Source organism: Nuphar pumila, chromosome 17, assembly GCF_984573655.1.
Source record: "Nuphar pumila chromosome 17, dmNupPumi1.hap1.1, whole genome shotgun sequence".
In the NCBI taxonomy this organism is placed as follows: Eukaryota; Viridiplantae; Streptophyta; class Magnoliopsida; order Nymphaeales; family Nymphaeaceae; genus Nuphar; species Nuphar pumila.
This window is the reverse complement of record NC_143265.1, coordinates 71,726,513-71,798,601: the sequence shown is the minus strand read 5'-3', so window position 1 is coordinate 71,798,601 and position 72,089 is coordinate 71,726,513. Positions and strand designations below refer to the sequence as shown.

The following is a 72,089-nucleotide window of genomic DNA, read 5'->3' as shown; positions in this document are numbered from 1 at the left end:
TGGCACCATGTTGTACCTTTAACTAAGATTAATGTTTAGCATATATGCTTGCTTCGCCGCTCATACTTTGCATGAGAAAGAAAAACTGTTGCTTTACGTGCTTTTTGCCATTCAAATTGCTTGCTACCTACTCAAGGCAGGAGGGACCCCGTGGGCCTACCTTTATCTTCACTTTCTTTTTTGATAAATGCCTTTATCTTCATTTTTAATATGTAGTCTCAATGTGGTTCTTCTTTAATTTATCTCGGGAGACCATCAGATGCTAAGAATGAAGGTTAAGAAGTTAATCAGTGGCCAGAGAAAGTATTTTAAAATGTTGAAAGAAAAAAAACTTTCATGGCAACTGCACAAGATGATAGGGATGGACTAAAAAGCTTACACCAATACAATTTTGTTATGGAAACTAAAGAAATGTATCAGATTGCATACATCCGTTTGTATATGCATATTGGATGTATTACTCTTGTATTTGCATATTAACACAATTTCATAGCATGATTTTGATATTGGGCGATAATATATGGAAAGAAATCACACTGTAATATAACGGCTTCTGCATGCTCCACAAATAAAAAAAAATGCACCATCATCCTTTTAAATACCAAGCAATACAAAGTCTTCTGCACCCTTTTCTTTGCAAAATAAAGAAGAAGAAAATTTCAGGCTCACCATAGATATGCAAGGCATCAATGTGGCCGAGTTTATGAACACATGAAATGCCCTGCAGGCATGATTTTGTGTTGTGAATTAAACTTGCCTAAGCTATGATACAGCTACCACTTTTAGTGGGAATTATGCATTACGCATCCATTTCTTATTCTATCAAAGTAGCCTATTCGTCATTTGTGTGGTATTGCAATCATCCTTTTCGGATCAAACTCTTTTTGATGACGAGGAACCCTCGTCGAGAACAGTCAGCATCTAGTCAAAGGACCTGTCCCTCTACAAGGCAAACCCTGGGTGGTGATAACAGTCGGCATCTAGTCAGCATGCATGATAACAGTAAGCCCCCAATCAGCTTGGTGAGTCAGCATTTGAGTGAACTCCAGCCTGGTAATAGAGGATCAAGATGAGATAAGAAGGAAACTATATTTTCTAAGCAAAAGAAGATCCAACTAAGGCACCCGATCATCCTCCTACAATCATGGCTATCAAAGCCATTGGAAAAATCATGTAGCAATCCTCTTGGCGCCATTTTGCATGGCCTCTTCATGTATTTGTTTTTTGCCTGCAATTTTGAATAACAAGAGTGTATTGAGAGGTGTTGAGCCGTGGATGTAGGTTCCTGAGAATCAAACCATGAACAACGGTGTCTTATTTATGGTTTTGTGTTTCTTTCTTACACTCGTGTCTTGATTCCTTAATTTTTTAAAACAAGAAGGGTTTTCAGGAGAAAAATTTTAGTAAAGGGATCCAAATTTGAGTTATGGGGTCTGTTCTGCAAAGTTGTGCGCTTTTCTTCTTCTTCTGTTGAGCAGGGATCAACTGCACCAGGAGCTCAAAATCTTCATTTGTGGGTCTTTAGCTTGCGAGTGTACATACCTCATATGAAGAATCTAAACAAAAGCGAGTTTGGTAGCCTGAGCCACCAAAACTTGAAAAAAAAAAAGTAGAAACAAACACAATATGCAAAGATTGGAATATTCTAAACTTATATGAATGAAATAACTAAACAAAGTGAACGATAAAAATACATTGAATCATACATCGGGCTTAGGTAACCCTTTCTATGTTGTTGATAAGCATGGGGAACACAAAACACGGACAACACTTCAGGTAGGTGCGGGCTCCAAAAGAGTGGTGACATAAGGAATTTGGGTCCTAGGCTAGGTGGGCTAGGTCTAGTTGTGCTAGGATTTTGGCAGAGTAAAGGTGTAGCTAGGACTTGAACTCCAGGTTTTCAGATGTTGGATTAGGGAGGGTGGTCACCTATTTATAGTTTTTCTGGGAATTTTTGAATTTGTCAGAAGTTATCTTGGAAGGCTCTTGTTGGTTGGCTTTTCTGGTGGCTCAGCATGATTGGTCTGAGCAACTCAAGGGGTGAGTTTAGTCAGGTGGCATAGGACCTGAGAATATTCCTATCTCAGTTTGGAAAGGGGGTGTAGAGATTAGGATACAGACGGTTTCTCCAACTGACATGTGTCTTGGGATTGGCAGCAAATGTTGACGACAACCGTTAAGTGTCGTTAACAAAAGCTGAGGACAATTAATGTGGATGGCAAGATATTGGCGATAAATTGCATGTCATCAAGAAAATCTTGACGACAAACACGAAAAGAGTTTATAGCCAACGATGTCTGAAAAATGTTAACATTGCATGTGTCTGTAACTTTTGATTCAACTGTCAGATCGACTCAATTTTTGGCTTGTTGGAAAGCTAACACATTCTATTTTGATTATCTTTTTGGTTAAAATCCATAAAAAGTTGTTTTGAATACCCAAATATAGGATTGAAATTAATAGCATGAATTTCTTAATACATAAAATGGCTCAGTCCAAAATGGGGTGTCTACAAATGACCTTTTTTGTTGTCAAGTGTGCAAAGCTTGATCGATAAGAAAGAGGTAGACACACTAATTTTGTAAAAAAGCAAAAGATTGGCTATGACAAAGTAATTTTTTTTGAAGTATTTGTATAAAACAAAGACATAGATGACTACCGATGCAAGTGGTAGCTAAAGGCATGTACATATCTCAACTTGAGGGTCTCTCTATGGTACTTGCCTATATAGGCAGAGAGGTCAATCTTGTCAAACGAGGTTGGACCAAAGACTAAGATAGTACCTTGTTTCACATGCAGGATTTTCCTTAAACTCGGTATCTGTGAGGGGGGAGTCTTTACTGAGTGAGATCAGACAAAAGACTAAACAAGTGTCTTGTCACTTGAAATCGCACAGAAGATGACTGGTATGCATGTAAATATAAATACTTCTTTTGAAAAGACAAAGATAGCGATAAGTTTGTTGGAGCAAAAGCATCGAAAAGAGACATTTTGAAAATGTGCTCGATTCAAAGGTGTGCCTTGGAGAAAATAACGGTTTACGCACTCATCAAATGGGCTTTGGATTGCTCCATCAATTTGTAGGTTTGCCTATAAACCTAATATCCATATCTATAAGATGATTCTAAGATAGGGACTAGGTAGGTTTTTCTAAAGGTTAACTAGGTCCCTATAACAAAACATGTTAGAAAATACAAAATGCACTATTTGGGATGCATGAAATGTATGGAATGCATGAAATGTATGGAATGCATGAAATGTATGGCATAAAATGCATGATATGAACTATATAAGATGCATGAAATGCATGACATGAACTGTATAAAATGCATGAAATATATGAAATGAATTGTATAGAATGCATAAAATGCATGACTATATAAAATGCCTGAAATGCATGAAATATATGAAATGAACTGTATAGAATACGTGAAATGACTATTGAAGATTATCCTTTTGGGAGGAAGAAGTCATCTCAAAAAGTCAATTGTTGATGACACATCATGTGTCATTAAAGATTTGTTGATGATAATCCATGTGTCGTCAGTAAAATTGCATTCATGATTGACAACAAATCCATGTGTTGTCAGAAAAACTTCTTTTTTTGTTGATGACAAATCCATGTGTTGTCAAAAAGACTACTTTTATTATTGACGACACATCACCATTCCTTCTTTTTCAGTTGATGAAATATCATCACCCTTGCTTTTTTAGTTGATGATAAACATCCCATAGTTGTCGACACATCTATTACTGCTAACAACAATTAATGTGTCATTAGCATTTTTTAGTGACCTTTTAAGGTTGAGGGCCCTGGTATCTTCAGACCATCACAAAGTCTTGTTTTGCTCTAATTTTCTTCTATTTATGTATATTGTTCTCCTCTAGCCATGGTAAAGATTGAGAAAGACAATGCCTTTCCACGCTTTGACATCCTGGGGTTGGTGCACAAGTATCATCGGATTGAAAAGGGTGATCTAGTGAGACATGTTCTCTCTCCTTTTGCTTGTTCTTTTTCACCCCTTTCTGCTTCTAATCTTTCTTTCTTTTTCAAGGTAGAACAAGAAGACCATTGTGCCTTTTGAACCTCATCCCGATTGGTTTATCCTATGGCTTACCAACTTCAAAGCTTACCATGAAGACTACTTGGCCGAGTATCATCTTTTCTAGGCCGCCTGTCTGTGTGACTTCGCACTCAGTGGTTGGTTCATCACTACTCTTGCGGAGCAATATCCTCATACTAACACTTTTTGGCTTTCAATGAGAGAAATGACAATAACTTTGGATGAATGCATTGAGATCCTGGGGCTTCTATCTCCTCCAAAGAATGTGTCCATTGAAAATTAATTCTTAACCACAAACCTTGAGATGAAAGGATGGCCCTATGAAATCTGATCGGTGGGTCATAATGGTTGAGGATGACTCACCATGTGGTTCCTTGCTTGGTCCTTAGGGATTTATGGGAGTCCTATCGCAGTGTAACAAGTAGCTATAACTTGTTTGAGCAGTCCTTGATGCATTTGAGATGCAGTTTTACTCTTTGATTGGTAGATTTTGTCATTCTGGGTGAGACCCATAAGCTGATGGATCTCTGTCATATCCACCTTCTGAAGCATTGGTTCCACCATGGAAAACACTTTTCCTTGGGTATGTCGGCTTTGGCTTGTCTTTACCAGGGTTTAAGCCCTTTTGCTCATCATTGAGATAGATGCTTCTTGAGGAGCAAGGTTTTGCTTCAGATTTGGTTCTATGAGCATGTTCCTAATCTTTGACTGCCTCAAGTCTTTTCCATGGTGCATCTACAATATAGGTACAGTGGTTGCCCGAAGGGCTCAAAAATGTTGTTCTCTGAAGACTTGTCGAATGTTGTTGGAGAATTTGAAAGATGGTCCAATCACTTGGGATATCATGCATGTTAAAACTTACAAAAAACCCAAGTTTAAGAAACCATATCCTCGAAGGGTACTCTGGTTGGATGGAACCTTTTACAAGGTCCCATATCATTTGGATAGATGCTTTTGTCAGTTTTCGCAGATCCAAGAGACCATGAACAATAAGGTTGCTGAGGACAAAATGTGGGAGATCGACATTGACTATGTTGAGTGGAATACCTGTCGGTGTTCTCTTCTTGGGACAATACTTATCCCTTTTTGGGGTCCAGACATCACTTCAAATTAATATAATTGGTGGGAGAATGTCCACCCATTTTTTTTATTTTCCTTACTCCCCTAGAAAAGCCCTTCAATTGGTTCCCATTGATACATGAGCAATTTTTCTATTTTTGAATGAATAAATATTTTTTTTTATGAACGAATGCATTTTTTTGGTCTTTTCTAAGAAATTTATGAATGAATGAGTGCAAAGATCAAGAAAATGCATGCAAATATATGAAGACTCATCTTATAGAGACCTCAAAGAAGGTTCAAAGATCACAAAAGCAATAAATTGCTGACAACAAATGAAGAATTGCAAACGATCATTCTTCAAGTGTTGATGACAAACTATTTGTCATTAGCATACCAGAGAAGGAACCAGGTTAACAGTCCTGAAACCTATGACAATTGATGCAGCGGGCTAACGACACTCTAAAAAACTTGACCACACTTGAGCCAACTCGAATTGTCATCATTTTTCTGCAATTTTTCAAAATTTCTAAAACTTTTCCAAGTTTTTTGAGAGATTTGGGTGAGAAATAGAATCCTCAAGCAGATGAACATCTAATTCGATGGTGCAATTGGCTCATCGATCAAAAATCGCTTGGAAGTGAGGTAAGCATTTAAAAAAAAATCCTCTTTTCTTCAAAACTTGATTTTCATATTTTAAACACAAAAATGATCAATAAAATCAGTCAAGAAGGTTTTAAAACAAAAAATGATCTCACAGGGACCACTTTCCTGGTGTGAAATGACCAAAAATTATGAAAATCAAAGGGTAACCCTTTGGTTCCCCAAAAAACACCCCAAATCAATTTTGAAAAAAATCAATGCTAAAATTTGGTTTTTAGAGCTCAAATCAATCGATAAATGATTTATGAATGATTTGGGCATATTTTAAAACCTGAAACATGAAGTTTAATAGAAAAAAATTGGCAAATAAATGGGTTGAACTATCACCGAAAAACCTTTGCCATTAACATCACTCGGTCATTGGAGTTGAGTTTTCTAATGATAGTTCAAGGAAAGCTGACAATAATTCAAAGGGACCGTAATACCGTTGACCCTTAAGGCAGTTTCCTGACTAATGGGTGATGACATTTACGTGCATTGTCAACAATTTTGCTAATAACACATTGATTGTCGTTAGCATTTTACTAACGATAAACACTTTTGTCTTTAGAAGGAACCCAAATTCGGCCAGAGATACTTACCAGGGCCACTCCTTTATCATGTAGAGATGATTCAAGGATCTGCAAGCCATGATCCTCGCTGGTTCAGCCTATGAGGCATTTGTGTATGTAATACTTGTGAAATTTTAATATTTATTAAATAAATAAAGATGAACTTTATCTCTCAATTATGGGATAAATTTTTATTTGAATTTTCAAGTTTAATTAGGATTTAAATGTGCATTGGAAGTGGGAATTAAAATCTAAAAATGATCTTGATTTAAAAGTGGATTTTTAGATGAGTTTGAATTTTAAGTTAATTTTGGACTTCAATTTGAATTTGAATCCCAATTGAATTTGAATGTGAATTATACACAAATTTGAATTTGGAATTTGATTGAATTTAGATTTTATTAAACATGAATTTGAATTTCATTTAAAATATAATTAGGATTTGATTAAACATGAATTTGGAATTTGAATTTAGTTTGGATTTAATTTAATGTGAATTTGGATTTGGATTTAATTAAAACAAAAATTCAAATTTGGATTTAATTTGATATGAATATGGATTTGACAATTGTATTTGGATTTGAAATGAATTCAGAAGTAATGTGGATTTGGATTTAAAATATGGATTTAATTGGATTTGAGATTTATTATAAGAAATTTATTGAAATTGAATTAGTTAATTAAGCTAATTAAGTAGGAAGAAATCCCAAGAGGGTGGGACGTCCCCGCCTCCCCATGTGGCTCCCTCATAATTGGCTAGAAATTTTCTACCTTCTAAGTTTCTAAACAACCTTGGAAACTACCTTGAAGTAAAAGTCAAATATGATTACAAAACTTTTTAATGCAAGAGGCAATCTAATTAATTAGGAGTCCTATTTTTTTTTAGTAAGGTGGAATTCTATGGTGGGATGCCCCCTAAGTGGGCACACTTACATGAAGGGGAGTCCATATGGAATATACTCCACATATACCCAAATGACCCATGGTGGTGGGACGTCCCCACCTACTTTAGTTAAATGAAGGAATAAAGAAAAAATAATAATATATATAATAATAGGATATATTTTAGAATCCAATTGGGATGTAAATTCTAATTAGCTTGAACTTTCCAGCAATGAAGTAAGAGAGGGCTTACCTAATGGATTTGAGAAACCCATTGAGCCTATAAAAAGGACCACATTCACGCCCCCTTCTCTCTCTCTCTCTCTCTCTCTCTCTCTCTCTCTCTCTCTCTCTCTCTCTCTTCTTCCCCCATCTCAGGTCTGGACTAGGGTTGGAGGTGCTCATATAGGTGGTGCACACTTCGAAATAAGGTTTTCAATAAGGAGGGAAGGCTCTTCATAGTAACGTATTTTTGTTTTGATGTTTAGTTTTGTTTTTTTTGCTTTTCGAGGTAGTTATACTTTGTCTGGCTTGTGTACATAGTATTAAGTTGCATGTGCACATTGTGGATGGTCCATATATGCTCAGAAATATATTTATAAGAGCCAAACATATTTGTGGGGTTGATATCATAGGGTTCTTAGAGGAATAAATCTTAAAAAAAGATTTTGAGAAAAAATAATTTTTGAAGAGATTTATCTCTTTTTTTTAATCGATTTTGAGATGGATATTCAATGCTTATGGATGCATGCGTGATCTATATTTTTATATCAGATTCATGATTATATGGTGGTAAATGTCTATTCCAACCTCTAACACATGCTTTGGTAAAAACCGATTTTTGGATTCTTAAATGCTTGCTTTTAAAAAAATTGTTTTCTTTTAAGATTCTTGATTTTTTAGTATGAATCATGTGTTTATCACTGTTATGATATTGTTCTATAAAATACCAACATGCTTAGAGGTTATGTGTATGTTTATGATGAATCAAAAAATTATTTAATGCATGTATTAGTGACTACTTTTTTAATAAGCCTACATATGGTGTAATTTTATGTTAGTTTTCATACATGTGCATATTGGATAAAATTCTAATGGTAGATAAAATTCTAAAGGTTGCTACATTTATGGACTGGTATCATGTTGTGATTGGACATTTTGAAATACTATAATTAGTTTTTGACAAAAGTAATTTTGGGAAAACCTCATAATTCATGATTATTGTTTGTGAAAATCATGTTTGATGTTTTCATATAATTGGTGACTAGTTTATTTGATTATGATCAACATGTATGATGTTAGAACCATGTTTAATTTGGTAGTTGTGATATACACTTGATAGATAAGCAAAAGAAAAATAAAACCCTAAATAAAAAAAATTATTTTCAATTTTAGGGTATATTTTGGAAAATTGATTTTTTTATGGGTTAGTGTTATTATGTTAGGTGTGAAGGTTTATGGATAATCTGATCGAGATTAAACTCATGTTTAATATGATATTGGTAAACATAGCTGAATTAAATATGCATAAATAAGTTCATATATGCTAAAACTGATTAGGGTTTGTGAGAGCCTTTTTCATGAAAAATGATTTACATGAATTTATTTATGTTTAAGTCAAATTAATTTTTTATTAGCTTGCGTTAATTTATGTTTATAAGATGTTTTATAATATATGTGCATGACTGATATGACATCTAAAATTAAATCTCAATTGGTGCAACACGAATTTGGTGTTTTAAAGCCTTATTTTGAAAAAATGGCTTATCTGTGATTCGAGATTGATTTTATAAATTAAATTAATTTATGAACAACATGAATTGATTTTTGTTTCATGTTTAATCTCATATTAAATGTGTATGAATGACTGAATATCTAAAAAATATTTATGAAAATTTGTTTTTGGCTTATGAAGGTGTTATTTTAAAAAATCAGGTTTTGCTAGCCAAATATGAGTAAATTTGAGTGTTACAATGACATTATGATTTGAATTTATTTTTAAACAACATGTTAGACACCCTTAGAAGTGAGTTTAATAGTGAATTTGAGTTGTTCGTAAATCTAGAGTTAGATGGATGCATTACTAAGTTTGCTTGTGAATCCTTGCAAAGCTATGTGCAGTTTCGGGGAAACTTTATCTTGAACGACCCAAAAGAATTGATTGTTTCTCTCAAATTATAAATCCTAAAAATATGATATTTTGGAAAGTAATTTCAAACCTATGGAAGTGTCTACAGAGAAATTTTTGGATCTAAAATCGATTGCATTGTTTCATGTCTACCTTATCATTAACATGCGAATTTAAAAAAAAATAGGTTTTTCAAAGAAATCGATTTTGGTGAATATGCATGTGATTATGATTATATTTGCATGCATGCTTATCATGATTAAATGTTCAGCATGTGTATATGATATACTACATATGTCATGATGTATAGCATGTTTATGATGTATATATGATTCTATGACATGCAGTATGTGTGTATAAGATGCATACGGGGTTATGAATGCACATAGTGATGTGTTATGTAGCATGTGTTGGGTTATGAATGCCATAATATAATTGTGTTATATTGCTTGCATTTCAATGCCATTACAATATATCATGTATATGTTTGTGTATTAAACTATAAAAACCATATGTGTACATGTTTGCTTATATTTGCATGTTGAGCTGAGGTTCCAAATGAGAATGGGGACATACTTGATGTAATAGGATATCCTTGTGAAATAACCATATTGACCTATGACCTAATCAAGATAAATCTAATTCAAGATTTTGGGTATACCTCACAAGGGTATGGTGTACCAGAAGTCTCAGGTCTACTTTGGAGAGGGTAGGTGGTACAAAATCTCTGTATCATTGAATTATTAAAAATACTTCAAGTGACAATAGTTCGGTTGGTCCCTAGGTCCTTGGAGTTAGGGGTACGAACAACCAATATTTATCCTATGTGATATGTGTAGTCCTTATATAAAAGTTTAGGATCGATCATGTTTGGTTTGTGCTACTAGGGTTGTTTCTCTTAATTGTGGACCACTCCTAGTGGGCTGTACTCAGTTAAACACTCAGAAAAAATTAAAAATGCATAGCATGATAAACATCTGAGTGGTCTCATATGTTTCGTGAGATAAGATAAACAATTAGTTGAGTAGATATACTTTATGTATTTGCAAATGCATTTATATCATGGTTGTGTTAAAAGCATGCATATGATATTGTTAATGTTTAAATTAATGATGTGTTCTGATAAAGTGTTACTTGAATTTAACTATTATGATTAACATGATTTTATTCTAAATTAATGTTGATTATATGCATACTTAGTATTGTGTACGCATGCTTTGATAATGTTTTACCTAATGAGACTTGATGAAGTATGACCCCTATATTTTTAAACAAATATAGGTAATGAATGAACAAGTTAGAGCAGATACAAGATGTTATGAGGGTGCCAAGTAAACCAATCATTTGGATCTAGTGGACTTTTTTTATCATTTAAAATATTAAAACTATGTGCATGAACTTTTTAATTATGTAGCTAAAATTCAATTTTATTTATAGATATCTAGTGATGTGTTTAAATCCCTGTAACCCGCCCAAAGTTGTTAACCAAAAAAAAAAAGAAGATGTTTTCGTTGTTTGATAAAGAGTTCTTTTATGTTACATATTTAATTTAGTTTGCCTTGAAGGTTTCATGTAGGATCTAGTACCAAGACACTCTCATGCTTGCGCTCAAGCATGCCATTTATTACTTGGTATGGTTAGAACGTGGCCATTGGTAAAGTCATTATATAATTATATATTAGAACCAAAACAATTTAAAAAAAGTTATATTTTTTGGGTTGAAATTTTAGGGCGTTACAATCTTGGTATCAGAGTTGGGATAAAACTTTTGGTTAATGGTTCATCCAGCAACCGAACATTGTTTGATTTTGATGTTTGTATGAAAATATTTTTTGAGAAGTTGTATACAAATTGAGAACTTAGGAAAAAATTTATTTTGAAGTGATAATACTGATCTTTAAAATTAAATTACTTGATCAAAGTGCACAGTAAAAATGTGATGAATTATATTTTGGTAGTTCTTCGGTTTGATGATTTGGTATAATTGAATTTTGATAATGACATTCTTTTAACAAGTAGAGTGTAATACATGTTAGTTTTTGACATTTATTAAATAAATAAAGATGAACTTTTATGTCTCAAATATGGGTCAATTTTTTATTTGAATTTTTAGGTTTAATTAGGATTTAAATATGCATTGGAAGTGGGAATTTAAAGTTGAAAATGAATCATGATTTAACATGGATTTTCATATGAGTTTGAATTTCAAGTTAATTTTGGACTTCAGTTTGAATTTGAATCCTAGTTGAATTTGAATGTGAATTATAAGAACATTTGAATTTGACATTTCATCAAATTTAGACTTTATTAAACATGAATTTGAATTTCATTTGAAATATAATTAGGATTTGATTCAACGTGAATTTGGAATTTGAATTTAGTTTGGATTTGGATTTGATTAAAACAAGAATTCAATTTGGATTTAATCTAATGTGAATCTGGTTTTGGATTTAATTAAAATAAGAATTCAAATTTGAATTTAATTTGATATGAATATGGAATTGACAATTGAATTTGGATCTGAAATGGATTTAGAAGTAATGTGAAATTGGATTTAAAATGTGGACTTAATTAGATCTAGATTGGATTTGAGATTTAAAATAATAGATTAATTAAAATTAAATTAGTTAAAAGATAATTAAGTAGGAAGGAATCCCAAGAGGGTGGGACGTCCCCCCCCCCTTTTCGCATGTAGGCCCCTCCTAAATAGCTGAAAATTTCCTACCTTTTATGTTTCTAAACATCCTAAGAAACTACCTTGAAGTAAAAGCCAAATATGGTTACAAAGCTTCCTAATGCAAGAGGTAATTTAATTAAGTAGGAGTTTTGGTTTTCTTTTTTAGTAAGGTTGAACTCTATGGTGGGATGCTGCCTAGGTGGGCCCACCTACATGGAGAGGAGTCTATATGGAATGGACTCTACATATACCCAAATGACCCAAGTTGGTGGGACATCACCACCTACCTTAATTAAATGAAGGAATAAAGAAAAATAATAATAAAATATATAATAATATGATATATTTTAGAATTCAATAGGGCGGAAAATCTCATTTAGCTTGAACTTTCTAACACAATTAAGATGTCCATCAAGGAGTAAAAAGAATTTACGGCAAAAAAAGAAAATCAAGGTTGTCACTAAATGTAGATGAAATTGAGACATGGTAGTGGCCATGTGTGACATAGATTTGTGTCCTTGAAGTGTCAAGGCATATATAAAGTTTGTGTCAGTATTCTATAGTGTTGAGATGGGGTAGATGCGTTGTATTCATAAAGTGTTGCTTCGAGCAATAAGTATCAAGGCATATATGGTGTTTGTGTTAGTATTTTGTAGTGCTTCGAGCAAATGAGAAAATGGATTAGGGCAATGCAATATTTGAGTAGTCTATCTTGTACATTACATTTACAATGTATTTTTTTTTTAAAACCTATCACGAGCTTAATTACCCCTTCTTGAGAATTGGTTGGATTTACTGAATAATTTGTTTTGCTACTGTTCTATGGCACTATGAGGAAGATTGTCATCATAAGTAAATCCTTGAGCTAACTTGCTTTACCAATAATACTTTCTACCCTTGCTGGATGTTTCAGGTTTGGCTGGCTTCTGATGAGCATTAAATATGTGTAAATTAACTTTATCGTGGGGTAGACATATAGTCTTTGTAGCGATTATTGTGGAGCCAAATGATGGCAATATAGGCATTAAGTTCTACTTCACCTATATAAATGTCTTACCCTTTGAGATTTGTATCATGTATCCATCTACTTATTGTGTATGATTAATAGGTTAAACCTACTTTTGATGTCTTGAGAGAACTAATTGTTGCAAGTTAGTGTGATCTTGTGAAATCCAACTTATATATTAAGTTGATAATATTTTGCCTTGACATTTAACTTGAGAAGTATGCTAATTGTTGAATGGGAGCCTTCAATGCTTGAAAGCATGAATATGTTATGATTTGTTTTTGCATCATTATCCAACATGGATCTACATGTGTGAGACATCATAGTCAAAATGAAAAAAATAATTTCTCAATTGTAATTGGTTTGATTTGTTGTTGGATTGTTAAATGAGATTTGTCACATGCTCTAACTCGTGGGGGTAAGAATTGATTTGATAAGATTTTTAAATATTTTTATATCTTGAGATGAAATTTTTGACATTGAGATATCTACTACATTTATATAGTGATGAATATGAGAATGGTTCTCATCGAATAAGGATATATCATTTTAAAAAATAAGTTTTTTGTTATCCTTGAATTTTAATACATTTCATATGTGAGATTATGAGTAACATAATGGATTGTAATGTTACTTCTTACCTATTTCCAGGTTATGAGATTGATTTAATATGTGGTGTGATAATTGTAGTATCATGCAATAGATTACAAACCATTCATATTGAAAGGCTTTAGAGAGAACTCTAATCCTTAATGTATGGTTTGATCTTAGTGTTATTTTACACTAAAAGATATTGGTTCCAACTAAAGTGTATGAATATTATTGAAAATTTTACTTGTAATATGTGTTGGAACTAAACCAATCATATCTTAAGTTAGATAAACCAAATGATTGATATTCCAGAAAAATAAGCAACATAAATGTTATTCTTGTTATGCCTTGAAGAATCTTAAGAATTTGGGATTCTGAGACAAGCTTTACTTAAAAGTACCAAAAATCCAAATCCATGTTCCACTCTTTAACCGAATCAAAGCATCTTTACCCATTTCTATCATTAGTATGTCATCAGGTATAATGTCACACAAATACAAAGTGAATTGGCAATCCTAATCAGTGATACCCAGCTTACCACAAAATGAGAGCAACACATGAACAACAAACTCCCTTATGTTCCAATACATGATTGTGCACAATTTAAGTAATATGGTGTTTCAATACATGCATATGTCTCTCAAACAATCTCATTTTAATTCACAAAAAGCCAAAGAGTTATCGTAAACAAATGAGAAATACTTTTAAATTTAAAGTTAACTTATAACACAAGAAACATCAAGATTCATATTCTCAAAAATAGAATCAAGGTTGAAAACCCAATGCTAGAACCATGAATCATTTTCAAGAAATAAATATCTTAATTTTCTTTGGATTAACATATAAACATCTCATTTAGGTCTATATAGGTGGGTTAAAGAAGAAGTCATCATGTCATGTCATTCAAGAGAAACTTTGGATATATAATCAAAGAGCTCTTATGTATATCATCATATCATTTAAGAGAAAACTTTGGATATACACCTCAAAGAACTCTTGAGATACAAAATAAAGGTCTCTCTTAATTATAATAAGGGTTTATCTATACATAATAAGTTATGAGCATCCATAAATTCATACCCAAATAATCCTTACATTACATACATTTATCAATCAAGATACATGTTGATCAAAATAGCCATATGGAATAAATAGGTTGATATAATTCAAAAATATAGATCTAAAATTATACTTGGATTCACAAATTTGAATATGGGTCAAGATCCAAACATAACAAAAAAGTATTCTAAACCAAAATGGTTTAGGAGGGTCCAAACTACCTCCACAAAAATAAAAATTATCAACATATGCGTATAACCCTTTTAGGTACACCAACAACAATAGGATCTAAATAAATGAAACAAATAGATATGGGTCTAAATCCAAACACACAACACAACAAATATGAGATGTACTCAATGCAAGATTCATTTTCAACTATAATTAACATATAATCACATAAATTTAGCTTACATGGATATGAATCATTAATCTCAAAGAGAATCCAAAGCATCATAGTGGATATTAGTATGGATCCAATACCAAGATATTATAAATCACGCCACTAACAAGACCCATCAAAATTTAATAATAATCTCCACAACATAAAATTTAGCTTGCATGGTTAATCAGTATACATAACCGAACATCAATCTCAAATGGATCTGAAGCATGAAAATGGATATAGATCCAAGAGCACGAGAAACATGATATATGTAGAAAAAGATCCAATACACATCCTTGAGTGAACAGTAAAACTTAGATCACGAGAATCAAATAACTTGTTTGATCCCACAAGAATAAAAATCCTAAAAATGATAGAATAATGTAGATCCAAAAACTCAAATTTGGATCAAAAAACAAAAGCATGCATGCATCAATATTTTATATTTTAATGATAGAACACACCAATATAACCCATCTATATGAAAAAGGTTTCAAGAGATTAGGGAATTCCCACTAAAAATCCAATAGATCCTCCATGTGTAGGCTCAAGCATACAACCCCTCAGTCCAAAAGGCAGAGGCTATAGCTTCTTGGCAAGAGGACGGAACAAGAATAAGATTAACAACATATCTTACTCTATTTGATCTCCTACGATCGATCAAACATCTATATACGTGATTAACATGGAGCATGATGTTGCTTTTAAATTGTTAAAAAATTTTACACTCTTCTGCATCATTCGTACAATAACCATTGTAGAACAACTCGAACCCTTTCTGTTCTTATTGGTGGGAATGATGCTTGGAGGCGTACAACAATGCACCCTCTTAAAAGCGACAAATTCTCATGAAAAATGAACCTAAATGTAGTAGGTTTGTGCACAACTTGGTTTTTGGGATATAACGAATCTCACACCTTCTTATGCTATAATAACTACCCTGGCACTGGGTAGGTAAGCCTCCATGACACAGCTACTCTGAACAACTTCACAATGAGGGAGGAGAGGAAGAAAAAGAATAAGAACCACAGGAAAATCAGAAAACAAAGAGCCCTTTTTTGCACTCCTTTTTTAGTCTCTTTAAAACTAACCTTTTTTGGTCCTCATAAAGCATCTGACACACTCAAAGCAAGTGCAACATAACTAGCCCATCAGAAGCGGCCACCACCCAAAACCGAGTGCCACGTGCATAGACCATCCCAATGTGTAGACACATTGAGGATAATCCAAAAGTCGCAAGGCAAAAAGGAATTTCGCACGTCATAATGGAAATTTGCCAATCACAAAAGAAATTTTGTAAGTCATAAAAAAAGTTCGCAAGTCACAAAGGAAATTCACAAGTCTCCAAGGAATTTTGCAATTCATAAAGGAAATATGCAAGTCTCAAAGGAATTTTGCAAGCCACAAAGGAAATTCTCAATTCAAAAAGAAATTTTGTAAGGCACAAAGGAGTTTCGCAAGTCACAAAAGAAATTCACAAGTGACAAAGGAAATTTGCAAGGCACAATGGAGTTTTACAAGTCACAAAGGAAATTCACAAATCACAAAAAAAATGCATATAAAGATGAACTTTGCGAAATTGACCAAAAAGATAGGTCTAAGACCAAACCAAATCAAATCCAAATCCAAAAAGATAGGTCAAACATATATATGTATATATATATATATGTTGTTCATTGATCCAATACTTGTTTGATTTGTATACAAAGAATCACCCTTCTCTCAATGGGAGCCAGTATGGGAGTTGATCTTTTTAAATCTTGGTCATTCTCCCTCTCGTTAACTATGCTAGGTTTTTATCTAAAAAGTGAGCTTTACACTAAGTGTTGGTAATGGTACGTTATGTGGTTGGTAGACCATTATGATGGCTTCTAAAAGGGTTGAGCTATGATTATATAGCATTGATCAACCTGTTTTGAGATCTATATTGGTCTCTAAAAACAATCGTTATAAGGAATTTGTAGTATTGATGTCTTGTAAAACCGAATATGTAAAAGAGTCAACGATCTTCCAGTATAAGTGTTCTAAAAAATTAGTTGACCAGCATATATGGATATATGTCTTAGGCGATGATGAAGTAGAATCAATGTTATATAGTGGTGATGCTTATGTAGTCGTTAGTAAAGTAATAAATGTAAGTGAAGGTAATCGAGAAACCATTATTTGCAAAGTTAAACACGAAGTTGGTTATAAAGTTACACAAGCAGTCAAAAGTGATGTACAAGAAGCGGTTGATAAATGAAATAATGATAATCTTGTAGATAATGTGCATCTATCTCAAGCACATTTAAGTATTGAGTTTAATCCTTTGGAAAACATCTCACTATCCCAAACAGTTAACGATAGAAGGATCACTGCAAAGGATGTGGAACCACATGGGCAAACCAATTATGGTAATATTTATCATAGTAAGTTGGATGACACTAGTCTTCCAATATAGATGACAAATCTAGGTAAAAATTATTAAACTTTTTAATTTATGCTTGAGTTGGAGGTGTTATTTTGATTGTTAATCTTTAAAGTTGGAAATGCATGAATGTTGCATGCATAGAAGTAAAAGGAGCGATATATACGATAAATTTTGATCTAGTTTATACAGTCGATCAATCAATTTGAAGTAGTAGTGATGACGACTATAATGAAGAATCAAACAATAGCGATGATGATGATTATACCATGTCGGTTGAGCAAGAATAAAAAACAATAGGAGAGGAACAAGACAATGATGATATGGGACAAATAATGGTGGGTGAGAATGATACACGAATGACATTTGGGAAGTCAAACCCTTGGTTCTCGTTCAATAGTTTCTCATTCAATGAAAAATAATTGAAAATCATTGAAGTGGAGGCATCTCAATTGTATGTAGAGTTGTGCAACAAAAAACTCAATAATTTTAAATAGTTTCAGTGGCTAACAATAGACTTAAACGACGAAGAAATTGTTTGTTGTAAAAGGTTTAATGATCTTGAGAACTATCGAGGTTTTTTAGAGATCACGTGATCAAGAATAACTATAAAGCAAAATTTATGAAGAGTTGTAGTAACAGAATCACTATCGTATGGACAAGAAAGAACCTGGATTATCCCTAGAAGATCTACTATACAAAGATGTGCATAGCACTGTTCTTTTTAGTGAAGAGATATGAAATAGAGCATACATGTGATGGAGTAGTGGACAACCTTGTAGTAAAAAAAGTGTCTTTCGAGTAGATTTCACATGTTATTCATAGATACTTGCACAATAAGCCGAAGATGACTCCAAGAAAAACCATGAATGACATAAGTCACGAAGAAAGTGTTGAGATTAGTTACAAACAAGTATGGTGTGAACTGAAATTTACCATGGAAGTGATATATAGTTTATTCTAAGAGTCTTTCAGGATACTTCCCGCCTATTGCAATCATTTGATGATGGTTAACCAAGGATCGTTAAATGTCATCAAGATTGATTAAAAATATCGATATAAATACTTATTCTTATCCATTTGTCCATGCATTGATGGGTTTTTAAAATAATTTCCTTCAATTCTTAAAATAGATGACATATTTCCTAAAAAAATACATGTGTATATTGTTGGCGGTCCATGGTATTGATCATAGATGTGAGATGTTTCCTGTAGCATTTACAGTTTTAGTAAAGATTCAAAGGGGTCATGGGCATGATTTTTAATGATTTTGAAGAGAGAATTCTCATGCTATGATGATGGTAAATACAAAGATAAAGTACAGTTGATAACCGTCTTAGATAGATATGAATGTCTAAAGCATGTTGTCCCTCACACATGGCCTAGTTGTCATGTTGGATTTTGCATGAAGCACCTAACATTCAACTTTTTTAAGAAATTTGGTTCACCACTCAGTGTACTCTAGTAGAGCGCAACTATAAGACAATAATGCAATTATTTTAAAGAAAAGATCCAGGAGCAAGATGAAGCTACATATAAGTATGTGACTAAAGACGTGGTCAAGAAACATTAGGCTAATAGTCACTTTTTAGCGAGAAAGTATGGGTGTTTAACCTCTAATATAACAGAGAGCTTCAATTCATGGATTCTCTCCATACGTGACAAGTCTCTAGTGCCTCTTGTTTAGAGGCTTTATCTCATGCTGATGAAACTTTATAAGAAAAAAAAGATTAGTGGATAGAAAATGTCAGGCACTGTGGTTAAGGTAAAATAAAAGCTAGATAAACTTAAGAGAAAGACACAACTAGTGTATGTGCAGGTAGTGCATTTTCTCCGACGTTGGTATGAAGCCCGCAACTGATCACATAGCTTTAGTGTTGATATTTAGAAGCGGACATGTTCTTATAAAGAGTGGCAAGTTAGTGAGATTCCATACTCACATGCAATCTCATGCATTATGTACGAGGGCAAGCTACCTAAAGATTACTTTAACAAGTTCTTCACAGTTAAATTGCAAGCCGCTTATAGTTCATATTTAATTTTTTCGATAGCAGATAATGTCCCACACATTGTTCCTCCGACCCTTATTCTTGTGTATCCACCAAAAGTGGAACATAATGCAAGGTTACCTAAGGTTAAGAGACAAAGAACATAACACAAATATGTTGTATTATGCAGGTGCCGTGTATGTGGTGAGGTTGGCCACAACAGGCAAAAGCACTCTTAAAAGTATATATGAGTATTCTATGCATTGAAAAAGTATTTAACTAGTGATTTTTAATTGATTGCTTCTTTGTAATTTATATAGTGTTTTTCATTGAACTTCTCCAATGTCTATTATGTATATCTTAGGTATCTCGCAATGTTTGCTATATTTAGAAGAGGCACAAGAAAGGTTAACAATCTAAGGTCATAAGCCCTAATGCTACCCCAAGCAAGGATGCAATTTAGGTATAATTATTAATGTCTCAAGTTATGTGTATATATAACTAATGTTTACATGTATGTATTGATATTCAATTTCAATTGCCAATCAAAATAGGGTGATATGAATGAAGAAGGTATGCAACAACCAAAATATAATGAAGTGCTTTGTTTGGAAAAAGAACATTATCGGTCAATAAAGTGAGTATATCATATGTTGTTTGGTTGTTTCTTTGTTATGTTTGTATATGGGCTCATTTAAATATAATATGAATGCATCACTTATTTTGATGATGCAACCCCTAAAAAGATTCATAAAGAGACTACGAAAGTACCACATCAAGCAAAGAGAAGCAGGATGCAGATTGTCAAAGACCATTTACTGTACCCCATATTTCTCTAAGTCTCAAAAGCATTTTTTCTATTATTTTCTACCATCTAATAAAAACTAATTAGCAAACATTAAAATTCACAGCAAATGCATGAGACTCTAAATCATTGAGAAAGAGCTCACAATTGATTGAAGATCAACCAATTGTCATATCCATTATGTGAATATGATAAGGTATGCTTAACATTTATGTTTACACAATATAAATTTTCAACTGCATAATGACCTTAAACTCAATCTATATTGCAAATCTTGATTTTTGTCAACAGGGGCAATTATCGTTGGGTTTTTTGAGATATGAATATCAATGCAAAACAGTTTAGGTTGTACAATTTCATGGGGTCTATGGATCTTGTTGAACAGAACGTTGAAGATATAGTACAATAACATTACTTATTCAATAATGTGCTTATTTTTCTCAAATACTCATTAGGTTAAATATTATATTGTATGTTCATTTTTTTCAGAGTGGTTTGGCTACGACGTTTTAACTGACTAGAAATGCACTATTGTGCAAGATATTCTTAAATAAAAGAACTCATAACTACTTTTAACATGTTTGTCAACTCAATTCATAAATGTATCTATTTTTGACTTGGTATATGATTGTTACATGTATGATTGTGAAATATTTGTCCTAATGTATATGCAATGCTTGAGCTTAAGCATATAATTAAATTTCATGCAGGTATGTTGTATGTCATGTTGTGTTATTTTTTTTTTGTATGTAAGCTATTGTTACTTGTTTACTAATAACCCCTTTTTTAGAACAATGTATCTATTTACAGGAAGCATATGATAAAATATTATAAACATGAAATGAATGTGTGTTTGCAGTGAACCAAATAGGATAAATTAGCTAAACCCTAGACAATCCTAGGAAGTATACATTGATGATTATTTATTTTATATTTCGACAATAAAAGAGTCATGGAAATAAACTTGTTGCTTTTTTATTTTGCATATTTGACTAAATATATGTATATGTCAAACATGTTAGATTTGTATTTTTTGATGGTTCAAACTTATAACCTTGTATACATAACCTTTGAATGTGTTAAGAGAAAACTTTGAATGTATGCAAATGGATGATGATATAAACAAAAGTTACAAAACTGTCTCATTGGCTTGCTTTGTTACTATTTCTACCTTTTGGTAATGTTTTGTATACAAGACATTTGAATGTGTTAAGAGGGCCTTTTGAATGTTTTGTATACAGGATTATTTTGTTACTGTTGTTTAAACTAAGATATCCCTCTAGTAGGTTATATCATTTTGTTGTTGCTGTGTTAGGGAATTAACAAACATAATGACCATTTGCTATGGCTCAAAAACACTTGAATTCAGAAAGATCAAGCCACTCATGATCTCTTGAGTTCGAGTCATGCTCATACGATCTCATGTTTAGTTGTTCAAATTGTGCATGAGACGAGTTTGAGTTATTTGAATAGTTTAATGAGACAGAAAACCTTTTGTTCAGTTCTGTAATAGTGAAATTTAAAGAAAAAAATCACATATTTGATAAAATTTTACACATAAATGGGAAATTCACATCTATACAAGCGAATTTGCGTAGGAAATTCACAAATTTAGGAAAAATTTGTGAAGAGTTGAAGGAAAACTGCATGTATACAAAACATTTGCATAGGAAATTCGTACAACAAATTTTCTATCTTGTTGTGAAATATGCATGCTAAAACGAAATCTTACATCTCTTAAAGGAAACTGCATGCAAAAGTCTGTGAATTTCGAAAAGTTTTCATAATTTTACATCAAAAGTAAACTTTTGCAACCACCATTGAGAAACTCTTGACGAACTTCGCATGCTAGTCGCCTATATATACAATGAATTTCTCATACTAAAAAGGAATCTCACATTGCTTAAAGTTGACTACATGCGAAAGTCAGTGAATTCTGCAAACTTTTCATAATTTTCGCATCAAAAGTAGTCTTTTGCAACCACCAACTCGAAACTCTTGATAAAATTCATACACAAGGGATTTTAGCAAACATTATCGCAATTTTAGTACTATAGATGCAAAAATTGTAAGGCCTTTATGAAAGTGAGGCGTAGCCATTTTCGCAGCGTGTATTGTGCAAAAATCATGATTTTCGTTGAAATATTGTGCAAATTTCATTTTAGTGATATTTAGCGACATCAGGAGAGCATCACAATGTAACAAGCAAAAATCAGGCGATTCACTTGTGCTAAGTGTAAAAAGGTCTTAAAAAAGTAGGGAACCTATGAAATTGGACATCGGACGGATTTCAAAATTTATGGAGCATTTGAGGGAACAAGCCAAATTTACCGTAAAGTATGATCATTTTCCATTAGTTTTGACCATCCATCAATGCAATCAGACAGCCCATACAAGAATGGTCCGACCAACCCAAAAGCAAACACATTATATCTATCTATCTATCTGTCTCTATATATATATATATATATATATATAGAGAGAGAGAGAGAGAGAGAGAGAGAGAGAGAGAGAGACTGCCTAACTAAAGGAAGGTTCAAAATTTACAACCAATGATGATCTTTTTTTCATTGTTTGAACATTTCATCTATTGAATCTCATATATTTATTTTTTTATAATTTGTTTAGTAAAAAATATGCTTTACATGAAGCGTTTACAACATCTAGACATATTTTGAGATATAAAAAAATTGGCAACTCACAATGCATTTAAAATTTTACAATACAAAGTATTGTAGGGTGTCTGTTTTTAACACTTTATCCGATCATCGTTGGTTGTAAATTTCAGATCTTTCTTTAGTTGTATGATCAAACAAATACGTCGCAAGGATCACTCATAGATGGGGGTGGACAGTGGGGCAAGCTTGAATCTTGGGCCAGGTTTATCTAGCATTTCTTGTCAAATTCTAATAAAATATTAACGTTGCCTTATTTATTTGAAAATCCGATTTCACTAATTGGATACATTACATATGTAATCAGGTCTGGTCAGGTAGTTTGTCAGATTCGGTTCATACTCGAATATGGATTTGGATGGAGATCTGCATACGGAAATAATTTGATTTTAAAGTAGAAGAGGAAGTAGTAGAAGAAGATGATTTTAATCTCTCTCTGCTGACAGGTACGCTCTCTCGTCTCTCTGTCTGTCTTTCATCTCTCTTCTCTTTCTGATTTAGGGATATTTTAAGAACTTTCGTATTCTTTTTTCTTTTTTGTGGTTGAATTGGAGAGAGGTTGCTGCTGTGGGGTTGGGGTTTGATGGGGGTTTAACGTATTTTTTTTCCTCGGTTGATTCTCTGGTTTTTGACTGTTATCTTTTTGTCATGTTTGCATTGCTCAATTGAGTTTATTTTCCGTTTTTGTGCGTTTCAAATGTTGGCTTGTTCTTTGGGTTCTCTTTTAAATGCTAGTTCAATACATGTTAGGCATAAAAATTTTGAGTAGGGAAGAAGTCCAAAACTCATATGAAGACACTACATAATTGCATCTCTGGTCCAATAAAAAAACCAACAAGACATACATGTCTAATATTCCTTTTTAGGGGAAAGCTCACATTTAGATTCTAGTCAGTCAATATATCACCAGCCTATTAATATTATGGGCCTTATTAATTAGAATGTATGTGTAATATATATTGATTTTTATTGAGTATGAACCTAAATTGATTGGATTATATGAAGAGGCTTGAGTTTTTTTTTAAATTTTAATTTATTTTTTGTTATCTACTTCTTCATTTGTGTTTTGCAGTTGAACAATGGCAAGAGATGTAGGATGAAATCATGAAACTAAAGTTTCAAATCTCTCTAAAGATTTCAGTAGAGCTTTGAATAGATTTTTTATTTGATTAAAAGTTTTTTTCTTTGATTAAGACTTTGAATCACATTTTTTTGACTAAGATTTTTTATTGTTAATTTGATTAGGGCTTTTTATTGTATTTGATTAAAGATGATTTTTTTTTTATTTTCTTTGATTATGGTTTGAATTTTGGTTTTTTATTTAAATTTATGGTTTATTTTTCTTATAGTTTAAGGTTTTTTGGTTTATTTATGATTTATTTTTTTGTATTGTATGCTTTTATGATGTAATTGGATTTAATAATTTGATTTTAAGGTTGAATATTTTTATTAATAACTTTCATAATTAGATATAATATGACATTGATTAAAGCATTTATATATATAAAAAATTAATTCTTTTATTTGTTAAATTATTTAAGTTTAAAACATTTTTTAATTTTTAGATTCAATTCAAGATCCATATCCAAGGCTAAAATCCATAATAAACATGTTAAAACACTAGTATGGTTAGGCAAATCGAGTCGAACTATCCAAAACAAAGTTATCCAACCCCATTATTTATGTGCCCATGCTATCCTCACAACTTAAAATAAACTTTGGACACAAGGAGTACAACTTCTTGTCAATTCAAACCAAACCAAACTATAGACTTAGTACAATTGTTATAGAACATATAGAACATTATGTTATGTCCGATCATTCTGTCCAAGCTTGGACGAGGCATCAAACATACCCTTAAGAAACAGTTTCCTAAAAAACAAATTTCCCACATGCAAGTTGTTTTCTGATCACTCTGCTCGAAGCTGAAAAATACACGCAAATAAATTCAACGAAGAAAATAAAAAGAAAGTACACCGACTTTGTATTTCGGATTCGGGTCTACATTCTGACCCATTTGAATGTGGTCTGTATTGTTCAGCCGTTCGGGGACAAATTATTCGGGGTCTTGGCCCCATCACAGGCCGACCCGGAGCCAAAATTTTGAACTGAAGTTCAAAACAGGAGGCGCGCCAACTTTTTCCCCACAAAACTTTACCTAAAATATCAGGTCGATCGTTGCTTTGATTCGCAGAGTGGTGGCGGAGATCCGACGGAAGAAGGAGAATATTCCGGCGAGGTAGGGTTTCTTTCTCCTCCCAAATCTTTCTGGCGATGGAACGACCCTGCCGATCGCGCCGGAGATTCGGTTTTCTGGCTGGATCGCTTGGAGTTTCTTCCACGCTTCGTGGATGATCGTCCCAAAATTAAAGTGAAAGGCGACATTTTTCATCGTTTGTTGATATAATAAAAGTGATCAATCTTTTTCTCGCTCGCTTGCTCTCAAATTTCTTTGGTTAGAATCGGGGTATCTCTCTTTGTTTCTTTTTATGTCATTTTTTTCTTCATTCTTATTGATTAGAAGGGGAATTCAGATTATCCTGTTTCTCCCTTCTCCTTTATCAGTGGGCGCGAGGGAGCATTTTCGGTTCGAACTCTTCCTTTCCGACTAAAATTCAGTGGATATGACATCCTTGCTTCCTATTCTCGCTTCGCTCTTTTCTCCCCACCCTCGACCCTCTTCTTTACACCCAGCCATCGCAGCCGCCTGTTCTCTGTGCCCAACTATTGAAGCGCCTTCCGTCTGCGTCTTCTGTCCCGCTTCTCTTCGCCAATTCGCTGTTCATCTTCTCTCCGCCCTCGCCCTCCTCGCTTGTATCAGTCTTGCTTCTCTTCTCCACCATGCATGATGATCTTGTGGGTACTCAAGAGAGTATTTCTGTACTGCTTTAGTTTATTTTTCCTATTCTTTTCCTTACTGAATTGACGCTTATCTCATGAACATTGCTATAATTTGTGTTGTACACATGCATGATTGGATAAGCATGAATATTAAAAGTAATTGAGCATTGTTCAAATATATGATAGTGTACTCTGGGTAGGGTTTTGTGGACGTTGCAGCTTTATTTTTCATTGCTACTTATTAAAATTGTTATAATTGTTCTTCAGAATGGGTGTGGAAAATTACCATGTAATTGAGCTTGTGGGCGAAGGGTCCTTTGGGAAAGTATACAAAGGAAGGCGTAAATTTACAGGACAGGTATGAGAGTAAGCTTTATATTCTCCTGTTTATTTTCTTTCGCTTTATATTCGCCTGTTTATTTTCTTTCGCTTTATATTCGCCTGTTTATTTTCTTTCCCTTTATTTCCTGGTATATTCATGATTTTGTTTTTCCAGACCGTTGCCATGAAGTTCATCCTTAAACATGGGAAAAGCGAGAAAGATATACTGAATTTAAGGCAGGAGATTGAGGTATTCTTCTCTCTCCCTCTCCCATTTAGCAGTTATTGCTGCACATGCTTGTTTGTCTTTCCACAATAATGTATAAAAATACCATTGTCATCCTTTCTGCCATAATTTGTGAATTGTTTTAGTTTTCTCATTGGCATCCTTTTACATTCTCATATTAATCATAGGAAAGTTTGTTTTTCTTTTAAATTTATTTTAATTGTATACCTTATTGGGAATGCATTGGAGATTTTACTTTGCCTCTCAAGAAAAACCCTTGGGCGTCATATTTAAGTTATGGCATTGTACACTTTACCGCAATTGTAGATGCTGTGTAGAAGAAAACTGCATTATCAGGTCTCTTCATAGTTTGTATGGAAGCAACTTTGTGTAGTCAATGCTTTGTTTAGTTGGTTCTTTTGATAGTAAATCATTGAAATCAAAGGTGTGTGGTTCATTCTTCTTGCTGAAGCTGTGGGGATCCTCCATCATATGCTACCATGGTCCCAAACTGTGGTTGAGTTGCATGAATTTTCTAGTTTGGCCTATTAGTCCTTGGTTTCATATATTGCTTCTTTACAAATTACAATTATCTTTGAGAAAACCTTTTTTGATATTTTGCTTGTTCTTGTGCTTTTCACTTCAGTACACATTTGGTTGTTTTTGCCTTAAGGTTGTCTTTGTTTACAATATATTAACATAACAACTATCCGTCCCGGTCCACTAGCATCCCTACATGTTATCAACTATGCAGTTCCTTGGTAACATAAATGAAGTGGCTATCTTAGGATAATCACTGAAATGACATAATGAACTGAGATAACACTTTAGCTCTGTTGGCTGACAAGGCCTCTTCCTATACTTATGAATTGTGTTGGACCCATAAATGATACATTGAAAGAATCTTTTTGGTCTCCTATTATCAAGAGGTTGATTGTTTTGCTTCTGTATCTTGTACAATATCCATTCTTACTTGTAGTCATTCTGTTTGATACCGTTGTGAGTTATGTAATTTCAGGCCTATCTTAATATCTTCTCTTGTACTCATGCAGATACTAAGGAAGTTGAAGCATGAAAACATAATTGAGATGCTTGATGCATTTGAGAGTCCTCAAGAGTTTTGTGTTGTTACAGAATTTGCTCAGGTATGTTTGTTGGAGAAGGCGTAGTCAATACATTAGTTATTGCCTCTTGTACGTGGTGAGTTTTGTCTTCTTTTAACCACCCTATTTTTCTCTCTTGACCCTCTTGCTTTCACTAATTTTCTCTTCTAATACCTTGAAAATTAGACTTTAAGAGTGTTAAACTTTTGAAAGGATATTGTCCCGTTGTCCTAATGGTTTTGTCATGTTTAGTAGCATATTCAACAACATTTTCTGAGTGCCTTTTTTTTAATAGGCGAAACTTTTTTATTTGTTTTCTTTTGAGTTGTTTGACTAGGGAGAGTGAGTAGGAGCAAAATGAGAAGAAGAGGAAGAGGAGGAAAAAATTTAATAATTACAATTCTATGCAATAATTAGAAACTTTGATTACAAAAATTTTGGAAAGGATTTCCTACTTTGTTTTTTTTTTTAATTTTTTCAATAATTTTGTGAATTTTGTATTTTTTTATTTATTTTTGCAACATTGTTTTTTTATGTATCTTATGATATGATACAGGGTGACATGTCCATATCCCTGACCCTTTTGACACAGGTTTTGATATGCTTTTCGCAACATTGATACATGAATACATACATACATACATACAAACATATATACACACACGCCCGCGCACACACACACCTTATATTTGTATGTGTATGTTTTTATTGGGAAAAGTATGTATATATTCATGTATAATATGTGTTCGTCAAACATCATACTAGAATTCATGAATACAACCATTTTTGCACCTTAAAAGTGGATGCAGATGATCTCACATAATGGTTTAGGTTTGCATTAGGTCAGATCCGAAACTCGTCTGACCTGTATCAGTGAGGTACTAGTACCAATGCCCATGTTGACAAAGGTACAACTTCCTTCTGGAAGTACCCATGTTACATAGGGCCCCATAATACAATAAAAAATTAGAAAAGTTGTATGGATTACCAATCTGGAGTACCTGTGAAAATTTTGGAAATGTTTTTTATCCAAAATGTTTGATGCTGTGCTGCAACCCTTGATGAATATAACAGAATGAGATGAAGGATAAATAGGCTTCATAGTAGGTAGCAAAGTTAACTCTAGAAATTCTTTGGATAACAAACTCTCCACAATAGATGAGTTATTATTTAAGAAATAGATAGAAAAAACTTGAGATAGGCTCCGTTAACTTCTAATGAGCATTCAAAAGGGGTCAAAAGCTAGAAATATTTTTGATACATTATGAGTCACAGATTTTGGATATTTCGTACGGAAAAAACTTGCAGGTGCACTATATATTACACCCTACTTACTCAAACTGCCATATAAAAATTATCGATATCATGTGTTATATGGTCAAACCGTGTCACCAAAATGCTGAAATTGTTACTAATAGATTCAATCTAGAAGTGTCCACAAATTTTGCGTTTAGGGGTGTAAATTCATAAGGTCGTCTAGCCTTGGCTTAGTGATGTCAAGCCACTTATTCTTGTGAGACTTGATTTTGTGTGTCTCTGTCTTATTAAGTCCAAATCTACTGCCTTCTTCTCTTCTTTTCAGGGTGAGCTATTTGAGATTCTCGAGGATGACAAATGTCTACCTGAAAAACAAGTCCAAGCAATTGCGAAGCAACTGGTAATTTATATTCTATGCCTATTCCATCTAGTTGATTGGATATGCTACAGTTGTTGGTTATTGTAACTCTATCCTATGTACCAGATATTTGGGAATGCATTGACATATGCATTTATTTATACCTTACAAATGTAAAAATATCTTTAACAAGTTACTATGATCAAGACCTTAATATTCTTGATGATAAACATGTGCACACATGCACAATAAGCACTCTTAGAACACTTGTGCACAAAAGCACAACTCACTAAATCTCACAAATGCACAAAGGCATAAAAGAATAAAAAACTTTATTATGAAACACTTGGGCTTTGACCCAAAGCCATACAAAAACTCAAGGGGGAACACCCCTATTTTTAGTTTTATACACAATGAGAGGCCATGGAGGGGCTCCCAATATGATCATTGGGACCCCTCCAACAATTATAATTATAACCGTTGGAGGGTCCAATGATCATGTTGGGTGGGCCCCTTCATGTGCTAAACGATGAAAGAATAAAAATAGAAAAAAGAAAAAGAAAGAAAAAGAAATAAAAAAGAAAAATTATATACATATTCTCAAAAAAAGAATGTGTAAAATGATGAATATACCCTTACGGCTAAATATATTATATATATATAATAGATAGATACATATACATATATTATATATATGTATATGTATTACCTTATATATAAAAAATATATATTGGATTACAGGAGTTAATTACATAATTTAACACCCTCCTCAAACTTAGGGCAGGATGACCGAAAGTTTGTCAAGGAGGAAATTGAACCGCGGAGCACACAAAGCTTTGGTGAAGAAATCTGTCAATTGATATTTTGAAGTTACATATAAAAGATCTATAACTCCTTTCAGATACGCTTCCCGAACATAGTGACAGTCCATCTCAATGTGTTTAGTCTGCTCATGAAAAGTACAATTTTTGGCAATTTATATTGCACTCTTGCTATCACAACATAATTTGGTGGGCCCTTCTATTGTGATCCCCATGTCTTCTAATAGCTGATGAATCCATACAATTTTCATGGTAGTAGTTGCCATGGCACAATATTTAGCTTCTGTTGAGGATAAAGACACTTTTTGCTGCTTCTTACATCTCCATGAGATCAGCGAGTCTCCTAAAAACACACAAAAACCAGTGGTGGAGTGATAGCTATTTGGGTCACCTCTCCAGTCAGAGTCAGTATAAGCAATTAATTTTAATTCAGAAGAGGAGAATAAATATACTCCCTTATTTAAAGTACCCTTTATGTATCTTACGACCGACAAAATTGCACTCATGTGATTCGATGTTGGTGCATGTTGAAACTGACTTGTAGTATGAACTGCATGAGAAATATCTGGTCTAGTAATACTCAGATACATCAATGATCCCACAAGCTGTCTGTAGGGGGTGAGATCAGAGAGAAAAATGCCATCATCAATCTTCATTTTGGCTCCCACTATAGTAGGAGTTTTACAAACCTTATCATCTGTAATACCTGACCTGTCAATAATCTCAGAGGCAAGCTTAGTTTGAGATAAAAAATACCCTCTATGAGAGTATGCTACTTCAATACCCAAAATATAAGTTAGGAATCCCAAATCAGACATTTCAAATCTATCATTTAAAATTGATTTTATGCTTTTAATGCCTTTAGAATCACTCTCGGTTATAAGCATATCATTCACATATAAAAGCAGAATGATAATCCCTACATTGGTTTTTCTAACAAATAAGGCAGTGTCAGTGAAACAGGATGGAAAACCATTTTCTAACATTATTGAGTTAAACCTATCGTACCAAGCCTTGGGGACTTGCTTTAAACCATAAAGTGCTTTGCGAAGGTAAAGCACTTTCCCTTTGGGAGTCTCCATTCCTGGTGGAGCATCTATATATAGCTCTTCATTCAGATCATTATTTAGGAAGACATTTTTAACATCCATTTGATAGATGTTCCATTTGTTGATTGAGACAACAATGATGAGACATCGAACAATGACCATTCGGGCCACAGGGGCAAAAGTTTCTTCATAGTCAATCCCATATTCTTGACTATATCCTTTAGCAACTAATCTCGCCTTATATCTCTCAAGAGATCCATCGCTTTTAGTTTTTACTTTAAATATCCATCTACATCCTATTGTTTTCTTACCCTTATGAAGATCTTGAAATTCCTAAGTCTTGGCTCTTCTTAGAGCACCAAGTTCATTCTTCGTAGCTTCTACCCATTCAGAACATTTTCGTGCTTTCTCAAAATTTCTAGGTTCTATGTAAGAATGGATGACACTAAGACAAGCCCTATATTTAGGTGAAAAAGAGTCATATGAGATAAACCTATAGGGAGCTTTCCTATGTCTTTCGGTCCTTTGCAAGTTCTCCTCTCTTGGAGAGACAATCCTACTGGTGTCATCATATCTTTCAAGAACACTTCTGAATGTGTTTTTATCTCTATGGACATAGGTGATAGGTTCTCTAGATGATCCCTCGTTGATATGTTGATGAGGAGGAGAGAGCATAGAGGTGATAGTTTCCTCTGTTTCATTATCACTTGAGTTATTCTGAGATGACTCATCATCACTTGTATCATCATCTTTAGCTAACATTTCAAATAGAAAGGAATAATCCTCTTTCTCATCATGAGATACAAGACTTTCGAAACCACTAAGATTTTCCAAAAAACTCACATTTCTGGAGACATACAATTTGTCATTTTTAATATCATAACATCGAAAACCCTTTTGGGTTTTCGAATAACCAGGAAAGACGCAAGGAATGGCCTTTGGGGAAAGCTGATCATTTTTATCCGTAAGGACAAAATATTTACATCCAAACACCCTTAACCTGTTGTAGTCAGGTTCCTTCTCGTATAATTTTTCAAAAGGAGAAATTTTGTTCAAATTTTTTGATGAAAGTCTATTTATGAGATAGACCGATGTAAGGGCTGCCTCAACCCAGAGTTTTTTTGGAATGTTTTGCGAAATAAGCAAAATTCGAGTTGTTTCAATAATATGCCTATGCTTTCGTTCGACTAATTTATTTTGTTGAGGGGGTTTTAGACAAGATTTTTGATGGAGAATACCATAACTTTCAAGATAACTCTTGAATTCATTTGATAGGTATTCTCCTCCAGAGTCGGATCTAAGGATTTTTAAGTTCCCATTGAATTGATTTCAGATCATCATATGAAAAGTTTTGAAAGTCAAAAAAACTTCATGCTTATGTTTGAGAAAGTATATCCAACAATACCTAATGTAATCATCAACAAAAATCATATAATATGAGAATCGTCCTTTAGATATCATAGGAGCTGGACCCCCGTACATCGGAATGAATGATTTCAAAGGGTTTTGTTGTAAACATGGATCTTTGATAAAAGGATTAACTTTTCATTTTTCCAAGAATACATTCATTACATGTAAAATCTCCTTTACAAAGATGTTTAACAAAAGGTAAATATGAAATTTTAACAATATTGGGATGTCTAAGTCTCTTATGCCACACATGAATATCTTTATTTTGGGCAACATTACAAAATTGATTCTTGGGAACTTGGAGAAAATTGACATAGTAGAGATCTCATTTCCTAGAGCGTTCCCCAATCAACCTCCCGGACCGACGATCTTGTATCCAACATTTATTAGAACATAATTTTATATTGCAACCATGGTCTGAGAGTTGAGAAACCGAAAGCAAATTCAAATTTAGTTTTGGTATGAATCTAATTTTTGGAATAAAAAAATCTTGTTTTTCAAAATTGTCTATTCCTTTAATTTCAAGGGATGCTCCATCCGCCATTAAGACAAAAGATGAAAAAGAATTTTTAGAGTATTTGGAAAGAGAACAAGCACTTGGGGTTATATGAAATGATGCCTTGGAATCTAAGAGCCAAGATGTCTTACCGGGAGGGGAAGATGTTGACATAGCAGCTTCGGAAATTCCTCCATTGAGAAGAGGTTGAAGAGCTTACATAATTTATTGTAGAGAGAGAGACCCATTTGAAGAGGATGGCCGTTCTTTCGATTGAGTGGTGGTGGCCATTTCAAGCAATTTCTTCCATTTTAGGCAAATTGGTTTGATATGCCCCGGTTCTTTGCAAAAATGACAAGTTAATTTGCTATAGTTGATTCTTAAAATGAGGTGGTTTGTAAGTCCTCACATTGTTACTCGGTCTTGAAACACCATTCACCTCTTCACTTTCTTCTTGAATAGAGGAGGTTGCAAGGATGCTAGGATTGATTTTACTAATGCCCATACGGGTTTCTTCCCCACTCAATTTGGTAATACCATCTTCAATGGCGGGAGATGTGAAAGAAGAAAGAAGAAAGAAGAAAGAAGAAAGAAGGGAAGACCGAATTTGTTCAAATTTGGGTCTAAGTCCATTTAGGAAGTTAAAAAAGCGTTCTTCGTCAAGTTGTTTGTGTCTTAGCTCGATAGCTTCCTTACTCCATTTGGGTTCAAGCATAGCAAGCTCGTCCCAAATGGAAGACAATTCGACAATGTATTCCCGAATAGTCATCTCATTTTGTTTTAAGGTCAAAACCCTCTTTTGAAGGTAGTATTTGTGTGATGAATCTCTTGAAGTATACATTTTTTCAAGATATAGCCAAGCTTCAGAAGCTTTCTTGAATTTGAAGATGTTGGCATTGATCTTAGTTTCAACGGATGAGAAAAACCAAGATAAGATCTTGAAGTTTTTCATTTCCCATTCGTCATGTTTCTTTGAATAATCTTCAAGCGCTCTTTGCCTTTCTTCTCCTTCAAGAATCTTTATCTCATTTTTCCATAATGGTAATTTTTGGTTCGGGTTCCGGTATCGAACCTTGAACATACCCCCAAAGCCCCTTCCCTTTAATATGGGCTTCCATATTACCGGCCCAACATGATAGTTTGAACCATTGAGTTTAAACCCGAGAGAGAAGTAAGAGTCATTTTCGCCTATTAGAGAGGATAAAAATATAAAAATAACACATACCTCAATAGATTTTTAAGTCTTTCTTGACAAAGAAGACTTCTAAAATATTGGCCGAAAGAAATGATCCACTCCACTCTCTAATAGCTTGAAGGTACGCTTTTCGAAGAACCCAAGAATGTGGAGAAATGCACGATCTTCCTTCCTCAAACCTTAGCTTTGATACCATGTAAAAATATCTTTAACAAGATACTATGATCAAGACCTTAATATTCTTGATGATAAACACGTGCACACATGCACAATAAGCACTCTTAGAACACTTGTGCACAAAAGCACAACTCACTAAATCTCACAAACGCACAAAGCCATAAAAGAATAAAAAACTTTATTATGAAACACTTTGGGCTTTAACCCAAAGCCATGGAAAAACTCAAGGGGGAACACCCCTATTTATACACAATGAGAGCCCATGGAGGGGCTCCCAATATGATTGTTGGGACCCCTCCAACGATTATAATTATAACCGTTGGAGGGTCCAACGATCATGTTGGGTGGGCCCCTCCATGTGCTAAAAGATGAAAGAATAAAAAGAAAAAGAAAAAGAAATAAAAAAGAAAATTACATACATATTCTCAAAAAAGAATGTGTAAAATGATAAATATACCCTTACGGCTACATATATAGTTTATATATATAATAGATAGATACATATACATATATTATATATATGTATATGTATTACTATTACCTTATATATATAAAATATATATTGGATTTGATTACATAATTTAACAACAAATGCATTTTGGCTTCCATATTCTGGGCAATTTAATGTGTTTGTTTTTCAGGTGACAGCTTTGCATTACTTGCACTCTAATCGTATAATACATCGAGACATGAAGCCTCAAAACATTCTTATTGGAGCTGGGTCTATCATAAAGGTTAAAATTTGCATCATAAAGATTATGGATAATAATTTCTTTGTTACCATGTGCATTAAATAGGTTCTTCTATAGTTGATTGGTGGTTTAAATTACTTTATTCAAGTTTAAAGTAATTATTTTCTCTTTTTTTGGATTTGCAAACCGTTTTGGTGATTATTTCTTTAGTTCTTGTGAAGGATCAGTTCCATGTTTTCGGATCTGTTGAGTCAGGTATTTATGAATGCACTGTAAGCAGTTGGATTTGACAATGAGACTTATTCAGATGATCACTCCCTCAGATGATGCTTCTTTTTGCTGGTTCTGTTTATGCTAACTTTTAATGATGAAACAATATGTAGTGCAAACTATGTCACAGGGATACAGCCCTCAAGGGGCAAATCGCGTGTTGGTACGATACAGCACAGATCCGGACGTGGGATTTAGTGCGATTCGTGTAGGACACGGCCAACAGTGTCTAACACGTTGACATTGACACGATCGATACTGTATCCAACACGATCGATACTGTATCCGACACGTTCAATATAGTGTCCGACATGATAAAAAGTATGCTTATAAATATATATATTTTTAAAAAATTTAATGAAGAATATATATTATATAATTATATAAATATCATTGTCACAAATATTGGCAATATTTTCAAAATATCGTGATATTATCACTGTATTTTCAGTGAATGATAATATAGGTAAAATATCATGATATTTTGAAAATATCTCCAATTTGGTAATATCGCGATATTCTCGTGATATCATCACAATATTATCAATTGTTTTTACTTTTTTAATTTATTTTTTAAATCATAAATATATTTTTCTTCTTTCTTTTACATTTTTTGTTATTTCTTTTATTATATATGTATTTTTTGTATAAACATGATATTTTCTTACTTATTTTTGTTATTTTTTATAGTTTTAAGCCCCAAGAATTTCCTGGGATTTATCACCAAACCTATAATATCGCAAGAAATAGCCTTGTCGAAATATAGGTGATACCAATATTTGTGATTATGATAAATATATATACTATCTGTACAGCCGTGTCTCCGAATCCTATTTTCTGAAATATTTCATATTGTACCAAGTGAATACACATCGTATCCCGTACCCGCATCTGCATCCATGTGACATAGAGTGCAAATTGTTTATTGAAATAAAATTCCATCAGTATAAACTGGCTCAAGTTGGTGACAAGATTGGAAAATCTTGACAGTACTGAAAATTTGTGACCTGTGCGGTTCCAACAACTTGATGTTTTAGTTATGTTTCTAATACCCATTGTCAGGATTTGTAGATCGCAAGCCCTTTGTGCTCAGGATCTACTTTATGTTATAATGTAGGTTTATTGCCGGGAAATTCAGAATAATGATCCCATTACTGAATCTATCTTTGGACCTGAATGGATGCTATCCATTTGTAATTTTATTATATCTGCATCCAAGGAAAATACTGTGTTTTGTATTCATCATTCTGCCGGATAAAAACATCACTATTTTCTGTTTCAGTGTTGAACTTAAGTGGGAATCAGTATGGTTCTAGATCTAAACTTAAATGACATATGCCTGATTTGAATACTGAAATGGATGTGATTGGGTCTGTATCATCTGATCGATTTTTTAATTATACCCTGTTTTCTGTGCATATCCTAGGACTAAGGAACCTGGTTTGGTTGGAATCCCACTTATCCACGGCCTTGCCAACTGATATATTTTTCAAGTAAAAGATGGAAACAGGACTATCCTGGCCTTTTGCAAAACTACATTTCAAGTTTATGTTGATAATATTTGGTGTTCAAATCAACATCCTAATGAATATTTTTGTTAATTGTGCAAAACAAAGTCTATGTTAATGAAAAAATAGTATGCCATATCATTAGTTGGTATCAGATTATTTTTCACACATTCCTAAGGTATATAGATTTTTTTATGTCAGATCTCATTTATATCAACATCATTTTTTGGCATCGCAGATAAGGGAAGCTTAAGGCACCTTTGTTTGAAGCAGTCACAAATAATATTCTTGGGAATTTCTCGGCAAGAGAATCGCGGGAGATTTTGAAATTTCACATTTTCTCTGGAATATTTAGTAATTTAGATATTTCAAGTATCAATTATTAATGCTTGTATTTTTAAGTGGTAGAATTAATTTTATTAGTAAAAAAATAATTGAAAAATGAAAATAAGCTTACGATGGCAAGGCTGGGATTTTACCTACAAAAAGTGACTAAAGAAATTAGGTCTAGTTGAGATTTCTCTCTCCAAAGTTCTTGCACTTGGGGCACTTTTGCTTAGCTTCCTACCAAAATCGTTCTCTGACAATTGTGCGAGAATGATTCAAAACGAGCCCCATTTTCTCATGTGTGAGTGAATGTGAGAAAATGGTGTAGACTGTAGAGATTAAATGGATCACATTAGGGTTCATTTTCTCTCAAAGAAGAGATTTGAAATCACGTTCTCAACTCTGATTTCGAATCACATGATTTCAGATCGCATTTAACAGTTCAAGCAAATGCGTCCTTGGACAAAATCCTCCTACCGAAGTGCCCTTGCCCATTAGCATGAAGCAGCAAAATTAAGATCATTGTGATCAGTTAAATCTTTGTCTTTCTAAATCCAACTGCTAATTTTTATTTTATGAACATGATTACCTTTGGATTCAATTTGATTTCGGGTTTGTGTGATTCCTTAAGGAAATTATTTATGTAGGTAACTATTGGAGGTCGTAAATATTTGCATGCATCTATGTCATATGTATTGCTTTTAGTTTAGTGTCCATCCCTTTGTGGTGGTAGGTGTTATAGTTACGTTGGTTGCTAACTACTATTTTTTTGCTCATTTCACAGCTTTGTGATTTTGGGTTTGCGCGGGCAATGTCCTTAAATACGGTTGTCCTTCGTTCAATTAAAGGTGCTATGAATAACTTCCATTGCTAATAAAAATCTCGTAAGATGAAATCCTAGTCTTTTATATATTTTACTTCTTTGCATTTGTTTTGCATTGATGACATGTTGGATATTTTGCTTGCAGCATTACAAAATGGTAGGTACTGTTGTTAAGGGAAAAGGTAGTCTTGAATTTTCTCTGAGTTTTATTTTTTTTGAATTATCGATGGATTTTTCATAATTTTTAAGATTTTAGACAACTTTATGAATTTTATAAACTGTTTCAAAAATTTTCAAAGAACCTTTGAAATTTTGCATGAACTTATTGTGGACTTTTGAAAATTTCCATGAATTTTCAAAAGCTTTTAAGGTTCTTTCAGAACCTTCTGTGATTTTTTTATAATTTTCATCTTTCGAATTTGTTCATGAACTTTTTAAGTAATTTTGAAAATTTCCATGACTTTTTCAAAACATTTTATGCATGTTTCAGAATTTTTGTGATTTTTTTGAGGATTTTAAAGAATTGTTACGAAGTTTTGTGAATTGTTCAAAAAATTTCAATTGCTTCTGACTATTCTCCACCCACAACATGTTGTAAAAGGTAAATAAAAAAATAAAACAAATGAAAAGGTCTATATGCTGTGTAACACACACAGGTACCTTTACCAAGCTCCCATACCCATGTCGTACCCTTACTAGTACTGGGTACTCTTGAGTACAATCCAAGATCCATTTATCCATCTTTTGATACAATCAATGCATTGTCTACACATCAAAAGTGTCTACTGATCGATATCTATGTCTATATATATATTATATACTTGTGAGACAATGTTCAAGTAAATAATTAAATCCTGGCTTACGTAGCACGTGTACATGATAGTTTGTCACTCAAAAAGTTTTTAAGCAAACAATTATTATGAATATGTTAACATGCTGCACTCTGTGGAAATTTACGTGCTTAAATTTTTTTCTAGCAATTTGAAAATACCAACATTGCTTTTTACTGGTTTCCTCTGCCAACATTAGCTAAGTAATTTTTTAAAATGTGTGGGTCATACGTAAATGTAAGGAATTTTTAATTGCAAATATTTTGTAAACTTATAGCAACATCTTATTGGTGGCAATTAGCATATTAATATATGGTTGGGGCGTTGTTGATAGAGTGAGCGGGAAAGTCTCCCTTTCCTGTAGAATTACAACTCCAGAAGTATGAACACATTATGGTGCACACTTCCCATCTTATCCTTCTTCTTTGAGATATTATATTCTGATAGACATTATTCACACTAGTTTTAGTTTCTATGATGTATATCCAAATGGTGGATGCCTGTACAGGCTCTTTTGTTGCATTCAAAGATATTCTATATCTCATTGATGATGACATTCATTTGTTTCTTTGTTATTTACCTTATATTTGAAGAGTTTCTCTTGTGCACTTTTAGATCATATTGTAATGGCACTCACATATGCATTGTGTGCATGTGTGGTTTGTTGCTTTAGTTCATTATTTTCAATCTTTTTCTTGTGTTTTATAGGAACACCACTATATATGGCTCCAGAACTGGTTCGCGAACAACCCTACAATCATACAGCTGATTTATGGTCACTTGGGGTTATCTTGTATGTTATATTAAATCGTCTGTATTCTCCTTTTGGATTCATCTGCTTTATTTACACACATGGTTATCAACTTTAGTGAGCAGTTATAAATTTTGTTTTTATTCATTTCTTTTGGCTCAGTTTTAAAATGCACTATGCAGACTGTGTCTGCTCGTTTAAGTGCTAGGCTTTCATTATGTTACATTTTTTTTATTGGTGGTATGGTTCTAGTTGGTTTTTTGCCTTTTGTATTGGACCACAGCAAGTGCTTGTATATTTCATAAATTGAGTTTTTAGATTACCGTGTTGTTATGTTTTGCTCCTATTCCCACATTTTGGAATCAGGACTTTTCAGTTTTTTTTACAAAATATTGCTTGGTGTCCTTGGTTATGTATCTCTTGTCTCTGACGAGTGCACTTGTGCTTGCCATATTCATCTGGACTTATGCACCTTTTCTTCATATGCTCATGTACCTGAATTGTACCGGATACCTGTATACACATCCATATGATGTAGGTTGCAATAATGTTGCCGGACTGGGAAGTAGAATAGAGAATCAATATGAGAGCTAGAAGTGAGAAGCAACACATTTTAAAATTTTTAGGAAGTGAGAGGCAAAATGGTATCTGGCAAAATGGGATTTGAATCCACCTCCTCCCCCATAAACAGCTGACGTCTTACCCATAACAGTAAAGCATGTTATGTTGACCTTGTATTCAGTAAAATTTCTACATATCCTAAACCTGTAGGTGCTGAAAACCATATGAACCGAGCTTAATCAGGTTAACCGGGCTCAGTAACCTGATCAAGCTCAGCTCGTTTATATGTGCTGAACTTAAGCTCTTTCTCAAACTCGGTTCGTTTATTTACTCGGATGAATTCGATCCGAGCTTAAATGAATCGAGCCCGAGCCAAGCTCGAGCTAGCTTGGCTCATTGTACAACCCTTTGATGTTGTGTGTTTTTCCTTTCTATAAGTATACTGACAACCCCAAAATACGTAGCCATCATGCAAAGTGAAACATTAGCATATTGCAATTGGCAGAGTTTTACATGAAAAAATGGACTTAGAAATCATTGAATTCTCAAAGAAAAGAGAAGGCGAGAGATGCACAGAGTAAGTGTGGGAAAAGTGCATTCCATGAGTGGGAGAAGTGTGATGCTCAAAGCATTTCAAAGGGAACATATCCTGCACTTCCAAAGCAATCTTCTGGGTAAGTCTGTATTCAAATTTCAAACCTTAGAATGAAAAGAGAAAGAGAAGATGAAGAAGAACCCTCAAGAAGATCTTCATTAAAACTGAAAGAAAGCAAGCTACAACCATATAAAGGGGGCGCCCCTTCTACTCCACCACAAGACAAAATCAGTTGACTTTATACTGCCGCACATGTACAAGAATACCCTTGGAAAGAATATAATGTCCATGAGAATACATAAAGGGATAGAACAACAAGGACTAATATACAATATGATACATAACTCTTAACAGTGTGCCTTCCACCTCTATATGATGTTTCCCGTAACTTTGGGTTACAATATTATACCGGCTCTTTCACTTTGAAGCATATGTACCTATTATTGGTATACCTCCAGAAGAGTTTTCATTTATGCTTGTCTCCAATTCTTTTGATTGAACATGAAAGTAGTATCTGATGATGTGAAGCTCTTTATGTATGAGATGTATGCAGGTATGAACTTTATGTTGGACAGCCTCCTTTTTACACTAACTCAGTGTATGCACTCATCCGTCATATAGTAAAGGTGCTTTGCTTGAATGTTCTTTCTCCTGGATTATTTGCTATGTAACTTATGAAGATTAAAAAAATATGCATTTCTTTAATATGCTCTTGACAGGATCCAGTTAAATATCCAGATGATATGAGTCCAAATTTTAAGAGTTTTCTGAAGGGATTGCTTAACAAGGTTTCTACTTTTGTTACTGAACTTTACTGGATATGAAATTTGAGTTGGTACTGTTGCTTACTTGGATCCTTTCTCTTTAACCAAAGTCATGAACTTGTGAGTTTAGGATTCTCAAAAGCGGTTGACCTGGCCTGCACTTCTTGATCATCCATTTGTCAAGGAAAGTTCTGAGGAGATCACAGCTAGGGTGAGATTTTCATGCTGTTCCTTGCATATTACTTTGCTTTAACTTTTGCATCTGAGGTGTGTTTGTATCATTCCTTGCCGATATAAAAGAATTTCAAATGTAGCATGGAGCACAATTGCCCAGGAAAAGGCAGATCAAGAGTTCCACAAAGTATTGGAATTCTTATTACCCACTTTCCCAGTGTTAACAGAGACCCCATTTGCGCATGACCTCCTCTGTCTTTGACCTTGTAAGGTAGCAGACAGAAGCTCTGCTAAAATGATAATGTGAACTGTGCAACTGTAGCACATGGAAATTCTTTCTAATGAGATTTTCTGGTTCCACATACTGCCTTAACATGTTAATGGGAATGATAATTTTTGTGTTTATTTTAAATGATTGACACAAATATAGACAGTGCTTGAAAATTTTGTGATATCATCATGATACAAAAAGATTAAAAAGGGAAGCATTGCAATGTTTTCAAATGATCAGCAATTAAAAGAAACTTTGATATTCACACAATCATATAATGAGTTTATCACCAATTTTCAAATTTTTTTATTGTTTTTCTTCTATATTGATATGGTTTTCCTTATTCTTTATCTTTTTTACTTTTTTAAAACTTTTGTACCTTTACATTGCAAAAGAATAGGTATTAGCAAAACATATTATTTTTAAAGAATAATTTTATATTGTCATTTTTTTCGGCATGCTGATTTTGCTGAGATTTATCAAAAAGCCTATCTTGAGTTTGTGTGACTACTTTGGATCTTTTCCAGGAACTCCGTGCTGCAAACGCTGCTGCCAGGGGATGTGATGCAGCTTGGAGAGGTGAAGTGAACTGCATGCTTGCTTCAACACTTAGGTGCCCTGTTTCTAGCCCTGACAGTGGTAGCTTCTTTGCACTCTATGCGCCATAGGCTCGTAAACTTCATTGATTAAGAGATTCCTTTCTATTTTCATTATGGAACACTTGCCTTTTGTAGGTAAAAAGGAACTCAGCATTTCTGTTCGGAGTGGGGATGCTTCTAGCTGCCCAGGTGATAGGTCCACACATGATCCTTGCTTGGCTACAGAAAATTCCTCTAGACATGCTGATTCTAATCCTTTAGATTCTACTGGGCTTGCTTCCTCAGGTTTGCAATTTTTTTTTGCTGTTAACAGATAAGCAATCATTATGTCTTTAGTCAGAAAATTTTAGTGTTGAATAATGTGTTATCGTCATTTCTTTTTAGTTAGAAAGTTTAATGTTGGACGCATGACTGTTCTGTCTTTAGATAAGAAGCTGTTCTCCATCCATGTTATCATAATTGACACTAGTTGCGCTGATAATAATTTTAAAATGAAATAGTTGTTTCCACACCAGTCAATTTGCAAATGTAGAATACCAAGAAAAGCCAATTTGAGATCTCTTTTCCTTGATGTAAACACTAACATTCTCCAGAGGACAATGATATATGGATTATAATCTCCAATTCTCCATGATGCTGGCTTATAAATCATTCGTAAGTAATCTATAGTTGAGCATCTGTCGAGTTTTATTGGAATATGCATAATTAAAGGACCTCTTTATGTCCTCAATAGGCACCGATCTGGTGGTTTAGGCATATTTCTTCTTAGGAAAACCTTCAAATGAAAAAGCAGATGCAGGGCCACATGACTATGTCCCAACTCCCAAGTCAAGAAACTAGTTGAGTTGGTTCAAAGTACTCAGCCATTTCTCAACTGTCTGTTCATGTTCACATCTTAGGTTTTTCACCTATGAGCAAATCGATATTTTGTCTTCAGTACGTACAAAGCATGTAATGGAATCTTGTGAAATTTATTATATGATTGTCGTATGTACTTTTTACCATTCATGCCATAAGAAATATGATTTTGGCTTTACATGTTTGGAAATATGTTGTGTTCAATGCTTGAATATTTTTTAAACTGTCACAAATATGTTCTTGAGATTATTTATTCATTGCAGTTTGAGTCACTTTACCACCATAAATTAATAACTACTGTTACATGCTTTTGCATTTTATCCTGGCACTTTATAGTTAATTGGTGTACTAAGTATGAAGTATTTGCTTATTCTATGCTGGTCTTATTTTCTTATCTCTTTCAGAGATTGATGCTGTGGATAGAATGGAGAATAGCTCTCGCACAATGAAAGGTGCTCATGATATTTCTCAAGATAATGAGGCATTATCATTCATCCTGCAGCCTTTTAAAACCTTCAATAGTGAAGGAAAACAATTAAGGTAAGATAATTTCCCATTCATTGCATCTCAATGGTGAACATTTTTGCTATTTGATTATCCTTGGCCATAATAACTCGGATTATGTTGCTCTTGCTTTGCTTATGCTTAGATATAATCTATGATTTTGAACTTGTTTTAAAAGTACTTTACTGATTGTTTTTAGTTGCATATCTTCAAATTTAATCATAATTTGAATATTTATTGCTTCTTGAGTTATTATCCTTTGTAAGATAATGCTAGATGGTTATATAGGTGTAAATGTGGGGTTTTAGGTCTTCTGGCTTGTATGTATGGGGAAGCATCTTCCTATATCAATCATCAAATTGAATTATTCTGCTGCATGAATTTTCTTGGAATTTCAAACATTGGGGAGAGCTTGTGAGATTCTTACAAAGGAAATAATTGTTTGATTTAAATTCCATTACTCCCTTAGATTGCAAGCGTCATTTTGTCGGTAATGTAGAATCTCTGATTTTTTTCTCCTTTTTATTAATCTATAGGCTAGTTTTTCTAGTGCTGAAAGTTGATTCCTGTTAAACAATTGATCTTTGATATTCGTGTTTAAATCTTTTCAATCTAGGGTGTTGATGTGTTGTCCAACTATTGAACTGGCAATGCCATACTATCAATTAGATTCAAAGATTGATTAAATTTTATTTGTAAGGCATCAAAATATTGAACTTTTATGATGTTGTAGTTATTGTGCTTTTGGATTGACCAAAGATGAATACTCGGTGTTGCAATGATGATGATAAACCAGCAAGAATTTTCTTTCCCCACACTAGTAGTCATGGTGCATCTGATTTTATTAACTTTTAGCTTTTATATTCTACAATGTATACCTATCTAGTATTGTAAAAAGGATAAAATTCATAAATTTTGAGATTTATTTTTTGCTTTATTAGTGCATTCCTGGGAACTTGACATTAGGTAATGTTGGTTACTTGACACAGATCTGGCCCATTGACAGCCTTGATATACATAACTATGTACTACACACACATTCACACACATTTAGCCCTTTATAGATTGTCAAGCTTGAGCTTAACCTTCCATAATGGTCCTTGACTTTCTGCTTATCAAACTTAGTTGAGCCAAGTTTCAATTTTCCAGCTACATGTCGAATTTAGCTTGTGTGAAACTTTAGATAGCGGTTTCAAATGAGAATGAGAAGAGTTGTGACCTACAATGGCTTCTCCACAGGGGCACAACCTATGTCACATAGGTGCGGGTATGGGTGCGGATGCGGCACTTTAAAAAAACTTGGGTGCAGGGGTGCGGGGAGGATATATATATATAATTTTTAACAGTTTTAAGTTAACACTATGTGTATTTGTGTGCATTTATGTGTGTATATATATATATATATATATATATATATATATATATATATATATATATATATATATATATAAATGGACTTGATTAGGGTTAACTGAATCTACTTTTGGATAGAAATGGACCTCAGTGTGGTTGACTTCACTTAACACAAAGGAAGTTGTGTCCAAGTGTCGCACCCGCCTGGGTGCGGTGCCCTGTTAGAAAAGTCCATGTGACATAGGGCACAACACATTGATCATGTATGTCACATGGAGGTTCCATTTTTTCTACTGTACTGCATCCGCTTGTACATGAATAATGGTGGGAAGCTCCATAAGAATGGCTGTATCCCCTTATCTAGATCTGTATGTGTGATATAGTTGGTCTTCTGTTTATATTAAAAGACTCTAATTGGGCAAGTTGCAACAGATTTTACATACAATATTATTATAAAAATGCATCCATTGAAGAAGTAAATTATGAAAAATTGCACTCTTCATTCTTCAATGATGTGTTACTCTCTTAAATTGTACATCTTATTCACACATGTACAATATGCTTCTCAAATATGTATGCTGCACTTTAGAGAAAATTTTAAGGAGATATCTATGGTTTAATGTTCAGCCCCAATAGAACTAGCATCTGTTGCTTTCCCTTCTATATTCTGATGGTCAAAATGGTAATCTCTGTTTCTGTGCTTTTATCTGTCATGAAAAAATGGATTGATTTCTGATGCAAGTACACTCTGTTCGATGCCAAACTACTAACCCAAACAATGTCATTAAACTTCTTATCTGCACATTTTTGCTACTGCTCCTGTCAAAGCCACACATATCATTCAGTACTGGATCTTGCAACACAATATACATAACATGGATAGTTGCCAGGAGACCTTACGAAGATGATGGAGTGGTTGAAAAGACGAAAACACATGCTATACATGATACTGTATGTGCTTACATCTTTTGTAACTAACAATACATTACTTTCCTCTGTTTTTGGTTTGTTATTGGATAACAGGCTTGAATGACTATAACATGGGCTGGTTGTTTCTGTTAATTTTTGATGACTAAAAAATGCCTCATCATTTCGTCTGACCAAACGTAATTCTTGACCAAGCTTTATTCTTCACTAGGTTCTGCTGTGTCCATTGTATTTTTATATTGCCTCATTATGAAAATTCTTTTGTTTATTGTGGTGTCTATTCAAGATAAAATAAGATCAACGCTTTTTGGGTGGAAACTGGCACTCACGGTCCTGTTACTGCAATCAGAATATTGGATCCTTGTTCTGCTACTTGTATATTATATCTTGTCTAATTTATTCTTTTGCTGTTAATTCCTTGCAGTGACCAACAAATTGCTCACATAAACCAGTCATTGAGAATTCTTGCAAATTTGGTCGCTTCCGGGGCACTTCATTCCAATGCAATATTAGATTGCATGATACCTACCATAATTGCATTCACTACTGCACTATTTACCAGTGATGCATCTGATGGTCACACATTGACTTGCAAAGTATGTCATGAAGTGCCTGCCTGCTAGTACAAATTTTTTGACTTTGTGTAGTGCACCACCTGTTTCTCAGATACAGTGCTTGTGACAAACAGACACAAGAAAGATCATTCTAATTAAATATACCATGGCCGAAAGTCTGTTTAATAATTGGAATGTTTGCCTTTGTTCAGGTGCTTTCAGTTCTCAGGAAATTAATAGAAGCCAGTGCATGCAGGATGAGCACTTGTTTGGTGCCCAGTTGGCCCACTTTTTTGGGATTCTATGCACTGGTACCTTTTCTTGTGCATTGTGCATGCCAAATGTTTGAAAATAACAGCAACTTGATTTTGTTCCTGATCTACATCATCAAAATTGCAGGTTGTAGGCTATGCAAAAGACACTTCTGGACGACTTTTGTATGAATCAACAGCATGCATTACAATAATAATGTACCGAGTTGCTCAGGGGCTTAAAACATCCAGTTCTGTCACTGGCCATGAGATGGTTTCTAACATGTCATCAGTAGAAACAATGATGCAAATACTTGACCAGGCTAATGCATCTAATATTGTGGATTTACTTTTAGTATGCTTGGCATCTTCAGGGTCCAGTCTTATGTCAGGTTCCCTCAATTCGTTACCTGCTTCTTGTGAAGCTTGCAAAGCTCTATGGGCTGTGGTGGATGCAATGGATGCCGTGTCCATGAAAGGAACCACTCATTTGTTTCCATTGGCCTTTTCAAGAGGTCCTTTACTTGAAGAAAATGGCCATAGCCAATATAAAAAGCTTGAAATGAAGTCATCTGCTCCTGTTGATATGTTAGCCAGAAAATTCTTGAAATCAAAAGGCATGCAGGTAGCTATTTATTACGTGCTCCACCAAGGTCCAGAATCCGTTCTGCCCTCTTGTCTGCAGGTACACTCCTCTCATACAATCTTAGTCAAATATTTCTAAACACTTATTTGTTGAAAACCTTAATCTGGAAAATCATCACTTTAAATTGTAAATTAGTGCATCCGTTTAGATTCTTTGGGGTTGGCTGCATATGTGCCCCTCTTTTACATTTTTTTAATACTTATGGGATGTCTTTTGGTTATTCTCCATGCTGTTCCATTTTACAATGTGTGCTTGATCTTTATAGTCCAAATGAGCAACAATAAAGAAGCAGTCATCTGAGTCAATAACTCGAACAATGATGTAAAAAAAGTGTATCGAAAGGGCCATCAAAGGCGTGAAAAATACAAATATACACTAACATATTGCATCATATCATAAGTTGCATAGGGTATAAAACATTGTGATAAACAAATATGAAACTGTTAATCTTTAGAAGTGATGTACCATTCCTTTGTGATATTTGATTTGAACCTGTTGGGCCCCTGATTCTATTAGAAATATTTTCTTTTTGTACAGTTTATGGCACCTAGAATTAGTGAATAAGAGAAGATTTTTGGGCATGTTCAACTATACAATGCTGTGAATATGTTATTTGTTCTCTTTGAAGAAAATTATGTTGTATAAAAACTACAATATGGCAAAGGAACAAACAGAACAAGTGGTTATTTTCTGTAATATCTATAACAAAGTTCATGCCTTAATTATGTCAAGGAGGTTTCTTTTGTCCATTCTTTTTTTTTACTTGTTATTTAAATCATTGATTGACATCCAACTTTCATAATTCATGCTGATTGATTTTACCTATCAAAATCTTGTACAATTTACTGATTTCTTAAATCATCTTTTAGCAATTCATAATATTATTTTTTGCTTTCTTAGCTTTTGATGCGCTGGTGTCTATCTTGCACAACTATTTGCAATGTTCTCTGTGGTCTTCCAAGTCCTTCACCTGCTGATAATGCTATTGATGGAGGTGTAGATGGAACAGTTGTGGCAGATCTGTTTTGCATCATATCACTATGTTCATCTTCAAGCAAAAATGCAATGACTGGAGATACACATGATGCAAAATCTAATAAGATATCAAACCCTGGGTCTCTTGTTTTGTATTCTTGTCTAACGCTTGCCACAATTGCCCAAGGCTTGAAGTTGGTTGGTAAAGCTACCTCATCATGCATGCTTACTGTATCTCAGAAAAAACAACGTGCTCGTCTTTCAGTTCTTGCTCATCAGGCTGCTTCTGATGATAGATCAACAGCTTCCATTGAGCCTCATTGTTCAGCAGCAATGTTAGCACTTGCTTCTATCATATGTCTTGATGATGATGCAGGCCATATGAGTTCCCACATTGCTGAAACTGCACTTGCTTTAATACCTCCCACCGCTACACTGCGTGGCCATCTCAGGCTTCCATTCCCTGATGACTCTGGAGCGCCTTGCAAATACAGTGCAATGCTTACAAACTGGCACGGACTTAGGGATGGCTGTGTTGGTTTGTTGGAGATAAGACTCAAATTTGGAGGCCCGCTCGCCATTGAGCAAGCATGCTCAAATGGTATTCCAGCACATCTTACTTGTTTATTGGCTACTCCTCAGAAGGAAGATTTTCCGGGAATGGTGGTGATGAAAGACATAGCTGGATTGTCACCCATAGGTGTTGTCTGGACTGTTTCTTCTATAGCTCATTGTCTTGCTGGTGGTTCGTTCCATGATGTATTGTATAGGAGAGAGCCCCTTAAGCTCTTATCTGACTTGATGTCTGATGCTCACCTCATTGTTCTGAAATCCTGGACTGGTTGTGGTGGTGGAAGCAATGGGATAAGTGATTTAATCAACTCCATTGTTGATGTTCTTGCATTTCCTTTTATCGCTGTACAAAATGTTCCTGGTTCACCACTTACCTCTGCATCTGTTAGCAGTGGTTATCTCCTCAACTCGGGGTCACCTGGTGCAAGAATGTGTGCAGAAAACACTGATGTGGTGAAAATCATTGAAGCCAGCATGCCTCAGTATGTTCAAATGCTTCTAGAGGTAGTTACTGTGTACCTTTTCGTCCTGTTTCTGATTTATCATTTACAGATTTGTAAAGTTTCTCTAAATATGCAGGCATCCATTCCCAGAAGAGCTCTCAAGTGTTTGGGATATATAGAAGTGATAGATATGGGAAGACCTATAGCCTTTCTAGCTAAAATGATAGGTTATAGGCCCTTGGCGCTTCAGCTTCTTAGAGAGGGTCTGTTGGAAGAGCATAGAATGAAAAGGCTTCTTGACTATTCTAGCCCAAGAGAAGTGGTTCTGGATGTTTTAATGATAATTTCTGATCTAGCGAGAATGTCAAAGGTTAGTAAGATAACAGTTGTTCAAAACTTGAAATGGCATTCTGCTGCCTGTGGTCCTTGTGTTGTTTCATGTGAAGAAATGAATATCTGTTGTCATACTTGCTGAGCTTTTTGTATGTTTTAACCCCAGATGTAACCTGGAGAACTGCACTCTATATGTTCTCTTAAGCTGAATAACATCACTCGTTTAAATGCACGATTCATCAAGTTGGTAATGCAATTCCTGCTGTTTCAGGACTTTTATGAAGCCATAGAGAAAGCAAATCTACTGGAGTTCCTCAAAAAATACTTAGCTCATGAAGATTCCAATATCAGAGCCAAAGCCTGCAGTGCTATTGGCAACATGTGCCGGCATAGTCCCTACTTTTACAACTCTCTTGTAAGATATTTAATTTGAATTGTTTCATTGTAGGCAGTGCTCGAAACATAAAATTTATTGCCATGCTTTATTTTTCTTGTTTTCTTTTAATAGGTAAATCATGATATGATCGACCCCCTCATCGAGCGATGTGCTGATCTGGACAAACGCACCAGAAAATTCGCATGCTTTGCTGTAATTTTCTCTGTTCAACATACATAATTTGAAATCCAACTCTCTTAAGAGGCACTTTTTTATAGAATCCTGTTCTTGACATTTGACATAGTTGATGAGGCCATGTTATACATTTGCATTTTACTTTGTGAAGTTTGCAGGCTATCACTTTTGCTGTCATTTTTTTTCTTTAACTTGAAGCATTGTGTTAAACTTTCTGCATTGATCATTTTATTTTATCCAGGTTGGCAATGCCGCCTATCACAATGACTTGTTATATGATCAACTCAGAGTATCCATTCCTCATCTCACAAATTTACTGCAAGCAGGAGAAGAAGACAAGACTCGGGCAAATGCTGCGGGTGCTCTTAGTAATCTTGTGCGCAACTCCAGCAAGCTCTGCGAAGACATCATTTCCAAAGGATCTATGCAGGTCTGTCTAATGTGTGGTTTGCCTTCAGTATTTATTTCTGTTTCTGATGCAATTTATGTTGTTCTATGCAGGCTTTGCTGAAACTTGTTGCAGACTGCACACTGGCAGCATTGAGTCCCAGAAGAGGCGATGCTCCAAGCGAGTCGCCATTGAAGATTGCACTTTTTGCTCTTGGAAATATGTGTGTCCATGCTCCTTGCAGAAACTTTATTCTCTCTTCAGAGTATTTCCCAGTATTTGGACGTCTGAGGCAGTCACCCGACCCAACAATATCCAAGTATGCATCCCGAATCTTATCTAGATTCCATGATGCCTGATCAGGTTTTGTCTACATTTTTGTAAGCTGTGCGTCTAAGTGATCATAGACGACTCTGAAGTGCCTCGTGTGAGTGAAATTGTTAAAATATTGTATCAGAAATAGCAATTTAGTAATAGAAGAGTTCCAACCTATATCCAGTTTTGGTTTCTCTCGAAATCCCATTTCAAAATTACTTATGATCCCTGGGCCCAAGGGGTAAGCCGACAGAGTTTTACACTGCCAGGACAGCGACGCAGGCAAAGCCAGCCCACAGAGTTTTACTTATGATCATGGGGTCGTTTCTCCGTGTAAATATAAAAAAAGTACTTGTCACTTAGACTTTGGAGTAAGCTTGTCATCTTGAGATGCTTTTGGCAGGACATGAACGTGACTGAATTCATTGGCTTGGACGTCTCGACCAACTTGAGCTCCAACGTACACAAATTAGCTGGACTAAGTTTTTGTTCTTGCAGTATGTTTGGACATGAGATATTAGCAAAGATGAAAATTGATGTTTTAGCTAACGTCAACACTGGGCAGTAGCTCTTGAAATTGGTCATATTACACATGTTCAAACTGTCAAACATGCTCTTATGTTTGGCTCATTAAGGTGTAATGATATCTCCTCAAGTAACTTGTAATCGGGTTTGAGATATATCTACGGGTATCATAGCCGATCCCAACCCGTATACATCTGATAAGATATGGGTTTGGTAATACATAAGGGCATCCGATTGAAAATTTGGACCCAACCCTAAGGTCTGGCTAGTATACAGAGCTGCTATATTTTCTGATGTTTCGTACCAGATCAGTGTTTAATTAGGGGTGTCAACGGGTTGGGATTTGTGCGGTCCCAAGTGGGATGAAACCCAGATTTGATTTGAGATGTTGGTACCAGATCCAGATCCGGGTCCAATCAAACCTATTATAAGAGAAACCATACCTGGATCTTATAAGGATAACATGAACCAGACCCAGACCATACCTGGTGAAATAATATTCTTTATGTTTTTTACATTGAAAATTTGTTTATATTTGTTGAAATTCCGGTCAGGCCTAGGTCAAGTATGAAATTTTACAAACCATATCCAGCTCCATATATTATTTAGACCCAGCTTGTGAAAATCCCTTAAGTGCAAATTTCGCCAAGAGTTTTATGTTGGTGGTTATGAATGGACTACTTTCGATGCAGAAATCATAAAAAGTTTGCAGAATTTACGGAGTTTTGCATGCAGTCAACTTTAAAATATGCAAGATTTCATTTTAGCATGCGAATTTTGTTGTATATATATAAGCGATTAGTGTGTGAAGTTCATCAAGAGTATCACGTTGGTGATTGTGAAAGTCTACTTTTGATACAAAAATCATGAAAACATTGCAAAATTTAGGAACTTTCTTATGCAATCAACTTTAAAAAATATCAGATTCCATTTTAGCATGCAATTTTTCTTATATATATAGGTGTTTGTGTTCATTTTTTTTCCTTTTTTTCATTTGTTTGTGGAAAGGCTGGCAACCCATTTTCCTCTAAAACCCTAACCCTTTTCCCTATACCCTTGCGATGATTCCTATGAAAGCTTTTTCGCTTTATTTTGACAATCATAGACTTTTATGGTTAGTTTTTTCGCTACATTCTACGATTCTCGTTGCTTTTAAACTTTTTTGTTTTTCTATAGATATGAGAAGTTAATAGCCTTGTAGTGTTTTTGTGTGTGGATGTATTATGCATGTTTTTCAGTTATTGGTGTTTTATTTATGTAATTCTATGTTTTATTTATTATTTGGCACATGATTTACCATTTAGGGTTTACTATGTTTAGTTTTTTTTACACAGGTATATATATTTATTTATTTTTGTAGTGAAGCTAGGGTTAGGCACATCCTTGTTTATTGATCCAATACTTGTTTTGTTTGGTTGTTGTTGTAGATGTTTTATGTTTGTTTCCCTGTTGTGAATGTTATATTTATGTAATTCTATGTTTTATTTAATATTTAACACAAGTTTACCATTTAGGGTTTACTATGTTTAGAGTTTTTCTGCATATATATATATATATATATATATATATATATATATATATATATATATATATATATACATATATATACATGTTCATTGATCCAATACTTGTGATTTGTATATAAGGAATCACCTTTTTGTCAATGGGTGTCAGTCTAGGGATTGATCTTTTCAAATCTTGGTCATTTTTTCTCTCACTAATTATGCTATTTTTTTTTATAAAAAAGTAATCTTTACAGTAACTGTAGGTAATGATACGTTATATGGTTGGTGTAGGCAGTTATGATGTCTTCTGAAAGGGTAGGAGTATATTACTATAGCACTGATCAACCTATTTGAAGATTTATATTGGTCTCTAAGAACAATAGCTACAATAAATTTTTAATATTGATGTATCTTAAAACCACATATGCTAAAAAGTCAACAATCCTCCGGTATAAGTGTTCTCGAAAATTAGCTGACCAACATATATGCATATATGTCTTGGTCGATGATGATGTAGAATCAATGTTATATAGTGGTGATGTTTGTGTAGTCTTTAGTAAAGCTATATGTGCAAGTAAAGGTAATCAAAAAGTCATTATTTGCGAAGTTAAAAGAGAAGTTTGTTATAAAGACACACAAGAAGCAATCAAAAGTGATATACGAGAAGCAGTCAAAAGCGATATACAAGAAGTAATTGATGATTGAAATGATGAAAATCTTGTAAATAATGTGCATCTCAGACACATTTAAGTATTGAGTTCAATCCTTTGGAGAACATCTTATTGTCCCAAACAATTAATGATGGGAGGATCAGTGCAAATGATGTGAAACACATGGGCAAACTGGTGCTAGTAGTCTTCATTTTAGTAAGTTGGATGACACCAGTCTTCCAATGCAGATGACAAATCTAGGTAAATTATTGAACATTCTAATTTATGCTTGAGTTGAAGGTGTTATTTTGATTGTAAATCTTGAAAGTTGGAAATGCAACAATGTTGCATGCATGGAAGCAAATAAAGTGATATATACAATAAATTTTGATTTAGTTTGTACAGCCAATCAATCAATTTGAAATAATAGCGATGACGACCATAATGGAGAATCAGATGATAGCGATGATGATGACTATACCATGTAGGTTGAGTAAGAATCATAAAATATAAAAGATGACTAAGACAATGATGATGTGAGACAAATAATGGCGGATGCGAACGATAAACGAATGACATTTGAAAAGTCAAACTCTTGGTTATTGTTCAATGGTTTCTCATTCAATAAAGAACATTTGAAAATCAATAAAGAAGAGGCATATGAGTTGTATGACAAGTTATGCAATACAAAACTCAACGATTGTAAATAGTTACAGTGGCTAACAACAAACTCAAACAATAGAAAAATTGCTTGCAGTAAAAAGTTTAATGATCTTGAGCACTATCGCAAGTTTTTGAAAAATTATATGATAAAAAATAACTATAATGCAAAATTTATGAAGAGCTATCGTAACAGAATCACTATCATATGCACGAGAAAGAACCTGTAAACTATGGTTGATTGCTCCTAAAAGATCTTTTAAACAAAGATGTATGAATTCACTGTTCTTTTTAGTAAAAAGGTATAAAAGGGAGCATACATATGGTGGAGCAGTGGGTAATCTCGTTGTGAAACAAATGCCTTTCAAGTGGATTTCACGTGTTATTCAAAGATGTTTGCACGATAACCCAAAGAGAAATCATGAATGACATAAGTTGCGAAGAAAGTGTTGATGTTAGTTATAAACAAGCATGGTGTTGACTGAAATTGACCAGCGATGCGACATATGGTTAATTCTAAGAGTCCTTCAGGATGCTTTCCACTTATTGCGATCCTTTAATGATGATTAAAAAGGGATCATTAGACATCATCAAGACCGATAAAAAAGATCAATTTATGTACCTATTCTTATCCTTTCATCCATGCATTAATGAGTTTTTAAAATGATGTCCTCCAGTTCTTATGGTAGATGACATATTTCTAAACAAAAAATTCATGGATATATTATTGTCGGCCCATGGTATTGATCCTAGAGTTGAGATATTTTTTGTTGCAATTGCAGTTGTAGATAAAGAGTTAAAGGAGTCATGGGTGTGGTTTTTGAGGGTTTTGGAGGTAGATATATCACACTACAACGTTGGTAAATACAAAGATAAAGTACAGTTGACACTTGTCTCAAATAAATATGAAGGTCTAAAGTATGTTGTCCCCCACACATGGCTTGGTTGTTATGTTGGATTTTGCATGAAGCACCTGTCAGATAACTTTTTTTAAGAAATTTGATTTACCACTTATTGCACTCTAGTGGAGCGCAATCCGAACAACCATGGGACAATAATGTAATTATTTTAAAGAAAAGATCTGGGAGCAAGATGAAGCTGCATGCAAGTATGTAACGGAGGACGTGGTCGAGAAACATTGGGCTAATAGTTACTTTTTAGTGAGAAGGTATGAGTGCTTAATCTCTAGTATATTAGAGATATTCAATTCATGAATTCTCCCCATACATGACAAGTCTCTAGTGCCTCTTAGTGAGAGGCTTCATTTTGTTTTGATGAAACTTTATGAGAAAAAAAAGATTAGCGGGCAGAAAATGTTAGGCATTGTGCCTGAGTTAAAAGAGAAGCTAGATGAACTTAAGAGAAAGGCATAACTACTACATGTGCAAGTAGTGCATTGCTTTCAACGTCGGTATGAAGCCCACGATCGATCTCATGGCTACAATGTTGATCTTCAGAAACATGCATACTCTTGTGAAGAGTGGCAGGCTAGCGAGATTCCATATTTGCATGCAATTTCATGCATTTTGTATGAGGGCAAGCTATCAGTGGATTACTGTGACAACTTCTTTACTGTTGAATCATATCGAGCTACATATAGTACATATTCATTCTTTCTAATGGTAGATACCATCCCACACATCATTCTTCTGACCCTTATTTTAGGGTGTCTGCAAAAAGTGGGATGCAAAGCAAGGTAACCTAAGGTTAGAAGACAAAGAACAAAACACAAGGATGTTTTGTCATACCAGTGCAGTGTATGTGGTGAAGTTGGCTATAATAGGTAGAAACACTCTTAAAAGTAGGTATGAGTATTATATGCGTTGAGAAAGTATTTAACTAGTGATTTTTAATTAATTATTTCTTTGTAATTTATACAATATTTTTCAATGAATCGCTCAAATGTCTTATATCTGCTGTGTATATCTTAGATATCTCGTGATGTCTACTATGTTTAGTCATAGTACAAGAAAGACTAACAATCTCAGGTTACTGACCATAACACCACCCCCAAGCAAGGACACAATTAAGATATCTGAGGTATAATTATTAATGTCTCAAGTTATATACAACCAATGTTTACATATACATGTTGATATTCAATTTTAATTAGAAATCAAAATAGGGTAATATGAACGAAGAAAGTATGCAATGACCAAAATATAGCAAAGTGCTTTTGTTCATAGAAGAAACATTATTGGTTAATAAAGTGAGTATATCACATATTTTTTGGTTGTTTCTTTATTATGTTTGTATGTGGACTCATTTAAATATAATATGAATGTATCACTTATTTTGATAATGTAATACCTAGAAAGATTTAGAAAGAGACTGCAAAAGTACCATATCGAGCAAAGAGAAACATGACGTAGACTGTCAAAAACCATTTACTGTACCCTGTATTTCTTTGTGAGTCTCGAAAATGATATTTCTATTATTTTTATATCATCTAATCAAAACTAATCGCTAAACATTAAAATTCACAACAAATGCTCGAGACTCTAGATCATCGGAAAGGGGCTTGCAATTGCTTAGAGATCAATCAATTGTCGTATCCATTATGTGAATGTGACAAGGTATGCTTAATATTTATGTTTATATAGCATAACATTTTCAATTGCACAACGACCTTAAACTCAATCTATGTTGCAGATCTTGATTCCTGTCAACTAGGGCAATTATCGTTAGGTTCTTTGGGATATGAATATCAATGCAAAGGAGTTTAGGTTGTATATTTCATGGGGTCTATGAATCTTGTTGATAAGAATGTTGAAGATATAATATGATAACATTACTTATTCAATAATGTGCTTATTTTTCTCAAATACTTGTGTTAAATGTTGTATTGCAGGTTCATTTTTTGGTAGGGTGGTTTGGCTACAATGTTTACACCTATTGAAAATATGCTATTGTGCAAGATATTCTTAAACAAATGAACTCGTAGCTACTTTTAACTTGTTTGAGAACTCAATTCATATATGCACACCCGATTAGATCCAAAATCAGACCCAATACTATACCCAAAAATTTGGTCCAAGTCTGGTTCCACCTGGGTCCAAACCAAACCCGACCCTTTGACACCCTATTGGAAATGCTAGGTCATTCTAATGAGACACCCATCAAGTCATCGGTGTTACTGAACCTGGCTTCTATAAAGACTTGCCTGACCCTTTGACTTAGCCAGAGTTGGGAGTTTTAACCCATTTCTTGGCCACAATCTTGCTAAGAAACTGATAATTGAATTGACTCTTGTGGCTTATATCTCATAATTTATAACTAGTTTTCTCTTTTTTGGGGTTTGAATGAGATGGCTAGTTAGGTCACACTATCAAAACTAAGCAATCTTGGGTTCAATCATATATGATTTATTTTTCTTGTAGTTTAGGGTTTTTTAGTTTATTTATAATTTATTTTTTATATTTTAGGATTTTATGATTTAGTTATGGTTTTTGTATTTGTATATAAAAAAATATGAATTCTTAATTTTCTCAAATTACCCAAAATTTAAACATGTTTTCGTACTTGTATCCAGTTTGAGATCCAAATTTGGGTTTACAATTCATAATTTTTTGATAAACTTCCATAATTAGATCCAATGCGATACTGATTAAAGCATTTATATATCAAAAAAATATCAATTCTTATTTTTTCTCAAATTACCCAAAATTTAAATATTTTTTGGTTTTTAATCTATATCCAAAGCTAAAATCCATAATAAACATGTTAAAACATATGGGTGGGGCAGATTGAATTGTAAGATCCAAAATAAAGTTATCCTACACATTATCCATGTGTTCAAGCTGTCAGCATTGCGTAAAAATCAAATGCCGAACACAAGGAACACAACTTCTTGTCCAATGAAAACAAACAATGGAGGTAATACAATTGTTACAGTACATGTGTTCTATGTTGTCCCGTCCAATCTTTGGACAAGTAATTAATGATTACCTGAAGCAAAAGGGATGATTGAAGAAAGCACATTCACTGGTTTGTGGCCCCATGAGTACTGGTTAGACCAGGTGACGCAGACGTCATGCCTATGGCAGAACGTACTACGTCAGCGAAGGTAGATCCGGCCGAAGCCAATATAAGGACCTGATCCAGCGCAAAACCACCTAATATAACTTCACTACTCCAGGCCCTCACCAACCTTTGATCAAACTAATCATTTGAAACCAACGGCCTAGATCTTCATAATAACGTGATATAATAAGGAAGATTCCTACCAAACGATTGTTCTGTTTTGCCAATAATAAGATTATTTTAGTAAATAATGGCGACACCATAGCTATATTTCTTCAATGACAAAAAAAACTTTGAGCGATAATAACAAACACAACTAAGTTTTTGATATCATGTTAAAAACATACCCAAAATTTTTCTTGGTTAATTAAGAAAACACAAGGTTTACTTCTGAAAGTTGTCATTAAATGTATAATATATATAGCCAAAACTTTAGGTATATTTTAGAAAAAAAAAATTCCCAAAAATTTATTAATTTGAGGGTAAATTATTATTATTATTGCTAAAACTTCAGGTGTGCGCTTGAAATTTGTGGGAAAAAAAGAAAACATCAAATTTGGTTCAGTGGGGAGTCATTTTCTGAACCACCAGGTGCTCATAGCCCAACTCTGGCAACAAAGAGGGTTACCACAATTCGAAGCCATCATTCTAACACGGCCTCATTTTCTCCAAGTACAAAGATTATCAGAGAAGCAGAAAACAAAGTGAAGGAGTTGAGACGTTAAGTCCACATTTTCAGTGCAAACGAAGCTAAAGCAAAGGGTTGGTGAGGGAAAGCAACAAGGAAACCAGACACGCCTCCAATTAACAGCATTATCCCCCCCCTCCCTGCAGACTCCCACATAGCAGAATATAGCAAAAGGGGTTGTGGGGATCTCTTCCATTTGGTTCTTTTTCATTCATTTTCATAAGGTTTGGTCTTCTCTTGCTGGTGCACACTGTGGGGTTGGCGAGATGCAGCTCCATATCTCCCCCAGCTTGAAAAGCGTGACCGTGTCCACAGGCAAAGGGTTCAGGGAGTTGATCAAGGTGAAGGTTGGTGGCTCGAGGAGGGTCTCTTACAGGACTGTGTTCTACATTTTGCTGTTCACCACGTTCATGGTTCGGTTTGTTTTTGTGCTGACAGCCATGGATGGACTCGATGGTCATAGCAGGTGTTCTTCTTTAGGTATTGCTTGTTTCTCTAATCTTAACGTTAGTTTTGTTTTGTTATATTGTTGTTGATTTGCGCGCACCATCTCTAAGGGAAATTTTCTTGACTGTTTAGTTATAAGTTATAACCAGGACGTGAAATAGCATCCTAGAATTGGCAGACAGTTTAGGGTATTTCGGGTCATTCCAGCAAAGTTGGTGGAGGACTTTTTTTTTTACTGTGGAAAAATTGTAGGAGATCGGGATTGTTGGTTCTAGGATGGTGGTAGAATTAGTAAAACGTGGAAAGCGAAACGGTTCAGTTATCACTCTTGAGAAAAAGAGAAACAAATATGGCAATCAAGTGGGATTTCAGTTATCACTGTTTAAGTTTGTTTATGTGTAACCAAGGTCTAATTTATAGATGGTAGGATGTAGAAGGTGATCTCAGCTAATGCATATCTTCTCAACTATCCGTCCATATCTGACGCTGACTTATTCCATTTTGCTGCAGTAGAGCTCTCTCTCTCTCTCTCTCTCTCTCTCTCTCTCGCTCGCTCTTGTAGCTTTTCAAAATATGTGATCAGATTTTTTTCAAATTTTCATTAGTTACATTTCATACGTGTGTTTGTGTGTGTTAAGAGCGTTGATTGCATCTTTTTTTCTTACTAGATGGCATCATAAAAAATGCTTTTGCGCTTGTTTTTTCAATGTGTTTTTATCTCTCCATGCATGCTTCACCTTAAAAGCAGGTAAAGAAGCGGAGAAATGAAACCCAATTTTTGTTTTCACGCAGTAGTAACTATAGATAATAATTTATATACAGAGCAAGAGAATAAATAGAGAATTATGTTAAAAAAGAAAAGAAAAAAACATCTAAACGTATATATGTATACTTTGACGAGCTTTTATTTAAAGAAATGTGGCAGCAGTCTCAGAATTGGTTTGGAGTGTTCGCACATTTTTTCACCTGGTAGGCTCTTTTGAAGGTTGAGGGAGGTATGCCCCCTGAAAAGATCAGGTGCAATATGATTGCATAAATATTTATGCATTAAGCACCTGATCGCCCTCCATCAAGGCCTGTCTCAATATGGAGGGCGATCAGGCGCTTAATGCACAAATATTGTGCCATGTAATTGCACTCTGCATGCCCCTCTCTTTAACCGAAGGGCCAGGCGGGGAGGTGGCAGCCAGTGGTTGGGCCGAACACTAGGTCTGCTATCTAGTAATAGGGGCATGCACCCCTTTTGAGCTGCCAAGTATCATGGCTCTGTGAGTGCAGGCCCCACATGAAATGCTGTTATGTGATTGGCTGTATGAAATAGACACCCTATTACTCGGCCGCCAACTTGCCCACCGGAATTAATCCAGAAAAAGGGAAAATATCGCCTGATCAAGAGGCTGAAAAAAGTTGCAATAATTCTTGGCTGCCACCTGTTAAGTCGTCGGCTATCGAGAACTAGGTGAGTTCAGTTCTACTCATCCCGTCATCCCCCATCTTCCTACCCTTTTTAAATCCAATGATGCAAGTTGTTTGAGGAAATCTGACCCTATAGATGGATTCAACATAGTTGTCGATTTAATAAGAATCCACCTTGGATCATATTTTTCAATGAAAAATGTCATTCTTTAAATCACAAAATTCTGTGTTTCAGTTGATTTTTGAATCGCCAAAAATTCCTACATGCAAGTCAGATTTCAGAGATTTAACTGTAGATATTCACTATCTGAATGATGTAGATCACATCTGTGGAGTCCAATTTAATAAAAAAAAACTTGCATCAATGAAATCTCAAGAAGGGGTATGGAGATAGGGACTGACATAGGGTATGAGTGGAACCCATTTGCACTTAATGGGCTTGCCTCCTTACAAGGTAAAACTTGCATACTTATTCAAGGCTTTGGCATTGCATACTTATTCAAGGCTTAAAAAAACATATATTTTTTTATCAAACAACAAGATTCAAGTATCATTTCCTAGCAAATTGACCATGCTGAAAGCATCTGTCTGGTCAGATTTGGGAAAAACAACTCAGAAACCCCTCCTTCACTTGTGGTAGACTATCATAGGCACCTAAGGCCGTAGGCAGCTACTCCCTTTTCTCTCTCTCGCGCTCTCTCTTTCTATATATATAGTAATGTGCTGGTTCTGTCATTCTGCCCCGTTCTGCACCCTTAAAAGCACATTTTTTTGGTATTTTTTCTCACATCTAACACCATAGATGTGATCTATAGGTTTTGTTTAATTGAAACCGACTTTTGGATCACCAGAATCTGACCTGTATATAGGTCTTTTCAGTGATAAAAAATCAATAGATATAAAGGTACACGTTTTTCTCAGCTCATAAAAATATAGTTTTTGTAAAAAAAACATGATTCAAGAGTTGATTCACACTAAATCGAGCATGTTAAACACATCTAACAATTCAGAGCGGTCATAAAATACTTAAAAACTATGGGACAAAATGAGAAATGGGGCCTAATATGTTTAGTTCACACACACACTTATATATATATATATATATATATATATATATATATATATATATATAGAGAGAGAGAGAGAGAGAGAGAGAGAGAGAGAGAGAGAGAGAGAGGTGCTTAATGATACATGCTTAATGGGGTTTTCAGTTTTTTTTTTCATTTCATTTTAAATTATGATTGTGCATATGTGGTCTATGTACTTGATTTTATAAGGACACATGGGTGGGTTTTTTATAAGGTTTGAAAAATCAATGGTCCAAAATCTTTGTAAAATTTCATGGCTCTAAATATCATTTTAGGTGAAAAATTGATGGCTCACAATACAATTAAAACTTTACAATACAAAGTATTGTGGGCCATTGATTTTTAGCGCTTTCAAAACCACATCTAAACATTGAAAATTCACAATCTAAAACATGTTGCTCACTAAATGAATGATAAAAATCTCTGATTGATGAAAAACTCGTTATCAAATGAATGCTGTCAATTATCATCGGTTGTAGATTTTGGACCTTCATTTGGTTGGATGATTGCCTTCTCTTTATATATATATATATAAATCTGTGTGTGTGTGTGTGTGGTAGCTGAAACAGGCTAGACTTTGGTTGGTTTATAGGGTACACGATATGGACTCAATTTCGCTTATGCATGGCTTTGCTAAATATATAGTCATAATGTAGACCAACTTCGTACAGGCGTTCATAAATTTTTTCTACAGTTTCATTTGTCCATAAGTAACCTGTTATTACGTAGTTTGAGAGGAAAATGGTGAACATCTCATTTTAATTTTTAGTGACTTTCAATCAGGATGTGTTGGAAGAAGACTAAGACCAAGGCTATGGGTTAAAAAGCGTTCAAAGGTAGTATTCTGGTATAATCCTTCGGAACTTTTTTTAGATGAAAAAACATTTTTCATTTTTTTATTCGAAAGATTTATCTTCTATTATTTATTAAGAAAAATGTGTATCCAAATTCTTGTTGAAGGTTCCAGAAGAAATCTATGAAGTGCTTCAAAGCGAAAATGAAGGAATGACAGAGGGTATTGTGGTTCCACAAACGTTTGAAGATTTTGTAGCAGAAACCAAGATAAACATGACCGACGCCAGAACCTTTGCATTAAAATTGAAAGCATTGGTAAGAAGGATTTATACTTTAGAAATCTAGTTCAGTTTCTTCACTTTGAAGTTTCTTATGTAGAAGAAAAATTTATATTTCATGTTGGTTATGTACTATCTTTGAAAAAGATGTGCCTTATTTAACAATCATAATTTTACCTTTCCAACCAACATGAAGTGTTCCTTCATCCAAAAGAAAAGATGTGGTTTTCCTTAATCAAAATCACTGCAAATCCATATATCTTTCAAACTAAAGATTTTCCATCACTTTCATAGATAGACGATAACTTAAATAATCCAATAACTCTTTGGCCAAGTACACAAAGGTCCTTGTCTGTCTTACCATAACTTCACTTAATTTTCTCTAGCGTAGAGAGAGGATAAAAGGTCATAGTATGAGGGCATTGGATCGCTTAAGGGATCCCTTATGTGCCCTCAGCCAATCACATGACAACATTCCATGGGTCCCACAGAAACAGAATGAGGAACCCCCTTAAAATGCTGTCATGTGATTTGCTGTGGCACATAAGGGATCACTCTAGATATGAATTCCATGTGTTTTGTGTGGCCTGAGTACCTTGTAAAGTACTCACCTAACCATGGCTCAAGTAGGTCTTAGGTTCCTTCAGAATTGGTTTTCCAAAAAAAGCTTGAATTGGTCTGAATCAAATCATTTTAAACCGGTCTATTAAAAAAACATTTTTTTTAAAAATTCACAAAAATAAAAAGAAAAAAAATTATAAATAGGTTGATTCAGACTGATCCAGGCTGTATCACACCGAATCGGCTCGATACAGCCAAAGTGATGGCTGATTCGATCTGATGTTGGCAACATTGTTTGGATGGTAGTCTGACTTTCCCATTCCAATACGATGAACGGCATCAAAAGGTCCATGGTATGAGTTACCCATCCTAGATTAGGCCCTTGCATGTCATTCATCAATCAAGTTAACCTGAATTATTTGATGCTTTTCCTGTTTGCTTGGATCCCCTACCAGTTTGTCACTCAGCTCAAAGGAGTTAGTAGCAGTTAATACACATAATCTAGATTGAGCAACAACCTTATTCTTCCATGTCTAACTTCTCAGGTAGAACAACTTGAACAAAAGGCTAGGGCAGCCAAGATCCAAGAATACCTATATCGTCATGTGGCATCCAGTAGCATACCCAAGCAACTCCATTGTCTTGCACTCAAACTTGCCAATGAGTACTCCTCCAATGCTCAAGCTCGCCTCCAACTTCCGGCACCGGAATTTGTTCCCGCCCTCGTTGATAATTCTTACTACCACTTCATCCTTGCTTCGGACAACATTCTTGCCGCTTGGGTTGTGTCATCATCGCTCGTCGAAAATTCGCTCATGCCGGAGAAGATCGTGTTCCACATTATCACCGACCGAAAAACTTATGCTCCAATGCAGGCCTGGTTCTCGCTGCATACGCTCGCGCCGGCGATCATAGAGGTCAAGAGCCTTCATCATTTTGATTGGTTCACAAAGGGTAAAGTTCCAGTTTTGGAAGCCATGGAGAAGGATCAAAAGATCAGGTCTCAATATAGTGGTGGCTCTTCTGCGATCGTTGCTGATACTAGTGAGCGTCCATATGTAGTTGCTGCAAAGCTTCAAGCTCTAAGCCCCAAGTATAATTCTGTCATGAATCATATAAGGATATACCTACCACAGGTACTGAGTTTTTTTCCCCCTCTCAACTTGTACATTTGGAGTTTCTTCTATGTGACACTAGTCTTTTTTTTAAAGACAACATTTTGTTTTACTCAATATATAATATCTTTTCAAATACATAGCATTTTGGTTCCCTTTTAAGATTACAATGTACCAATGTAAATCTAACCAGTTACATATATCTGATTAACAAAAGTAAAAGCTAGCTTTTAGACAGTGTTTACAAGATCTATTTACTATTTTTATACATTGAAGTCGACTCCAACATGATATTTTGGGCTATTTTTAAACTATCTTCATCTTCATGTATTGTGAGCCATCGATTTTTCACCATCTTGAACTACCATGGTAATTAAGTAAGTCATGATAAACACCATATACGATTAGATCCAAACATTTGGTAGCTAGATCCATGCAAACAAGAGTGTGCACCAGCACATTGGCATCATGGTTCAAAGCCACAATAGAGGTTTCCTCATTGTTATATTGCACAATTGAGCCTAATTTAATTTGCATTATATAATCTCAAATGGGATATTGATTTGTTGGGAGTTTGCAGTTGTTTCCGAGCCTTGACAAGGTTGTGTTTTTGGACGATGATATTGTGGTTCAAAGTGATCTTTCTCCTCTATGGGACATTGATCTCAAAGGAAAAGTGAACGGAGCAGTTGAGACATGTAGAGGAGACGACCCATTTGTGATGTCGAAGAGGCTCAAGAGCTACCTCAATTTTTCTCATCCCCTCATTGCCGAGAACTTCAACCCTCAAGATTGTGCATGGGCATATGGCATGAACATCCTTGATTTGCAGGCATGGAAGAAGACCAACATAAGCCAAACGTACCACTATTGGCTTCAAAAGGTACCTCTGTGTGAACACGGATCCCATCATTTGAAATAGAATGAGTTCCATCTTACATTCAATCCTAGCCATCCAGAAAAACCATCTAGCCGTTGATTGGTTGGCTAGGATTGGATGTATAATGACCATCCAATTTCAAATGATGGGATCCGTGTTCCTATTATCTCCCTTCCATATCTCATTCATATTGCCTTGATATGTTTTATATGGGAAAGAAGTGTATGTCATCACTTTATGAAGTATGAACCCTCAGGTTCTACCAAAAAACTTGGCATCTCAAAAGGTATAAATACGTAATTATTGTATTGGTCTTTTTCAATTTATTACCCGATACAAAGACCTGGCTGCGCAGCCCCAGCCGTGCCACAAGTGTAAACCTCCAAGGCTAGGACCCCTGACCCAGTGGCTTATGCTGGGCGCTGGCTTGCGCAGAGGGGCGACACCCATGAGAATCAAACCTTGACCGCCGGTCTAGCAGGCAAGGCCCCACCCCACTATGCCAACCCCCCCTTAGGTTTATTAAACACCCTTAAGGTTGTGTTTGGTATCATGCCAAACAAGTCCAATTAAGTTCATGATCATAAACCATTTCTACCACCAAAAACACCATCAGGCACATCACAGTAGCAAATATCGGCATTTCTTTTGAAAAACATACGAAAAAACACAACAATGCATTCAGCCATTTTCCAATATTGCCCATTTTTTTAATTTGTTCATAAAAAATTGTTTTCTAATTTTAATTATTAGATTTTAATTATTCCAATATTTTGCTGAAAAAAAATAGAGGAATATACAAATTTTCAAAATTTCAAAGAAAAAAAACTTGCATTACTTTTCTATTCGAAACATGTCACTAGAAGCCACGCCGCTTTGGGGATTCTTTCCATGAATCAAACACATCCTAGGACTCAATATTGTGTCTTACTAAGTATTAGGGGTGTCAAGGGGTTGGGTGTGACCCGACCCTGACCTATATTGAATTCTATAGGATCTAGATTTGGTAATAAAGGAGGAGGTTTGGTTAAGAATTCATGTCGAACCCATCGGGCCCGATTAGTATATGGAGTCAGGTATACAGTGTATGAAGTTTCATACCAGACCTGGGTCTGACCGAGTTCCAATAAAGATCTGTAATTATTCATTATAAAAAAAAAACATAAAAAATATTATTTTTATCGAGTATGAACTGGGTATGATTTATGTAATCCTTACGAACCCGATCTGAGTCCGGACCCACCCAGGTTCGGCGAAGGTCTGATCGGCTGACACCTCTATTAAGTTTGGTGACTAACATTGTTGAGTTATTTGGTGCAGAACCTGATGTCCGGCTTGAACTTGTGGCAATTGGGGACACTACCACCAGGCTTGATTGCCTTCCATGGTCATGTGCACATCATCGACCCATTTTGGCACATGTTGGGGTTAGGGTACCAAGCCAACACCAGTGTCGAGTCTGCAAGGAAGGTTGCAGTCATCCACTTCAACGGCCGGGCCAAGCCATGGCTAGATATTGCCTTTCCACATCTAAGGCCACTATGGGCCAAGTACGTTGACCGGTCAGACAAATTCATAAGAGGTTGCAACATCTTGGCTTCTTAGTTCCTTAAGACTGCCTCGGTTTGTTTCTTTTTTTTAATCTCTTTCTCTCTCTAGAGAAAAAAAAATGACCAAGTACCCCCCAAAAAATGTTGTCTCTATGCTTCTTTAGATACTAACAATGAAGTTAGGGAAATTAGGGCATTGTGATCATGAAAGGGGTATCTTTTGTGGTTTGAGAAATTTCAAGGCCTTTGTAGAAATTCATTATAAACATGAATTTCGTTCTTTGTGAGTGTGTGTTGACATAATTTTTTTTTTTAAAATTTTGTTCTTTGTAAATTATGGCCTTCATATCTGGTTTATCAGAACAGCCAGACCAATTAAAATAATTAAATACTCAATTTTCAATCTTTTGATGGGTGTGTTTGGCAGCTTCTACCAATTCTATTTTTTTTTCATGAAGGACGGGAAACCACCATAGGGATCAGATATCTAGTCATGCTGGCTCAGCCTGCCGTACTTACGGTCACCTTTCCGACGGGCGCAACCCTTGTACGAGTTCTAATTAAACCAATGAAATTCCATGAAATAGGTGATGCATATGCTTAGCTTAGGGTTTATTGATTATGTCCGAAATATCAAGACAAAAGCCCATTAAAGAGATTTGTCAATGACAACCTTGTCCATCCTTTAGCTTAGCTTAAGGTTAACCCGTATCCATACTAAGGATGTCCATCCTTTAGGTGTGGGTTGGATATGTAACCGTATTGGAATCCATTTAGTCAGATCTGGTAAACGGAATAACATGAGAACATTATTCGGACTTGGTTTGAGGCTTTACATCTGAATCCAAGTCCAAATCTTACTAACATCCAAATCTACATGTAAAATGCATATCCGAATTTGAGTCCAACTTCATTGGTTCCTTAGGCCACGTTTGATCATGCTGGATTCAGTCCGTGGTCATGTTCTACCACTTGATGTACCAGTGTCCTTCAAGGGGTATTTGAATTGCAGGAGATCCTGGGGTTATGATAGCAGTCACAAGTGATATCAGAGCGAACAACATACTATGGAGGGATCTCAACCTCTTTGTGATAATAAACTCGAAGATATTCAGTCATGCCAAAAACGCTTAGACGATTGCCGAGTTGTTTTGGCGAAGGAAAAAAGGCGCCTACAAAATCAGCTGCTTGGATCACATTAAGAGGGTTGTAGAAGCCATAGGAGATCAGTTGGACGCTCTCCACAAGCGAAGGTATGACACCGACCAGAGTGCCAACTTCAACAGTGACCGAAAGAGACACCTGATCGAACCGATTCTTGGGGAGCCACCACATGAGTTCCTACAAGGCATGGGTAAGAAGCCTCATTTGAAGTCCCTACTTTTGCCAATGAGAACGTGCATGAGTGGATCTTTTAACTCAAGAGCATTTTTACCTACCATAACGTGCCCACGAAAGCATGTGCAAGTAATTGCCCGCTTTGAAGGTGGTGTTCTTCGATAGTATGAGTGGCTTGACCTCATACATGAAAAGCCCACATGAATTGATTCTGAGGACCAAATCACAGAGAGATTCAACATCTATGATAGTTACCTTTAGAGGCCCCAATCCTTGCATGTCAGTTCTATACATTTGAATACCCATCGATAGACTTGTCACTGGTAGTGATTCGTTCCTCAGTAGGACCATCATTGATGCCACAATAGCACACCATTGATCAAGAGCATGTCCAATCAGATCAGATGCCCCAAGCTGTTGAGAATGCTCCGGTGCGCAGCAAACCAACGACTCCAACCCATAAGGATGGAAGCACTTTCGAGGGTAAATGACACTTAAACAGAGTCATCCCTGGTTGAACATAATAAGCAGCTAAATGCAACCTCCCACCCTCTCCTATTGCAATTCACAAACTTAAGGAATGTTTTTGCAGATATGTGAGGGTCGTCAATCGAAGTACATGGAAGCACTCATATGCGTTTCGTCTAATATGATTTTATGAGCAACATGTTTTATCCTAGAACAAGGGATTAGCAAGCCCAATAGGCCACTCTGGATATGATTACTCCATCTAGTTGCACTTATCTCAAATTCATTGCAATGGCTGGAACATATCAAAATATGGTATTTGACCTCGAACATGCCACTTGCTTGAGGGAGTTCCTACTATCATCTTGGAATAGATTGCGAGGTGGTAGACAAGCCAAGCTCATTACAAGTGGGGCCATGAACCATTGTCAAAATGTGCAAATAAAAATCTTTGACCTTGGTGGAGCAACTAAGTGAACTCACTTTCGGGGCAAAGTGGTGTTAAGCGTGGTGGTCTACTATAGTCTGATTTTTTAGAAGACGCCCCAAGATTCGTGCTTCAAATCTCTGCTGCCATCTCACTCCCACAAGAGGAGATTCCAACTTGTATGCAGGGTCTACTCTGATTACATAACAGTTGATATGGCTTCTCTAATGGGTGACAAGTCAGAGATCCAGAGTTCAAGGTAGGAGAAGGAGAAACATGATACATATTAAATAGAGGAGGAAAACCAATTAAGGAGCGACGTTCACCTTGGGGGCATGAATCCGAAAGAGTCTTAGGGGACGTTCCCCCTTCTAGAAGTTTATTTGATTGTTTTTAATTAAGAGTCCTTAATTAGTTTGATTATTAGTATAAAGTTCTTAATCATGTAGAAGTCCTATCTTAGATGTGTTATTATCTTTTCCAATTAGATGAAGTTTGAATAATTAAAGCTCAACCTCAACCCTCTCTAAATAAGGAGATCTGAAAGAGCCATTTTCATTATAGAATAAAATTGAAGTTCTCACAACTCTTTCTTGTTCTAACGTCTCTTCCTCTTTGTTTTCTCTCTACTCTCGCTCCTCCCTCATGGCATCTGGTCCTCCTTAGACACTTCAACATATTAGTCACACAAGAGTTTGATGACCAGCCCTTCTTTGCAGTGCAAGCTCCCCTAACCCCCAAACTGTACATTTTGCTTTTCTAACAAACCAAGCAATATTTCTGCATTACAAATCATATGTCTGAGTTTCATAACATGTGAGACCTCATACCAGCCTATTATAGACCTCTCAGGTACCTCTACCTACCTTTCTTAACCTTAGATTAAGTTTCGTTAGTTTCCTAGGTCTTGAAACCCAAAACTACATTCTGTTAGGCGCCCAAAGCGCCCAAATTCATTAAACTGATAAACTCTGATCACCAGCAGCCTTTCTATGAGTTTAGGACTTATCCTAGACCCTCACACATGTCCCTAGGTGTCTTTAAAACCCTTGGAATAAAGCCTCTCAGTTTTGGACATAAACTACACCTGAAACGTTTACCAAATTCAAACTGCACCTTCCTGATTTAGTCATTTTATCCTGTTTCTCCCATTTGACCTTATTTTTTCTATACCTCCCAAACCACTGAGATGTATCACAACATAAATCCTTAAGTTTTGGGTAGCGGCCACAACATCTTCATGAGTTAGATATACAGTTAAGGGAATACCATAAAATTTAGATATATTATATTTTTTTATGATAAAAAAACTCATGGTTGGTTTTGTTTTCTTGGATCCAATTATCATATGGATTCGATCTCTACCCTAGTATGAAAGAGGTTAGATTTTTAGCATGCATCTATATTGGATCCTGAAATACTGCGTAATAACATATTGCTTTTTATATATTTTTATGAGTTATTCATGTTTTGTATCATATCAATATGATATGACTTAGTATTAATTCAGTTTTTATTATGGACCAAGTTTAATTGGATTAAGATCAATTAGATTTGATGTTTGGTTAAATATTGGATCTGATGCTTGGGTCAATATTGGACCAACTTATACTTGAATAGATCTGAATAGATCCAGTTGAATGCTTTTTGATCCAGGGAACACCATTGAACATGCTTGCACTATTATCATACTTGTATGAGTCATGTTGAGTTTTGAGGTTATTTAGGTATTGAGTAAAATAACTCAATATGGATCAAAGGATTGAGATTCAATTTTAGAACTGATTATGACTTAAAACTTGTGATGTGACATGTACGCAATTATAGTCTGAATAGAATCTGTACATGATATATGTCAGTTGGATCCATATGAGATTTGAAAATATTTTATATGAATGCATTGCATGTGTTTATGGAAATGCTTGTTTGGTTATATGGATCTATTGTGGTTCCAAAATTAATGTAATGGCATTAAAGTTTATTTAACTTGGTTATGTGAAACTATGTATGGTTTGATGCATATATAAGTTGGGAAATTTTTTATTGGGTCCTCTTATTGGATGGATCTAGTGATGGATCCAGATAGTATAATACTGGATACATTATATGGATCTACATTTAATCTAAAGACAAATCTAAAAATTATACTGGTAGATATGAGATATAGATCAAGATAGGTTTTATGGTGAATCTAGATACTATCAAGAGAGTATAATGTTGGATAGATCCAAATAAGTATAATATTTGATGTGTGGTATATATCCATTTAACTTTGAAATATATGAATATGAATTTTATTTAAGCTTCCATGGATATCCATTTTTCCTATGGATCATGTTGAACTTGATGATAACATCTCAAGTTAATTTTGGATATGGACTCATAAATCTAATAGATTTGAATATAAATTTTTTTGCGTGAATGGAGTAATGTATCTGAACTTGTATGTTAACATACTTATTGTTTAAGTTGCTTATTATCATAAGATTAAAGTCTTGGAATGGGGTTATTAGGTTTGGCATATCCAAATGATAATGGGAGAACTCTCATTGGATATGAATTTGGTGCATATCCAAATTAAATATGGATATGAGGACTTATGCTATGCTTTACTTCTAATGCATA

General features: G+C 34.7%; 2 protein-coding genes across 3 annotated transcripts; both read left to right on the top strand.

The window, feature by feature from the left end:
* The first annotated feature begins 26,049 nt into the window (after nt 1-26,049).
* Nucleotides 26,050-51,094, top strand: FU (kinase family with ARM repeat domain-containing protein). Its single transcript, XM_089992997.1, has 22 exons — nt 26,050-26,139; nt 26,278-26,352; nt 27,381-27,473; nt 29,014-29,088; nt 34,836-34,928; nt 37,776-37,839; nt 39,353-39,437; nt 41,105-41,177; nt 41,271-41,339; nt 41,446-41,526; nt 42,288-42,399; nt 42,495-42,644; nt 43,622-43,757; nt 46,426-46,597; nt 46,768-46,866; nt 46,955-47,491; nt 48,353-49,504; nt 49,580-49,813; nt 50,048-50,191; nt 50,285-50,365; nt 50,589-50,777; nt 50,849-51,094. Exons 1-22 carry the CDS (start codon nt 26,050-26,052, stop codon nt 51,092-51,094), a joined length of 4,050 nt encoding a protein of 1,349 aa, XP_089849123.1.
* An 8,273-nt stretch (nt 51,095-59,367) lies between these two features.
* On the top strand, nt 59,368-67,286 carry LOC149812178 (putative galacturonosyltransferase 12). 2 transcript variants are annotated; one of them, XM_089993647.1, is made up of 6 exons: nt 59,368-59,581; nt 62,836-62,888; nt 63,013-63,162; nt 64,232-64,822; nt 65,382-65,684; nt 67,002-67,286. In XM_089993647.1, exons 1-6 carry the CDS (start codon nt 59,368-59,370, stop codon nt 67,284-67,286), a joined length of 1,596 nt encoding a protein of 531 aa, XP_089849773.1. The 2 variants fall into 2 exon arrangements, with proteins under 2 accessions (XP_089849773.1, XP_089849772.1); XM_089993646.1 differs by having other exon boundaries at nt 62,836-62,891.
* The last annotated feature ends 4,803 nt before the right edge of the window (nt 67,287-72,089 follow it).

Excerpts from the sequence above, each read along its gene's own strand:
- FU (XM_089992997.1), top strand. The coding sequence starts at position 26,050 with ATGGGTGTGGAAAATTACCATGTAATTGAGCTTGTGGGCGAAGGGTCC. Across the intron at positions 27,474-29,013 it reads TTGTTACAGAATTTGCTCAG|GGTGAGCTATTTGAGATTCT; the intron begins GTATGTTTGTTG and ends TCTTCTTTTCAG. Across the intron at positions 49,505-49,579 it reads ATGTTCAAATGCTTCTAGAG|GCATCCATTCCCAGAAGAGC; the intron begins GTAGTTACTGTG and ends CTAAATATGCAG.
- LOC149812178 (XM_089993646.1), top strand. The coding sequence starts at position 59,368 with ATGCAGCTCCATATCTCCCCCAGCTTGAAAAGCGTGACCGTGTCCACA. Across the intron at positions 59,582-62,835 it reads TAGCAGGTGTTCTTCTTTAG|GATGTGTTGGAAGAAGACTA; the intron begins GTATTGCTTGTT and ends ACTTTCAATCAG. Across the intron at positions 64,823-65,381 it reads TAAGGATATACCTACCACAG|TTGTTTCCGAGCCTTGACAA; the intron begins GTACTGAGTTTT and ends GGGAGTTTGCAG.